The following is a 72089-nucleotide window of genomic DNA, read 5'->3' as shown; positions in this document are numbered from 1 at the left end:
TTCTCAATCACTTCTCAGTGGAAACCAAACAATCAGGAATCTCTAACTACAACAAGTACAAAGTTCTGTTCATCTTTGATGGTCTGGATGAGTGCCGACTGCCCCTAGACTTCCAGAAGAACAAGATCTGTTGTGACGTCACAGAGTCAACCTCAGTGGATGTTCTGCTGACAAATATCATCAAGGGAAATCTGCTTCCCTCTGCTCTCCTCTGGATAACTACCCGACCTGCAGCAGCCAATAAGATCCCTTCAGGGTGTGTTGACCAGGTGACAGAGGTACGAGGGTTCAGTGACCCACAGAAGGAGGAGTACTTCAGGAAGAGATTCAGTGATAAGGACCTGGCCAGCAGAATCATCTCACACATAAAGACATCAAGGAGCCTCCACATCATGTGCCACATTCCAGTCTTCTGTTGGATTTCTGCAACTGTCCTTGAACACATGCTAAAACATAAGAGAGAAGAGATGCCCAAGACTTTGACTGAGATGTACACACACCTTGTGGAGTTTCATACCAAACAGAAGAATGAAAAGTATCTTGGGAAAGAAGAGACAGGTCCACACTGGAATAAAGAGAGCATTCTGTCACTGGGAAAACTGGCTTTTCAACAGCTTGTGAATGGCAATCTGATTTTCTATGAAGAAGACCTGAAAGAGGCTGGCATTGATGTCAATGAAGCCTCAGTGTACTCAGGATTGTGCACACAGCTCTTTAAAGAGGAATGTGTGCTGTACCAGGATAAGGTGTACTGCTTCGTGCATCTGAGCATTCAGGAGTTTCTGGCTGCTGTATATGTGTTCCTCTCATTCATCAACAACAATGAGAATCTAATGGATGAACCGCAATCAACGTCCAGGAACTTTTCTATGAGTTTTAGACAAAGGCGTAAAGTTACTGTCTACAAGTGTGCTGTGGATAAAGCCTTACAAAGTGAGACGGGAAACCTGGACCTTTTCCTCCGCTTCCTTCTGGGCCTCTCACTGGAGTCCAATCAGAAGCACTTACGAGGTCTACTGACAAAGACAAGAAACAGCTCACAGGGCCATGAAGAAACAGTCAAGTACATCAAGGAGAAGATCAGGGAGAATCCTTCTCCAGAGAGGTGCATCAATCTGTTCCACTGTCTGAATGAACTGAATGACCATTCTCTAGTGGAGGAGATCCAAAGCTTCCTGAACTCAGGAAGTCTCTCAGAAGAAGAACTGTCACCTGCACAGTGGTCAGCTCTGGTCTTTGTGTTGCTGACTTCAGAAAAGGAGCTGGATGTGTTTGACCTGAAGAAATACTCCAGATCAGAGGAAGGTCTTCTGAGGCTGCTGCCAGTGGTCAAAGCCTCCCAAGCTGTTCTGTGAGTAAATAAAATGACATTTATGAACTAATCATCAGGAAGAAATATTCAGTTTAGATACAAATATGTATTATAATATATACACTGCTCAAAAAAATGAAAGGAACACTTAAACAACACAATGTAACTCCAAGTCAATCACACTTCTGTGAAATCAAACTGTCCACTTAGGAAGCAACACTGATTGACAATAAATTTCACATGCTGTTGTGCAAATGGAATAGACAACAGGTGGAAATTATAGGCAATTAGCAAGACACCCCCAATAAAGGAGTGGTTCTGCAGGTGGTGACCACAGACCACTTCTCAGTTCCTATGCTTCCTGGCTGATGTTTTGGTCACTTTTGAATGCTGGCGGTGCTTTCACTCTAGTGGTAGCATGAGACGGAGTCTACAACCCACACACGTGGCTCAGGTAGTGCAGCTCATCCAGGATGGCACATCAATGCGAGCTGTGGCAAGAAGGTTTGCTGTGTCTGTCAGCGTAGTGTCCAGAGCATGGAGGCGCTACCAGGAGACAGGCCAGTACATCAGGAGACGTGGAGGAGGCCGTAGGAGGGCAACAACCCAGCAGCAGGACCGCTACCTCCGCCTTTGTGCAAGGAGGAGCACTGCCATAGTTACAGAGTTACATTGTGTTGTTTAAGTGTTCCCTTAATTTTTTTGAGCAGTGTATATATATATATATATACAATATTATATTGAAAAACACGTTGAATATTTAAAAACATATTGAATCAGTGCATTGATTTTCACATTAGTATAACATTATTACCATACAATTCTAGGAGACGGAAGATGAATCTATATGTTGTTTAAGAGAATACACCAAATGCATCTGCCATTGTCCTTCTACACTCCTAGTGTTAAATTAACAGTGTGTTTGTGAAGTCATGATGATCTCTTTGTCAGGCTGTCAGGCTGTGGAGTCACAGAGGAAGGCTGTGCTTCTCTGGTCTCAGCTCTGAAGTCAAACCCCTCACACCTGAGAGAGCTGGATCTGAGTAACAATGACCTGAAGGATTCAGGAGTGAAGCTGCTCTCTGCTGGACTGGGGAATCCCCACTGTAAACTGGAGACTCTGAGGTCAGTATTATCAGATATGAAAGCACTTTCTTGTAATGTAGTTGTCATAAGTTTAGTATGTTGTCCCATATTCATGCCTGCAGTGATTACATCAAGCTTGTGATTCTACTAACTTGTTGAATTCATTTGCAGTTTGGTCTTGGTTGTGTTTTGGATGTTTTTCCTAATAAAAACTGAATGGTTGTCACGTTCCTGACCTGTTTTCTGTTGTTTTTGTATTTGTTTAGTATGGTCAGGGCGTGAGTTGGGGTGGGCAGTCTATGTTATTTGTTTCTTGTTTAGGTTCATGGTTAATTAGCCTTATATGGTTCTCAATCAGGGGCAGGTGTTTGACGTTTCCTCTGATTGAGAACCATATTAAGGTAGGCTGTTCTCACTGTTTGTTTGTGGGTGATTGTCTTCCGTGTCAGTGTTTGTACCACACGGGACTGTTTCGTTTGTCTAGTCTGTTCCTGTTTGTGCGTTCTTCGTTTTATGTAAGTTCTCATGTTCAGGTCGGTCTACGTCGTTTTTGTTATTTTGTAATTTACATGGGAGGAAATACTGGACGGTAAAGGACCATGGGCAAAACCTGGAGAATATCGCCGCCCTCGTGAAGAGCTGGAGGCAGCTAAAGCCGAGAGGCGGCGGTATGAGGAGGCAGCACGGAAGCAGGAGCAAAATCTGGATTACACTACGTGGGAGGAGATCGACAGGTGGGCGATCGACCCAGGGAGAATGCCGGAGCCCGCCTGGGATTCTCTGGCGCAGTGTGAGGAGGGATACCGGCGAATGGAGGCAGCACGACGACGCGGTAGGAAGCCTGTAAGTCAAGCCCAAAAATGTATTGGGGGGGGATAAAGGGTAGTGTGGCGAAGGCAGGTAGGAGACCTGCGCATACTCCCTGTACTTACCGTGGAGAGCGAGAGTACGGGCAGACACCGTGTTATGCGGTAGAGCGCACGGTGTCTCCTGTACGTGTGCATAGCCCGGTGCGGGTTATTCCACCTCCCCGCACTGGCAGGGCTAGATTGAGCATTGAGCCAAGTGCCATGAAGCCGGCTCAACATATCTGACCTCCAGTACGTCTCCTTGGGCCGGTGTACATGGCACCAGCCTTACACATGGTGTCCCCGGTTCGCCAACACAGCCCAGTGCGGGTTATTCCACCTCCCCACACTGGTCGGGCTACGGGGAGCATTCAACCAGGAAAGGTTGGGCAGGCTCAGTGCTCAAGGGAGCCAGTACGCCTGCACGGTCCGGTATATCCGGCACCACCTCCCCGCACCAGCCCAGTACCACCAGTGCCTACACCACGCACCAGGCTTCATGTGCGTCTCCAGAGCCCTGTTCCTCCTCCACGCACTAGCCCTATGGTGCGTGTCTCCAGCCCGGTACCACCAGTTCCGGCACCACGCACCAAGCCTCCTGTGCGTCTCCAGAGCCCTGTTCCTCCTCCACGCACTAGCCCTATGGTGCGTGTCTCCAGCCCGGTACCACCAGTTCCGGCACCAAGCACCAGGCCTACAGTGCGCCTCAGCCGGCCAGAGTCTGCCCGTCTGCCAAGCGCCGCCTGCGCTGTCCGTCTGTACTGAGCCTTCAAAGCCGCCCGTCTGTTCTGAGCCTTCAAAGCCGCCCGTCTGTCCTGAGCCTTCAAAGCCGCCCGTCTGTCCTGAGCCTTCAAAGCCGCCCGTCTGTCCTGAGCCTTCAAAGCCGCCCGTCTGTCCTGAGCCTTCAGAGCCGTCCGCCAGACAGGAGCCGCTAGAGCCGTCCGCCAGACAGGAGCCGCTAGAGCCTTCCGCCAGACAGGAGCAGCCAGAGCCTTCCGCCAGACAGGAACAGCCAGAGCCTTCCGCCAGACAGGAGCAGCCAGAGCCTTCCTCCAGTCATGAGCTGCCCTCCAGTCATGAGCTGCCCTCCAGTCATGAGCTGCTCTCCAGTCATGAGCTGCCCTCCAGTCATGAGCTGCCCTCCAGTCATGAGCTGCCCTCCAGTCCGGAGCTGCCACTAGTCCGGAGCGACCATTCAGTCCAGAGCTGCCTCTCTGTCCGGAGCTGCCTTTCAGTCCGGAGTTGCCCCTCTGTCCTGAGCTACCCCTCTGTCCTGAGCTACCTCTCTGTCCTGAGCTACCTCTCTGTCCTGGGCTACCTCTCTGTCCTGGGCTACCTCTCTGTCCTGAGCTACCTCTCTGTCCTGAGCTACCTCTCTGTCCTGAGCTACCTCTCTGTCCTGGGCTACCTCTCTGTCCTGGGCTACCTTTCTGTCCTGAGCTACCTCTCTGTCCTGAGCTACCTCTCTGTCCTGGGCTACCTCTCTGTCCTGGGCTACCTTTCTGTCCTGAGCTACCTCTCTGTCCTGAGATATCTCCTCTATCTAGGGGGGACCTTTGTGAAGGTTCCTAGACCAGGGTCGGGGGCGAGGGTCGCTACTCAAAGGACGCTAAGGAGGGGGACAAAGACAATGGTGGAGTGGTGTCCTCGTCCTGCGCCGGAGCCGCCACCGCAGACAGATGCCAACCCAGACCCTCCCCTAGATTTTTAGGTGGTGCGCCCGGAGTTCGCACCTTGAGGGGGGGGGGGGGGGTCTGTCACGTTCCTGACCTGTTTTCTGTTGTTTTTGTATTTGTTTAGTATGGTCAGGGCGTGAGTTGGGGTGGGCATTCTATGTTATTTGTTTCTTGTTTAGGTTCATGGTTAATTAGCCTTATATGGTTCTCAATCAGGGGCAGGTGTTTGACGTTTCCTCTGATTGAGAACCATATTAAGGTAGGCTGTTCTCACTGTTTCTTTGTAGGTGATTGTCTTCCGTGTCAGTGTTTGTACCACACGGGACTGTTTCGTTTGTCTAGTCTGTTCCTGTTTGTGCGTTCTTCGTTTTATGTAAGTTCTCATGTTCAGGTCGGTCTACGTCGTTTTTGTTATTTTGTAATTCATTCAAGTGTACTTCGTGTTTCGTCTTGTCTAAATAAATTCATCATGTATTCATCACCCGCTGCATTTTGGTCCGATTCTCGCCTCTCCTCGTCAGATGAGGAGGACGACTTAGACGAGCGTTACAATGGTGAATAATGTCCTGTCATTTTGGAGTCACTTCACTTGTATTGTCAGTAAGAATAGAAGATGTTTCTGAACACTTCAACATTCACGTGGATGCTACCATGATTATGAATAATCATGAATGAATCGTGAATAATGACTAATAACAAAGTTATAGAGGCACAAAGATCATACCCCCTCTGTTATTGGTAATGGTGAGAGGTTAGCATGTTTTGTTGTAGTCTCTGTTATTGGTAATGGTGAGAGGTTAGCATGTTTTGTTGTAGCCTCTGTTATTGGTAATGGTGAGAGGTTAGCATGTTTTGTTGTAGCCTCTGTTATTGGTAATGGTGAGAGGTTAGTATGGTTTGTTGTAGCCTCTGTTATTGGTAATGGTGAGAGGTTAGCATGTTTTGTTGTAGTCTCTGTTATTGGTAATGGTGAGAGGTTAGCATGTTTTGTTGTAGTCTCTGTTATTGGTAATGGTGAGAGCTTACCATGTTTTGTTGTAGCCTCTGTTATTGGTAATGGTGAGAGGTTAGCATGTTTTGTTGTAGCATCTGTTATTGGTAATGGTGAGAGGTTAGCATGTTTTGTTGTAGCCTCTGTTATTGGTAATGGTGAGAGGTTAACATGTTTTGTTGTAGTCTCTGTTATTGGTAATGGTGAGAGGTTAACATGTTTTGTTGTAGCCTCTGTTATTGGTAATGGTGAGAGGTTAGCATGTTTTGTTGTAGCCTCTGTTATTGGTAATGGTGAGAGGTTAGCATGTTTTGTTGTAGCCTCTGTTATTGGTAATGGTGAGAGGTTCTTTAACTTTGAATATCAGACCAAATATTAAACTTTTGACTACTTTAATACACTATGAGTGAATTGTTCAGAAAAATTATGACTTCTTCAAATAGGGGTACTAGATACATAAAGTGCTTTAATTTCTAAATGGTGAAACAGATATGTATTAAAATACCCTCAAATAAAGGTGACATTATATACTGTCACCTCATATGAAACATTTGATCTGAAAGCCAAAATGTTGGAGTATAGAGACACATTTAAAATGTTAGCTTCACTGTCAAAATAGATATGGTGTGGACTGTATACTCAATACAATCTAAATCTGATACCTCACTGTCTGTCTTTTGACTGATACTGCTTTTTAAACTGGTCTGGTCAGTCTACTCAAATATTTGTACTATACATTTTTCTCTCGACAAGTAATATTATGATCATTTATAATAATGATACATTCATTCATTTATGAATAGATATGGCAAGTTTCAGGACACTGATATATCTGAATATTAGAAAAAATATATACTGCCACTATTTTCACCACCAAAGAATATCAGTGTGATTTTAGTATGATTTGACTCTTTGCAGTCTGTCACGCTGTCTAGTCACAGAGGAAGGCTGTGCTTCTCTGGTCTCAGCTCTGAGGTCAAACCCCTCACACCTGAGAGAGCTGGACCTGAGCTACAATCACCCAGGAGACTCAGGAGTCAGACTGCTCTCTGCTGGACTGGAGGATCCACACTGCAGACTGGAGAAACTCAAGTATGTAGAGGGTTTATGTCAATGTTCAAATCAGACATGTTTGACTTATCAGGCTCATTAATACAAACATTCTTACCACCAGGACAAAGGTATATGCTGACTGTGTGTGTGTCCAGTGAGTGTGTGTCCAGTATGTGTGTGTGAGAGAGAGTTCAGGTGTATCCCTCAATGACTGTCTGTTCTTCTGCTTACCGCTACAGTGTGGAACATGGTGGAGAGTACACAATGAAACCTGGGCTTAGAAAATGTGAGTGTTGACTGCTGTGAAGAATATGACTAAGAATAAGTCTTAATTCAAGTTAAGTCAAAGTCAAAGACCACCATCATTACTGACTTGGTCATATTAAATATCAGCTGTAGTTCTACAGAAGCAGAAATCAGGGACACCAACGTTTACAAAGAGTTGCTTTGACAATGTGTGTGTGTGTGTGTGTGTGTGTGGTTGTGTGTGTGTGTGTAATTCTTGTGAATTAGTGTGTTTTATATTACCATACAGTATAACATATGATCATTCTACAAGTCTCAAGTTACCTTAACTTCTCCTTTTGATACCTAGAAACATCTACATTAAATGAATTAGTGAAAAGTGAGTTAACATTCGAATGTGAATGATGATGATTTCTAATATTGTGTCTGGTTTCATCCATCAGATGTCTGTGATCTCACACTGGACCCAAACACAGTAAACAGACTGCTCTCTTTGTCTGAGGAGAACAGAAAGGTGACAGGGAGGAGAGAGAAGCAGCCGTATCCTGATCACCCAGAGAGATTTAAGGACTGTAGACAGGTGCTGTGCAGAGAGGGTCTGACTGGGCGCTGTTACTGGGAGGTAGAGTGGAGTGGGAGAAGGGCTGATATAGGAGTGACATATAAAGGAATCAGCAGGAGAGGAAGGGGTAATGACTGTTGTCTTGGATACAATGACAAGTCCTGGAGTCTGACCTGCTCTGACAAACGTTACACTGCCAGGCACAATAAGAATCCCACTACCATAGACGTCCCCTCCTCCAGCTCCCACAGAGTAGGAGTGTATCTGGACTGGCCAGCCGGAACTCTGTCCTTCTATAGAGCCTCCTCTGACACACTGACCCACCTGATCACATTCACCTCCACATTCACTGAGCCCCTCTATCCAGGGTTTTGGGTTTATTATGACTCCTCAGTATCTCTGTAAATATTAACCTGGACACACACATACTGGACACACACACACACACACACACATTGACACACACAAACACACACACATACTGGACACACACACACACACACACACACACATTGACACACACACACAAACACACACAAACACACACACACACACACACACACACACACACACACACACACACACACACACACACACACACACACACATACACACACAAACACACACACAAAAACACACTGGACTCACACACAGGACACACACAAACAGAGCACACAGACAGGACAAATACACACTGGACACACACACATACACACCGACACACAAACTGACACACACTACACTCACACACACCCACTGGACACAAACACACTGGAAACACACACACACTGACACACACACACACTGGACACACACACACACTGGACACACTGGACACAAAGACACTGTACACTCACACACTGGACACACACACACTGGACACACACACTGAACTCACACACACTGAACTCACACACACTGAACTCACACACACACACACACACACACACACACACACACACACACACACACACACACACACACACACACACACACACACACACACACACACACACTGGACACACACATACGCATCTTCCTATAATTGTAAGGACACAGGACCTTCAAATGAGGACCATCATTTCTGATTGAGAACAAACAGCACCAAGTCCCACAAACACAGAGGTGAAAATATTATGAATGTCTGCAGCCGACTAGACTGTTGGCGTCTGACAAGAGGTGAAAATATTACAGGAATATGCTGCAAATGTTGATGAAGACGTCACTCAATCCACCCAAAACAACATGCAGTCTTTCCACAAGACTCCCATGAAGTTATAGTGTGACGTTATGAGTTGACGTTAAAGTAACATTCTCAGAACATACTGCACTTGTTTTATACTGTTTTAGATGGATCCTCTGTTTATCATCTTGTTTTATACTGTTTTAGATGGATCCTCTGTTTATCATCTTGTTTTATACTGTTTTAGATGGATCCTCTGTTTATCATCTTGTTTTATACTGTTTTAGATGGATCCTCTGTTTATCATCTTGTTTTATACTGTTTTAGATGGATCCTCTGTTTATCATCTTGTTTTAGATGGATCCTATGTTTATCATCTTGTTTTATACTGTTTTAGATGGATCCTCTGTTTATCATCTTGTTTTATACTGTTTTAGATGGATCCTCTGTTTATCATCTTGTTTTATACTGTTTTAGATGGATCCTCTGTTTATCATCTTGTTTTATACTGTTTTAGATGGATCCTCTGTTTATCATCTTGTTTTATACTGTTTTAGATGGATCCTCTGTTTATCATCTTGTTTTATACTGTTTTAGATGGATCCTCTGTTTATCATCTTGTTTTATACTGTTTTAGATGGATCCTCTGTTTATCATCTTGTTTTATACTGTTTTAGATGGATCCTCTGTTTATCATCTTGTTTTATACTGTTTTAGATGGATCCTCTGTTTATCATCTTGTTTTATACTGTTTTAGATGTATCCTCTGTTTATCATCTTGTTTTATACTGTTTTAGATGGATCCTCTGTTTATCATCTTGTTTTATACTGTTTTAGATGGATCCTCTGTTTATCATCTTGACCCAAAATAAAATGTAACATTTGACATTGTAGTTTCTGTATCTTACTATATTGAAACCCCAAAATATAAACAGTGTTATTGAAAATCTCCCCTACAGCTGTAAACAAAGACTCTAGTATTTCAAAGAGAGTCTTTATCCTCTCACACTCCATAAAACAGGGAAACATTGTTTCTCTTATATTACATAAAGGACATCCATCTTGAGTTAATGACAGAAACAAAAGCATTAACTGCAATGATGCCATGTATCACCCTCCATTACATATCACCAGTCCCCTTTAGTAACGGTGGCTTGTACAGTGCTCTCCATGCTGTCTTTACCTTGACATAAACACACTCCATTACATATCACCAGTCCCCTTTAGTAACGGTGGTTACCTTGTCATCAACACCCTCCATTACATATCACCAGTCCCCTTTAGTAACGGTGGCTTGTACAGTGTTCTCCATTATGGCTTTACCTTGTCATCATCACCCTCCATTACATATCACCAGTCCCCTTTAGTAAAGGTGGTTACCTTGTCATCAACACCCTCCATTACATATCACCAGTCCCCTTTAGTAACGGTGTTACCTTGTCATCAACACCCTCCATTACATATCACCAGTCCCCTTTAGTAACGGTGGTTACCTTGTCATCAACACCCTCCATTACATATCACCAGTCCCCTTTAGTAACGGTGTTACCTTGTCATCAACACCCTCCATTACATATCACCAGTCCCCTTTAGTAACGGTGGCTTGTACAGTGCTCTCCATGCTGGCTTTACCTTGTCATCAAGGCCCTCCATTACATATCACCAGTCCCCTTTAGTAACGGTGGCTTGTACAGTGCTCTACATGCTGGCTTTACCTTGTCATCATCACCCTCCATTACATATCACCAGTCCCCTTTAGTAACGGTAGTTACCTTGTCATCATCACCCTCCATTACATATCACCAGTCCCCTTTAGTAACGGTGGTTACCTTGTCATCAACACCCTCCATTACATATCACCAGTCCCCTTTAGTAACGGTGGCTTGTACAGTGCTCTCCATGCTGGCTTTACCTTGTCATCAAGGCCCAGTTTTACCCTCCAAGGAGTGTCTTTTCTATTTTTCAATGTATCTTTATATAAAACCTTGACACCCCCCCTATATAACTCCTTCCCATTCACCTCATCCAAACGCACCTCTTCCAACCCCCTATATAACTCCTTCCCATTCACTTCATCCAAACCCACCTCTTCCAACCCTCTATATAACTCCTTCCCATTCTCCTCATCCAAACCCACCTCTTCCAACCCTCTATATAACTCCTTCCCATTCACCTCATCCAAACCCACCTCTTCCAACCCTCTATATAACTCATTCCATTCACCTCATCCAAACCCACCTCTTCCAACCCTCTATATAACTCCTTCCATTCACCTCATCCAAACCCACCTCTTCCAACCCCCTATATAACTCCTTCCCATTCACCTCATCCAAACCCACCTCTTCCAACCCTCTATATAACTCCTTCCCATTCACCTCATCCAAACCCACCTCTTCCAACCCTCTATATAACTCTTTCCCATTCACCTCATCCAAACCCACCTCTTCCAACCCTCTATATAACTCCTCCCCATTCACCTCATCCAGACCCACCTCTTCTAACCCTCTATATAACTCCTTCCCATTCACCTCATCCAAACCCACCTCTCCAACCCTCTATATAACTCCTCCCCATTCACCTCATCCAAACCCACCTCTTCCAACCCTCTATATAACTCCTTCCATTCACCTCATCCAAACCCACCTCTTCCAACCCTCTATATAACTCATTCCATTCACCTCATCCAAACCCACCTCATCCAACCCTCTATATAACTCCTCCCCATTCACTTCATCCAAACCCACCTCTTCTAACCCTCTATATAACTCCTTCCCATTCACCTCATCCAAACCCACCTCTTCCAACCCTCTATATAACTCCTTCCCATTCACCTCATCCAAACCCACCTCTTCCAACCCTCTATATAACTCCTCCCCATTCACCTCATCCAAACCCACCTCTTCCAACCCTCTATATAACTCCTTCCCATTCACCTCATCCAAACCCACCTCTTCCAACCCTCTATATAACTCCTTCCATTCTCCTCATCAAGACCCACCTCTTCCAACCCTCTATATAACAACCCTCTATATAACTCCTTCCATTCACCTCATCCAATCCCACCTCTTCCAACCCTCAATATAACTCCTTCCATTCACCTCATCCAAACCCACCACTTCCAACCCTCTATATAACTCCTCCCATTCACCTCATCCGAACCCACCTCTTCCAACCATCTCCTTCCCATTCACCTCATCCAAACCCACCTCTTCCAACCCTCTATATAACTCCTTCCCATTCACCTCATCCAAACCCACCTCTTCCAACCCTCTATATAACTCCTCCCCATTCACCTCATCCAAACCCACCTCTTCTAACCCTCTATATAACTCCTTCCCATTCACCTCATCCAAACCCACCTCTTCCAACCCTCTATATAACTCCTTCCATTCACCTCATCCAGACCCACCTCTTCCAACAATCTATATAACTCCTTCCATTCACCTCATCCAAACCCACCTCTTCCAACCCTCTATATAACTCCTCCCATTCACCTCATCCAAACCCAACATTCCAACCCTCTATATAACTCCTTCCCATTCACCTCATCCAAACCCACCTCTTCCAACCCTCTATATAACTCCTCCCCATTCACCTCATCCAATCCCACCTCATCCAAACCCACCTCTTCCAACCCTCTATATAACTCCTTCCATTCACCTCATCCAGACCCACCTCTTCCAACCCTCTATATAACAACCCTCTATATAACTCCTTCCATTCACCTCATCCAATCCCACCTCTTCCAACCCTCAATATAACTCCTTCCATTCACCTCATCCAAACCCACCACTTCCAACCCTCTATATAACTCCTCCCATTCACCTCATCCAAACCCACCTCTTCCAACCCTCTATATAACTCCTTCCCATTCACCTCATCCAAACCCACCTCTTCCAACCCTCTATATAACTCCTTCCCATTCACCTCATCCAAACCCACCTCTTCCAACCCTCTATATAACTCCTCCCCATTCACCTCATCCAAACCCACCTCTTCTAACCCTCTATATAACTCCTTCCCATTCACCTCATCCAAACCCACCTCTTCCAACCCTCTATATAACTCCTTCCATTCACCTCATCCAGACCCACCTCTTCCAACAATCTATATAACTCCTTCCATTCACCTCATCCAAACCCACCTCATCCAACCCTCTATATAACTCCTTCCATTCACCTCATCCAAACCCACCTCTTCCAACCCTCTATATAACTCCTCCCATTCACCTCATCCAAACCCAACATTCCAACCCTCTATATAACTCCTTCCCATTCACCTCATCCAAACCCACCTCTTCCAACCCTCTATATAACTCCTCCCCATTCACCTCATCCAATCCCACCTCATCCAAACCCACCTCTTCCAACCCTCTATATAACTCCTTCCCATTCACCTCATCCAAACCCACCTCTTCCAACCCTCTATATAACTCCTTCCATTCACCTCATCCAAACCCACCTCTTCCAAACCTCTATATAACTCCGTCCATTCACCTCATCCAAACCCACCTCTTCCAACCCTCTATATAACTCCTTCCATTCACTTCATCCAAACCCACCTCTTCCAACCCTCTATATAACTCCTCCCCATTCACCTCATCCAAACCCACCTCTTCCAACCCTCTATATAACTCCTTCCATTCACCTCATCCAAACCCACCTCTTCCAACCCTCTATATAACTCCTCCCCATTCACCTCATCCAAACCCACCTCTTCCAACCCTCTATATAACTCCTCCCCATTCACCTCATCCAAACCCACCTCATCCAAACCCACCTCTTCCAACCCTCTATATAACTCCTTCCATTCACCTCATCCAAACCCACCTCTTCCAACCCTCTATATAACTCCTTCCATTCACCTCATCCAAACCCACCTCTTCCAACCCTCTATATAACTCCTTCCATTCACCTCATCCAAACCCACCTCTTCCAACCCCCTATATAACTCCTTCCCATTCACCTCATCCAAACCCACCTCTTCCAACCCTCTATATAACTCCTTCCCATTCACCTCATCCAAACCCACCTCTTCCAACCCTCTATATAACTCTTTCCCATTCACCTCATCCAAACCCACCTCTTCCAACCCTCTATATAACTCCTCCCCATTCACCTCATCCAGACCCACCTCTTCTAACCCTCTATATAACTCCTTCCCATTCACCTCATCCAAACCCACCTCTCCAACCCTCTATATAACTCCTCCCCATTCACCTCATCCAAACCCACCTCTTCCAACCCTCTATATAACTCCTTCCATTCACCTCATCCAAACCCACCTCTTCCAACCCTCTATATAACTCATTCCATTCACCTCATCCAAACCCACCTCATCCAACCCTCTATATAACTCCTCCCCATTCACTTCATCCAAACCCACCTCTTCTAACCCTCTATATAACTCCTTCCCATTCACCTCATCCAAACCCACCTCTTCCAACCCTCTATATAACTCCTTCCCATTCACCTCATCCAAACCCACCTCTTCCAACCCTCTATATAACTCCTCCCCATTCACCTCATCCAAACCCACCTCTTCCAACCCTCTATATAACTCCTTCCCATTCACCTCATCCAAACCCACCTCTTCCAACCCTCTATATAACTCCTTCCATTCTCCTCATCAAGACCCACCTCTTCCAACCCTCTATATAACAACCCTCTATATAACTCCTTCCATTCACCTCATCCAATCCCACCTCTTCCAACCCTCAATATAACTCCTTCCATTCACCTCATCCAAACCCACCACTTCCAACCCTCTATATAACTCCTCCCATTCACCTCATCCGAACCCACCTCTTCCAACCATCTCCTTCCCATTCACCTCATCCAAACCCACCTCTTCCAACCCTCTATATAACTCCTTCCCATTCACCTCATCCAAACCCACCTCTTCCAACCCTCTATATAACTCCTCCCCATTCACCTCATCCAAACCCACCTCTTCTAACCCTCTATATAACTCCTTCCCATTCACCTCATCCAAACCCACCTCTTCCAACCCTCTATATAACTCCTTCCATTCACCTCATCCAGACCCACCTCTTCCAACAATCTATATAACTCCTTCCATTCACCTCATCCAAACCCACCTCTTCCAACCCTCTATATAACTCCTCCCATTCACCTCATCCAAACCCAACATTCCAACCCTCTATATAACTCCTTCCCATTCACCTCATCCAAACCCACCTCTTCCAACCCTCTATATAACTCCTCCCCATTCACCTCATCCAATCCCACCTCATCCAAACCCACCTCTTCCAACCCTCTATATAACTCCTTCCATTCACCTCATCCAGACCCACCTCTTCCAACCCTCTATATAACAACCCTCTATATAACTCCTTCCATTCACCTCATCCAATCCCACCTCTTCCAACCCTCAATATAACTCCTTCCATTCACCTCATCCAAACCCACCACTTCCAACCCTCTATATAACTCCTCCCATTCACCTCATCCAAACCCACCTCTTCCAACCCTCTATATAACTCCTTCCCATTCACCTCATCCAAACCCACCTCTTCCAACCCTCTATATAACTCCTTCCCATTCACCTCATCCAAACCCACCTCTTCCAACCCTCTATATAACTCCTCCCCATTCACCTCATCCAAACCCACCTCTTCTAACCCTCTATATAACTCCTTCCCATTCACCTCATCCAAACCCACCTCTTCCAACCCTCTATATAACTCCTTCCATTCACCTCATCCAGACCCACCTCTTCCAACAATCTATATAACTCCTTCCATTCACCTCATCCAAACCCACCTCATCCAACCCTCTATATAACTCCTTCCATTCACCTCATCCAAACCCACCTCTTCCAACCCTCTATATAACTCCTCCCATTCACCTCATCCAAACCCAACATTCCAACCCTCTATATAACTCCTTCCCATTCACCTCATCCAAACCCACCTCTTCCAACCCTCTATATAACTCCTCCCCATTCACCTCATCCAATCCCACCTCATCCAAACCCACCTCTTCCAACCCTCTATATAACTCCTTCCCATTCACCTCATCCAAACCCACCTCTTCCAACCCTCTATATAACTCCTTCCATTCACCTCATCCAAACCCACCTCTTCCAAACCTCTATATAACTCCGTCCATTCACCTCATCCAAACCCACCTCTTCCAACCCTCTATATAACTCCTTCCATTCACTTCATCCAAACCCACCTCTTCCAACCCTCTATATAACTCCTCCCCATTCACCTCATCCAAACCCACCTCTTCCAACCCTCTATATAACTCCTTCCATTCACCTCATCCAAACCCACCTCTTCCAACCCTCTATATAACTCCTCCCCATTCACCTCATCCAAACCCACCTCTTCCAACCCTCTATATAACTCCTCCCCATTCACCTCATCCAAACCCACCTCATCCAAACCCACCTCTTCCAACCCTCTATATAACTCCTTCCATTCACCTCATCCAAACCCACCTCTTCCAACCCTCTACATAACTCCTTCCCATTCACCTCATCCAAACCCACCTCTTCCAACCCTCTATATAACTCGTTCCATTCACCTCATCCAAACCCACCTCTTCCAACCCTCTATATAACTCCTCCCCATTCACCTCATCCAAACCTACCTCTTCCAACCCTCTATATAACTCCTTCCATTCACCTCATCCAAACCCACCTCTTCCAACCCTCTATATAACTATATAAATAGAGGATACATAACCTTGTATTAGTGTGTTTAGTGAATGAATGTAAATCTCCATTAACATTGTATTAGTGTGTTTAGTGAATGTATGTAAATCACCCATTAACACAACCTTGTATTAGTGTGTTTAGTGAATGTATGTAAATCATAGAGCTCATCTGCAATTCCAGGGAAATTCTCTTCAACTAAAGAGTGATCAAATTAACATCTACATATAAACCTCTCTTCCTCAGGACTCAACCCAGTGTAGGACCCCTGCCTCTCGAACCCACCCCCAGCAATTCTGTCGTCCTGCAGACACTCTCTGGTCTTCCTCAGGACTCAACCCAGTGTAGGACCCCTGCCTCTCGAACCCACCCCCGGCAATTCTGTCATCCTGCAGACACTCTCTGGTCTTCCTCAGGACTCAACCCAGTGTAGGACCCCTGCCTCTCGAACCCACCCCCAGCAATTCTGTCGTCCTGCAGACACTCTCTGGTCTTCCTCAGGACTCAACCCAGTGTAGGACCCCTGCCTCTCGAACCCGCCCCCGGCAATTCTGTCATCCTGCAGACACTCTCTGGTCTTCCTCAGGACTCAACCCAGTGTAGGACCCCTGCCTCTCGAACCCACCCCCGGCAATTCTGTCATCCTGCAGACACTCTCTGGTCTTCCTCAGGACTCAACCCAGTGTAGGACCCCTGCCTCTCGAACCCACCCCCGGCAATTCTGTGGTCCTGCAGTCCCTCTCTGGTCTTCCTCAGGACTCAACCCAGTGTAGGACCCCTGCCTCTCGAACCCACCCCCGGCAATTCTGTCATCCTGCAGACACTCTCTGGTCTTCCTCAGGACTCAACCCAGTGTAGGACCCCTGCCTCTCGAACCCACCCCCGGCAATTCTGTCATCCTGCAGACACTCTCTGGTCTTCCTCAGGACTCAACCCAGTGTAGGACCCCTGCCTCTCGAACCCACCCCCGGCAATTCTGTCATCCTGCAGACACTCTCTGGTCTTCCTCAGGACTCAACCCAGTGTAGGACCCCTGCCTCTCGAACCCACCCCCGGCAATTCTGTCATCCTGCAGACACTCTCTGGTCTTCCTCAGGACTCAACCCAGTGTAGGACCCCTGCCTCTCGAACCCACCCCCGGCAATTCTGTCATCCTGCAGACACTCTCTGGTCTTCCTCAGGACTCAACCCAGTGTAGGACCCCTGCCTCTCGAACCCACCCCCGGCAATTCTGTCATCCTGCAGACACTCTCTGGTCTTCCTCAGGACTCAACCCAGTGTAGGACCCCTGCCTCTCGAACCCACCCCCGGCAATTCTGTCATCCTGCAGACACTCTCTGGTCTTCCTCAGGACTCAACCCAGTGTAGGACCCCTGCCTCTCGAACCCACCCCCGGCAATTCTGTCATCCTGCAGACACTCTCTGGTCTTCCTCAGGACTCAACCCAGTGTAGGACCCCTGCCTCTCGAACCCACCCCCGGCAATTCTGTCGTCCTGCAGTCCCTCTCTGGTCCTCATCTCCTGGTCATGTTTTCTCCCCGCAGTCCCTCTCTGGTCCTCTAACCCCAGCCATGTTTTCTCCCAGCAGTCCCTCTCTGGTCCTCTAACCCCAGTCATGTTTTCTCCCAGCAGTCCCTCTCTGGTCCTCATCTCCTGGTCATGTTTTCTCCCAGCAGTCCCTCTCTGGTCCTCATCTCCTGGTCTTGTTTTCTCCCAGCAGTCCCTCTCTGGTCCTCATCTCCTGGTCTTGTTTTCTCCCAGCAGTCCCTCTCTGGTCCTCATCTCCTGGTCATGTTTTCTCCCCTGGTCTCCCCCTGTAGGTCAGACCTCCCTGCTACCCACATTAACCATTAGTTAGGTCTCCAGCCTCTACAGAAAGTACAGACAGGGGTGTGGAAGTACACAAGCTGGGAGTGATGTCTAGGAGAGAGAGGGCACGGTATGCACAGTTCTAACCCTGCAGGAAGACTCTTTATAATCAAGCTGTAATCATGACTGTAATGTAATCTGATGTCACATGCCACACACTGCCACCATGCCCTGAAGCAAGGCCTTTGAGGTGCTGCGTACCAGTACATTCCCAGCTTCATGGTACAGCAGCTGTAAAACGGTGAGCACATAACTCATAGCTTCTATTGAATATCAATGACTATAGTTGTCTGGGATGGTTTCTACTGGATTTAGTTTAGTTTAGTTTAGAGTTTATTTCAGAAAGGAAACAGAACATAGAAATATGTTTAACCGTTCATTAAAGGATGAATAATGCAAGTGCTTGTGATATAGTCTCTGCTCCTTCAGGGTTTCTCACTGCCCAAGGAAAACGTCATTATATAAAACTACCTACAAGCAGTGAGTGCAGTAAACTCTACCAATCCCCCCGGCAGGAGCATAGAAACCAACAGTTAGAGGCTGGGGTGGTGGTGGGAGCAAGAAACCAGCACATAGTAGCAGGAGCATCAATGTAGAGAGAGAAACCAGCACATAGTAGCAGGAGCATCAATGTAGAGCAAGAAACCAGCACATAGTAGCAGGAGCATCAATGTAGAGAGAGAAACCAGCACATAGTAGCAGGAGCATCAATGTAGAGCAAAAAACCAGCACATAGTAGCAGGAGCATCAATGTAGAGCAAGAAACCAGCACATAGTAGCAGGAGCATCAATGTAGAGGAAGAAACCAGCACATAGTAGCAGGAGCATCAATGTAGAGCAAGAATCCAGCACATAGTAGCAGGAGCATCAATGTAGAGCAAGAAACCAGGACATAGTAGCAGGAGCATCAATGTAGAGCAAGAAACCAGCACATAGTAGCAGGAGCATCAATGTAGAACAAGAAACCAGCACATAGTAGCAGGAGCATCAATGTAGAGCACGAAACCAGCACATAGTAGCAGGAGCATCAATGCAGAGCAAGAAACCAGCACATAGTAGCAGGAGCATCAATGCAGAGCAAGAAACCAGCACATAGTAGCAGGAGCATCAATGTAGAGCAAGAAACCAGCACATAGTAGCAGGAGCATCAATGTAGAGCAAGAAACCAGCACATAGTAGCAGGAGCATCAATGCAGAGCAAGAAACCAGCACATAGTAGCAGGAGCATCAATGTAGAGCAAGAAACCAGCACATAGTAGCAGGAGCATCAATGCAGAGCAAGAAACCAGCACATAGTAGCAGGAGCATCAATGTAGAGCAAGAAACCAGCACATAGTAGCAGTGGCATCAGGATGAGTGAACAGACCCTCTGCCCAGTGAAGAAGATGTCAATAACCATTGAAACAGGATTACACCTCTCTGTCCAGTGAAGAAGATGTCAATAACCATTGAACCAGGGTTACACCTCTCTGTCCAGTGAAGAAGATGTCAATAACCATTGAAACAGGGTTACACCTCTCTGTCCAGTGAAGAAGATGTCAATAACCATTGAACGAGGGTTACACCTCTCTGTCCAGTGAAGAAGATGTCAATAACCATTGAAACAGGATTACACCTCTCTGTCCAGTGAAGAAGATGTCAATAACCATTGAAACAGGATTACACCTCTCTGCCCAGTGAAGAAGATGTCAATAACCATTGAAACAGGGTTACACCTCTCTGTCCAGTGAAGATGTCAATAACCATTGAAACAGGGTTACACCTCTCTGCCCAGTGAAGAAGATGTCAATAACCATTGAAACAGGATTACACCTCTCTGTCCAGTGAAGAAGATGTCAATAACCATTGAAACAGGATTACACCTCTCTGCCCAGTGAAGAAGATGTCAATAACCATTGAAACAGGGTTACACCTCTCTGTCCAGTGAAGATGTCAATAACCATTGAAACAGGGTTACACCTCTCTGCCCAGTGAAGAAGATGTCAATAACCATTGAAACAGGATTACACCTCTCTGTCCAGTGAAGATGTCAATAACCATTGAAACAGGGTTACACCTCTCTGTCCATTGAAGAAGATGTCAATAACCATTTCAACTTATCTGTTTTTCTATTCAGGAAAAAATGTTCATGTCTGTAAAACATCAATCTAAAATAGTCAATGGGTGGTTAACATGTTTTATTTGACATCATTAAACATTAACATACGACACAAAGGAGGGTTTTCATCAGAACTGGACCAGTTTGCCCCATTCTCTGTATTATTCACTATAGTATTATGAACATAAAAGGTGGGAAACCAAAGTCAGCCCAGTCTTCTGCTATGTAAATCATTACAGAGTTGAAGACTAAAGTATATGGAATGGAATGGTAAATTCATTAACACATATATTTATACACTGCATGTTATTAGATATAGTAGACATCAGCAAACAACAAGAAAGGAAAAACATGTTTACAATGTTTATAATGTAGCACAGTTTTGACAGGCAATTTAGTAATTGTCACGACTTCCACCGAAGTTGTTCCCTCTCCTTGTTCGGGCTGCGGTTGTTTCCTCTCCTTGTTCGGGCTGCGGTTGTTCCCTCTCCTTGTTCGGGCTGCGGTTGTTCCCTCTCCTTGTTCGGGCTGCGGTTGTTCCCTCTCCTTGTTCGGCTGCGGTTGTTCCCTCTCCTTGTTCGAGCTGCGGTTGTTTCCTCTCCTTGTTCGGGCTGCGGTTGTTTCCTCTCCTTGTTCGGGATGCGGTTGTTCCCTCTCCTTGTTCGGGCTGCGGTTGTTCCCTCTCCTTGTTCGGGCTGCGGTCGTTTCCTCTCCTTGTTCGGGCTGCGGTCGTTCCCTCTCCTTGTTCGGGCTGCGGTCGTTCCCTCTCCTTGTTCGGGCTGCGGTCGTTCCCTCCTTGTTCGGGCTGCGGTCGTTCCCTCTCCTTGTTCGGGCTGCGGTCGTTCCCTCTCCTTGTTCGGGCTGCGGTCGTTCCCTCTCCTTGTTCGGGCTGCGGTCGTTCCCTCTCCTTGTTCGGGCTGCGGTCGTTCCCTCTCCTTGTTCGGGCTGCGGTCGTTCCCTCTCCTTGTTCGGGCTGCGGTCGTTCCCTCTCCTTGTTCGGGCTGCGGTCGTTCCCTCTCCTTGTTCGGGCTGCGGTCGTTCCCTCTCCTTGTTCGGGCTGCGGTCGTTCCCTCTCCTTGTTCGGGCTGCGGTCGTTCCCTCTCCTTGTTCGGGCTGCGGTCGTTCCCTCTCCTTGTTCGGGCTGCGGTCGTTCCCTCTCCTTGTTCGGGCTGCGGTCGTTCCCTCTCCTTGTTCGGGCTGCGGTCGTTCCCTCTCCTTGTTCGGGCTGCGGTCGTTCCCTCTCCTTGTTCGGGCTGCGGTCGTTCCCTCTCCTTGTTCGGGCTGCGGTCGTTCCCTCTCCTTGTTCGGGCTGCGGTTGTTCCCTCTCCTTGTTCGGGCTGCGGTCGACGTCACCGGCTTTCTAACTACCACCGATCCATGTTTCATTTTCCTTTTGTTTTGTCTGGTTCCCATTGCATAATTATGTTCCTTATTTAACCCTCTGGTTTCCCTCTCTGTTTTGTGCGTGATTGTCTTTCGTGTGTTGGAGTTCTATGTCCTGTTTTGTCCTTGTTTTATACGGGATTTTTGTTACGTTCTTGTATTGAGTAAATACAGTGTTTTTTACTCTTGCCTGTGTCCTGCGCCTGACTCCTTCTCTATCTTCTAGATAGACTCTGACAGTTATCTAGCATTATCAGGGTTTGGTGATTGAGCCCCTTTATACACATCTCATTCTCAACTGACTAGAGAGAGTTTTATCTGAGAACTGTCAGCACTAGCACTGTCCCTAGAACTGTCCCTATATAGCACTGTCCCTAGAACTGTCCTTGGAACTGTCCCTAGAACTGTCCCTATAAAGCACTGTCCCTAGAACTGTCCCTAGCACTGTCCCTAGCACTGTCCCTAGAACTGTCCCTAGAACTGTCCCTATAAAGCACTGTCCCTAGAACTGTCCCTAGAATTGTCCCTAGAATTGTCCCTAGAACTGTCCCTAGAACTCTCCCTAGAACTGTCCCTAGAACTGTCCCTAGAACTGTCCCTATAAAGCACTGTCCCTAGAACTGTCCCTAGAACTGTCCCTATAAAGCACTGTCTCTGGAACTGTCCCTAGAACTGTCCCTAGCACTGTCTCTAGAACTGTCCCTAGAACTGTCCCTAGCATTGTCTCTAGACAAACTCTGACAGTTATCTAGCATTATCAGGGTTTGGTGATTGAGCCCCTTTATACACATCTCATTCTCAACTGACTAGAGAGAGTTTTATCTGAGAACTGTCAGCACTAGCACTGTCCCTAGAACTGTCCCTATATGGCACTGTCCCTAGAACTGTCCTTGGAACTGTCCCTAGAACTGTCCCTATAAAGCACTGTCCCTAGAACTGTCCCTAGCACTGTCCCTAGCACTGTCCCTAGAACTGTCCCTAGAACTGTCCATATAAAGCACTGTCCCTAGAACTGTCCCTAGAACTGTCCCTAGAACTGTTCCTAGAACTGTCCCTATAAAGCACTGTCCCTAGAACTGTCCCTAGAACTGTCCCTATAAAGCACTGTCCCTAGAACTGTCTCTGGAACTGTCCCTAGAACTGTCCCTAGAACTGTCCCTAGCACTGTCTCTAGAACTGTCCCTAGAACTGTCCCTAGCATTGTCTCTAGAACTGTCCCTAGAACTGTCCCTAGAACTGTCCCTAGAACTGTCCCTATATAGCACTGTCCCTAGAACTGTCCCTAGAACTGTCTCTAGAACTGTCCCTCGAACTGTCCCTAGCACTGTCCCTAGCACTGTCCCTAGCACTGTCCCTAAAACTGTCCCTATAACTGTCCCCATATAGCATTGTCACTAGCAATGTCCCTATATCGCCAGCAGCATACCACCCTGCATACCACTGTTGGCTTGCTTCTGAAGCTAAGCAGGGTCGGTCCTGGTCAGTCCCTGGATGGGAGACCAGATGCTGCTGGAAGTGGTGTTGGAGGGCCAGTAGGAGGCACTCTTTCCTCTGGTCTAAAAAATATCCCAATGCCCCAGGGCAGTGATAGGGGACACTGCCCTGTGTAGGGTGCCGTCTTTCGGATGGGACGTTAAACGGGTGTCCTGACTCTCTGAGGTCATTAAAGATCCCATGGCACTTATCGTAAGAGTAGGGGTGTTAACCCCGGTGTCCTGGCTAAATTCCCAATCTGGCCCTCAAACCATCATGGTCACCTAATAATCCCCAGTTTATAATTGGCTCATTCATCCCCCTCCTCTCCCCTGTAACTATTCCCCAGGTCGTTGCTGCAAATGAGAACGTGTTCTCAGTCAACTTACCTGGTAAAATAACGGTAAAATAAAAATAAAAAATATAGCACTGTCACTAGCACTGTCCCTATATAGCACTGTTACTAGCACTGTCCCCATATAGCACTGTTACTAGCACTGTCCCCATATAGCACTGTCCCTATATAGCACTGTTACTAGCACTGTCCCTATATAGCACTGTCCCTATATAGCACTGTTACTAGCACTGTCCCCATATAGCACTGTCCCTATATAGCACTGTTACTAGCACTGTCCCTATATAGCACTGTCCCTATATAGCACTGTTACTAGCACTGTCCCCATATAGCACTGTTACTAGCACTGTCCCTATGTAGTATTGTCACTAGCACTGTCCCTATATAGCACTGTTACTAGCACTGTCCCTATGTAGTATTGTCACTAGCACTGTCCCTATATAGCACTGTTACTAGCACTGTCCCCATATAGCACTGTTACTAGCACTGTCCCTATGTAGTATTGTCACTAGCACTGTCCCTATATAGCACTGTTACTAGCACTGTCCCCATATAGCACTGTTACTAGCACTGTCCCTATGTAGTATTGTCACTAGCACTGTCCCTATATAGCACTGTTACTAGCACTGTCCCTATGTAGTATTGTCACTAGCACTGTCCCTATATAGCACTGTTACTAGCACTGTCCCCATATAGCACTGTTACTAGCACTGTCCCCATATAGCACTGTTACTAGCACTGTCCCTATGTAGTATTGTCACTAGCACTGTCCCTATATAGCACTGTCCCCATATAGCACTGTTACTAGCACTGTCCCTATATAGCACTGTTACTAGCACTCTCCCTATATAGCACTGTTACTAGCACTGTCCCTATGTAGTATTGTCACTAGCACTGTCCCTATATAGCACTGTCCCCATATAGCACTGTTACTAGCACTGTCCCTATATAGCACTGTTACTAGCACTGTCCCCATATAGCACTGTTACTAGCACTGTCCCTATGTAGTATTGTCACTAGCACTGTCCCTATATAGCACTGTCCCCATATAGCACTGTTACTAGCACTGTCCCTATATAGCACTGTTACTAGCACTGTCCCCATATAGCACTGTTACTAGCACTGTCCCTATGTAGTATTGTCACTAGCACTGTCCCTATATAGCACTGTCCCTATATAGCACTGTTACTAGCACTCTCCCTATATAGCACTGTTACTAGCACTGTCCCCATATAGCACTGTTACTAGCACTGTCCCTATATAGCACTGTTACTAGCACTGTCCCCATATAGCACTGTTACTAGCACTGTCCCCATATAGCACTGTTACTAGCACTGTCCCTATATAGCACTGTTACTAGCACTGTCCCTATGTAGTATTGTCACTAGCACTGTCCCTATATAGCACTGTCCCCATATAGCACTGTTACTAGCACTGTCCCTATGTAGCACTGTTACTAGCACTGTCCCCATATAGCACTGTTACTAGCACTGTCCCTATGTAGTATTGTCACTAGCACTGTCCCTATGTAGTATTGTCACTAGCACTGTCCCTATATAGCACTGTTACTAGCACTGTCCCTATATAGCACTGTTACTAGCACTGTCCCCATATAGCACTGTTACTAGCACTGTCCCTATGTAGTATTGTCACTAGCACTGTCCCTATGTAGTATTGTCACTAGCACTGTCCCTATGTAGTATTGTCACTAGCACTGTCCCTATATAGCACTGTTACTAGCACTGTCCCTATGTAGTATTGTCACTAGCACTGTCCCTATATAGCACTGTCCCTATGTAGTATTGTCACGAGCACTGTCCCCATATAGCACTGTCACTAGCACTGTCCCTATGTAGTATTGTCACTAGCACTGTCCCTATATAGCACTGTCACGAGCACTGTCCCCATATAGCACTGTCCCCATATAGCACTGTCACTAGCACTGTCCCCATATAGCACTGTCACTAGCACTGTCCCTATGTAGTATTGTCACTAGCACTGTCCCTATATAGCACTGTCACCGTGGACAACCACAACGTACATGATCTCCTGCTTGTAAACCACGGTTTCATAGACTCTCAGGACAGGCTTCTCTCCCTCACAGAACTGCTCTGTGTACATCTGCATGAGATCCTCCAAGGGGAAGGTGAACTTAAAGTTCCCATACCGAGATCCCTTTTGGAAGACAGGGGAGGTGGTGAATTCCTTCAGGAATGGATTGTGTCTTTTTTCTTCACCCATTGTTGGGTCAAAGTAAAGCTGTTCCTTTTCAAGGAAGCGATTCTCTGCTGCCTCAATTTCACCTTCTGTAATGTGAAGAGCCCACCATGTGAAACCCCCTCTTTGCCCTGCTTTAAATCCACTCAAAGCCATGATTCCTGTCAGGCCTGTTGGAGTGGTTACATGACAGACTTTGTCCACGTGAAATTCCGCTTTGTCAGCTTTGGGGTACAGTGGAATGTCTTTTGAAATAAGACGTCTACAACTTAGTGGGGTCACCATTTTCAAGGTTTCTATACTCTTATGCTCCCCACGGAAATAGGTCTCCGTTATTCCTCTTCTGTTTTGTCGCTGCATTTTCTTTCCCTGAAAAGATGAAAGTTGACAATTAGATGAATCGTGTGTCTCTTTATTTAACTAGACTGTTTGCACAACGTCATTATGAGGTGATGACACATGTTGTAATATAAAGGTTTAGATGGAGCTGGATGCAACGATGTGAACGTCCTTCATGTTGTAATATAAAGGTTTAGATGGAGCTGGATGCAACGATGTGAACGTCCTTCATGTTCTAATATAAAGGTTTAGATGGAGCTGGATGCAACGATATGAACGTCCTGAGATCCACATCATAGTTGTAATATAAAGGTTTAGATGGAGCTGGATGTAACGATGTGAACGTCCTGAGATCCACATCATAGTTGTAATATAAAGGTTTAGATGGAGCTGGATGCAACGATATGAACGTCCTGAAGATCCACATGATAGTTGTACACATTTTGAAGCTGTGTCGCTTATTTACAAAGACAAAAGACAACAGAAACTTACAATGGAATAATAGCAGATGTAATTGTGTGTTACAACAGGGCTGAGACAGGATAAGTTCACAAGGTTTATTTCTACTTGATATTATTCTAGAATCAATACAGGATATCAAACAAAACATGAAAATAAAATGATAACAAAATAAGATTACTTTCAAAAACAGATACCATTGTAATGAGTTGTATCATTTGAGTTTTTGTAATGTGTTTTAGACAAAGATACAATATCTATTGAACACATCTCCTGGAAGTAATCATCTCTACAACTACATATATTTATAATCACAAGACATCTGTATAATGTGTTCCTTTTATACGGTACATAAATAATACTAAATTAGGAACGTTTTCAGTCAAACCATTAGCTAAACAAATGTAGTACAATGTATCATTCTAAAACACAAACTAAACAAGCATTTCTATAACAGCCTTTGGATACCTTCATTGTGTGCAGTAGGGTACTTAACGTGAGAGTATGTTTCAGGAAGTAAGACCTAGAAAATACTAACTGTATCTCTTGTCTTCACTTAACCAATAAGGCACGAGGGGGTGTGGTATATGGCCAATATACCACGGCTAAGGGCTGTTCTAAGACAATGCGGAGTGCCTGGATACAGCCCTTAGCCGTGGTATATTGGTCATATACCACAGAGGTGGTAAACAGAGGTGGTAAACTGGTTACCAACGTAATTAGAACAGCCCTTAGCCGTGGTATATTGGTCATATACCACAGAGGTGGTAAACAGAGGTGGTAAACTGGTTACCAACGTAATTAGAACAGCCCTTAGCCGTGGTATATTGGTCATATACCACAGAGGTGGTAAACTGGTTACCAACGTAATTAGAACAGCCCTTAGCCGTGGTATATTGGTCATATACCACAGAGGGGGTAAACAGAGGTGGTAAACTGGTTACCAATGTAATTAGAACAGCCCTTAGCTGTGGTATATTGGTCATATACCACAGAGGGGGTAAACAGAGGTGGTAAACTGGTTACCAATGTAATTAGAACAGCCCTTAGCCGTGGTATATTGGTCATATACCACAGAGGTGGTAAACAGAGGTGGTAAACTGGTTACCAATGTAATTAGAACAGTAAAAATAAATGTTTTGTCATACCCGTGGTATACGGTCTGATATACCACAGCTGTCAACCAATCAGCATTCAGGGCTGGAACCACCCAGTTTACAATTAAATGTGTAATACGTTTGCTTGGTTAAGTATTTCTGCCCTGTCACTAAAACAGTCACACCCTGTCATCGTTGCACTCTGCATACTGTACTGTAGGTTATATAGACTATATGACCAAAAGTATGTGGACGCATGCCTGTCGAATATCTCATTCCAAAATCATGGGCATTAATATGGAGCTGGTCCCCCCTTTGCTGTTATAACAGCCTCCACTCTGCTGGGAAGGCTTTCCACTAGATGTTGGAACATTGCTGCGGGGACTTGCTTCCATTCAGCCACAAGAGCATTAGTGAGGTCGGGCACTGATGTTGGGCGATTAGGCCTGGCTCGCAGTCGGCGTTCCAATTCATACCAAAGTTGTTTGATACATTTGAGGTCAGGGCTCTGTGCAGGCCAGTCAAGTTATTCCATTCAGGCAAGTAGCGTTCTCCTGGCATCCACCAAACCCAGATTCGTCTGTCGGACTGCCAGATGGTTAAGTGTGATTCATCACTCCAGAGAACGTGTTTCCACTACTCCAGAGTCCAATGGCAGCGAGCTTTACACCACTCCAGCCGATACTTGGCATTGCACGGTGAACTTAGGCTTGTGTGCGGCTGCTTGGCCATGGAAACCCACTTCATGAAGCTCCAGACGAACAGTTATTGTGCTGACGTTGCATACAGAGACAGTTTGGAACTCGGTAATGAGTGTTGCAAACGAGGAAAGACGATTTTTAAAGCGCATCAGCACTCGGCGGTCCCGTTCTGTGACCTTGTATGGCCTACCACTTCGCGGGTGAGCCGTTGTTGCTTCTAGACGTTTCCACTTCACAATAACAGCACTTAGGGTTGACCGGGGCAGCTCTAGCAGGGCAGACATTTGTTGAACTGACTTGACTTTTCAAAGCTGTTTAAAGGCACAGTCAACTTAGTATATTTAAACTTCTGACCCACTGGAATTGTGATACAGTGAATTATAATTGAAATAATCTGTCTGTAAACAATTGTTGGAAAAATGACTTGTGTCATGCACAAAGTAGATGTCCTAACCGACTTACCAAAACTATAGTTTGTTAAGAAGAAATGTGTGGAGTGGTTGAAAAACGAGTTTAATGACTCCAACCTAAGTGTATGTAAACTTCTGACTTCAACTGTATGTTGTTTTATATTATACTGTCAAACCTCCATAGGGAACCTATTGAAATGATAGAAACATAGACAATAGAATAGACACGACCATTCAACGGTGGATGGACCGGCTGTCATCTTTGTGGTAGTAATTACAAGTTAACATTTCAATTTAAACGTCAATGTTGTACCATTGGGGACCGAGTGGCGCAGCAGTCTAAGGCACTGCATCTCAGTGCTAGAGGCATCTCTATAGTCCCTGGTTCAGAGGTCTAAGGCACTGCATCTCAGTGCAAGAGGCATCTCTATAGTCCCTGGTTCAGAGGTCTAAGGGACTGCATCTCAGTGCAAGAGGCATCTCTATAGTCCCTGGTTCAGAGGTCTAAGGGACTGCATCTCAGTGCAAGAGGCATCTCTATAGTCCCTGGTTCAGAGGTCTAAGGGACTGCATCTCAGTGCAAGAGGCATCTCTATAGTCTCTGGTTCAGAGGTCTAAGGGACTGCATCTCAGTGCAAGAGACATCTCTATAGTCTCTGGTTCAGAGGTCTAAGGGACTGCATCTCAGTGCAAGAGGCATCTCTATAGTCCCTGGTTCAGAGGTCTAAGGGACTGCATCTCAGTGCAAGAGGCATCTCTATAGTCCCTGGTTCAGAGGTCTAAGGGACTGCATCTCAGTGCAAGAGGCATCTCTATAGTCCCTGGTTCAGAGGTCTAAGGGACTGCATCTCAGTGCAAGAGGCATCTCTATAGTCTCTGGTTCAGAGGTCTAAGGGACTGCATCTCAGTGCAAGAGACATCTCTATAGTCTCTGGTTCAGAGGTCTAAGGGACTGCATCTCAGTGCAAGAGGCATCTCTATAGTCCCTGGTTCAGAGGTCTAAGGGACTGCATCTCAGTGCAAGAGGCATCTCTATAGTCCCTGGTTCAGAGGTCTAAGGGACTGCATCTCAGTGCAAGAGGCATCTCTATAGTCCCTGGTTCAGAGGTCTAAGGGACTGCATCTCAGTGCAAGAGGCATCTCTATAGTCCCTGGTTCAGAGGTCTAAGGGACTGCATCTCAGTGCAAGAGGCATCTCTATAGTCCCTGGTTCAGCAGTCTAAGGGACTGCATCTCAGTGCAAGAGGCATCTCTATAGTCCCTGGTTCAGAGGTCTAAGGGACTGCATCTCAGTGCAAGAGGCATCTCTATAGTCTCTGGTTCAGCAGTCTAAGGGACTGCATCTCAGTGCAAGAGGCATCTCTATAGTCCCTGGTTCAGCAGTCTAAGGGACTGCATCTCAGTGCAAGAGGCATCTCTATAGTCTCTGGTTCAGCAGTCTAAGGGACTGCATCTCAGTGCAAGAGGCATCTCTATAGTACCTGGTTTGAATCCAGGCTGTAGCACATCTGGCTGTGATTGGGAGTCCCATAGCGCGGCGCACAATTGTCCCAGTGTAGTCCGTTTTAGGGGAGGGTTTGGCCGGGGTAGGCTGTCATTGTAAATGAGCATTTGTTCTTAACTGTCTTGCCTGGTTAAATGAACATGAAGCCAGATAATTGTCCCAGTGTGGTCCGGGTTAGGGGAGGGTTTGGCCGGGGTAGGCTGTCATTGTAAATGAGCATTTGTTCTTAACTGTCTTGCCTGGTTAAATGAACATGAAGCCAGATAAAACTGCAGAGGTCTAAAGGGTCCATTCTATTTCTATGGTTGACATGACAACCACCTGTAGTCAAGAACATGTTGTGTCTCAACCGATAGCTGGCACAACATTAAAACCTCAGATGGTATGAAATAGGGTCTAAGCTATGTTATGAGAATATATAAAAAATCATATTTTACACGTTTTATATAAATGACAGTAAAGGTTTTAAAATGTCCCATTTTTTTTTTTTTACATTTAAATAAATTATAAAATAATTGGACAACACTGTTTGTGAGCTTGTAGCCCTTTCCTGCAGTTAAACGACCTAGTGGCCTCAAGAGTGAAATGTTAGTAATATTTTTCATAATTTCATAAATAATCAACAGTCATTGATCTTAATGCTGAAAACCTGGTGTTTCTATCACAAACAGATGTGTTATATTTCAGTCTTCTGTGATGTACAGTACCGTTCAAAGGTTTGGACACACCTACTCATTCCAGGGTTTTCATTATTTTTACTATTTTCTAGACTGTAGAATAATAGTGAAGACATCAAAACTATGAAATAACACATATGGAATCACGTAGTAAGCAAAAAAGTGTTAAACTAATCAAAGTATATTTTAATCTGTCCTTTGGTCTGATGAGTCCAAAATGTGAGATATTTGGTTCCAACTGCCATGTCTTTGTGAGAAGCAGAGTAGGTGAACGGATGATCTCTGCATGTGTGGTTTCAACCGTGAAGCATGGAGGAGGAGGTGTGATGGTGCTTTGCTGGTGACACTGTCTGCGATTTATTTAGAATTCAAGGCACACTTAACCAGCATGGCTACCACAGCATTCTGCAGCGATATGCCATCCCATCTGGTTTGCGATTAGTGGGAATATCATTTGTTTTTCAACAGGACAATGAACCAACACAACTCCAGGCTGTGTAAGGGCTATTTGACCAAGAATGAGAGTGATGGAGTGCTGCATCAGATGATCTGGCCTCCACAATTACCCGGCCTCAACCCAATTGAGATGGTTTGGGAGGAGTTGCAACGCAGAGTGAAGGAAAAGCTACCAACAAGTGCTCAGCATATGTGAGAATTCCTTCAAGACTGTTGGAAAACATTCCAGGTGAAGCTGGTTGAGAGAATGCCAAGAGTGTGCAAAGCTGTCATCAAGGCAAAGGGTGGCAAGCAAAAATCTCAAGTATAAAATATATTTTGATTTGTTTAACACTTTGTTGGTTACTACATGGCTCCATATGTGTTATTTCATAGTTTCATGTAGAAAATAGTAAAAATTAAGAAAAACCCTTGAATGAGTAGGTGTGTCCAAATGTTGTACTGTTAATCTATTTAAAGTGTGATATTGGGATGCAAACTCATAATTGAATACATTTAAACACTACACGTATATCTGACATAGTTCAGGTGTCTTATTTTTTAAAGCCCATAACCATGTGTGTGAGATGTATACTTTTGTTCTCTTTTAAAGTGATGAAGACATGGATGTCTCATGGTTTGGTGGGGTATGCAGTGGGTCAACTTTGAGATCAAATTCAACCGTTTCTCTTTTAAAGTGATGAAGACATGGATGTCTCATGGTTTGGTGGGGGATGCAGTGGGTCAACTTTGAGATCAAATTCAACCGTTTCTCTTTTAAAGTGATGAAGACATGGATGTCTCATGGTTTGGTGGGGGATGCAGTGGGTCAACTTTGAGATCAAATTCAACCGTTTCTCTTTTAAAGTGATGAAGACATGGATGTCTCATGGTTTGGTGGGGGATGCAGTGGGTCAACTTTGAGATCAAATTCAACCGTTTCTCTTTTAAAGTGATGAAGACATGGATGTCTCATGGTTTGGTGGGGGATGCAGTGGGTCAACTTTGAGCACCTTTATCTCCTGAATGTTTTGGCATTAAGGTCCAAAATGTCACTTTCTGACCACTTCTTCCATCGGCAAACATTTATGGAAAGGTGTGTTTAAATCAAAAGGGATGCTGTCACAAAGTGATTGAATTCAAATCGATTTACCTCCTTTTGAGACCGCACCTAAGCAGACTTGACTGTCGTCTATTCAGTTGTCTGTCTCCCTCACGTTGTCTGTGCCGTGACAAGCCTTAATGCATATGCATGGTTTTTAAATGCTCAATATGCCAGGTTAATAGAATATGTTTATATTTAAACCCACTTGACTGACTGGACCTGAATTGTTCTGCCACTAACTTCACACCTGTTTTGAAAATACGATTTTTCCTCCTTCCTCTAAGATCGATTTTTCTCCTTCCTCCTTCTCCTTCATCTAAGATCGATTTTTCTCCTTCCTCCTTCTCCTTCATCTAAGATCGATTTTTCTCCTTCCTCCTTCTCCTTCATCTAAGATCGTTGCATTGTACATCGTTTTGTTGTTGTGAATACTGTCATTATTATTGGTAGTAAATTGTGTACTCTATGTTGATTGTCGTGTTATTCATGTACCAGTTACATTGCAACTTATTAATGGACAATCTTAAGTTGTTTTTAATGATCTGTTACATTAAAGGGGTAATCTGGGATTCAAAAAATAACAAAGGCGCCACCCTGCCATTCTTTGGGGGTAAACAGCCGAGGGATGGGGTAAGTTATATTCTTCAAGAATCAATGGCTACAATATATATCATTCATTTAAAAGTCCACAAATGCATCATGTACCAATCACCGATTTCTGCTATAAATGCCTGGACACATTATGACATAAAAATCCCTCAAAGAAGAAACAATGTCATTAATCACTAAGTCAAAATACATTGTAGATAACGGTGTCAGAAGTAACGTATTTATTTGATTTTAGTTACATATAAACTTCATCAACGATGATGCCTATATCTCTATTTAATACATTCAACTCATTGGTTATTTGTCATCCAATCAAACCATTGCCATTTGAATGCACATTAAAAGACACTTGATTCAATCATATTACTGTATTTATGTCACGACTTCCGCCGAAGTTGGCTCCCCTGCTTGTTGGGGCGGCGCTCGGCGGTGGTCGTCACCGTCCTACTAGCCGCCACCGATCCCTTTTTCGTTTGTCTGTTTGTTTTGTCTTATTAGTTGCACCTGTGGTTTTTGGTTTCGTAATGAGCTTCCCTATATTTAGGAGTTTGACCCGCCCTTGTTTTGTGCGGAATTGTCTTTTGGTTACGTGTGTATTTTGGGTATTCAAGTGTTTCTCTGCGCCCTGAATGTTTGGGCTTATCTATTTTTGTGAATATAATATTTTTTTTCCCCAAGCGGCTCTCTCTCTGCGTTTGATTCTTTCACCCACCTAGTCCCGCGTGACAATTTACCTGTTTTCAGGTTGCTTGACTGGTGAATACAGTATGTAACACCTATTACGTGTTGATCCTTTCATGCAGCTGTCTTCAAATGTATTTGGGTGAGTATTTATGTCCTGTTAATACAACCACACCCTATCAATGATCTACTCTGAAACCAATATAACAGGTTATACTATAACGTCACCGTGGATGACTATCACCTGCTCTGCCCTACTAATGGTACATTATAATGAGATTAGTGGCACCCCACGCTACGGGCTGGAAATCAATAGATCTAATCATATGATTCAATGGAATTTCATCTTTGAGGACTGCCCATCTAATTAAAAATATGTTATGGTTATTTTGCTCACTGCCAATTGCTCAGGCAAAATGTCACCCTATGTAAATAAAACATTTTTGCTTACAAATGTGTGTGAAGAGTCTGGCTGTTTCTGGGTGGATGGCTGTGACTGAAAAGTATGAAGTATAGTTGTGTTGGAGAAATGGAGGATCTACAGGGGGATTGCATGTCAACTTGTGATGGAGGACAGTTACGTGTCTGTTAGTGATGAGAGTCCCTCTCTGGTCCTCTTCCCCCAGACATGTTGTCTCCCATCAGTCCCTCTCTGGTCCTCCTCCCCCAGCCATGTTTTCTCCCATCAGTCCCTCTCTGGTCCTCCTCCCCCAGCCATGTTTTTTCCCATCAGTCCCTCTCTGGTCCTCCTCCCCCAGCCATGTTGTCTCCCAGCAGTCCCTCTCTGGTCCTCATCTCCTGGCCATGTTTTCTCCCAGCAGTCCCTCTCTGGTCCTCATCTCCTGGTCATGTTTTCTCCCAGCAGTCCCTCTCTGGCCCTCATCTCCTGGTCATGTTTTCTCCCAGCAGTCCCTCTCTGGTCCTCATCTCCTGGCCATGTTTTCTCCCAGCAGTCCCTCTCTGGTCCTCATCTCCTGGTCATGTTTTCTCCCATCAGTCCCTCTCTGGTCCTCATCTCCCAGACATGTTGTCTCCCATCAGTCCCTCTCTGGTCCTCCTCCCCCAGCCATGTTTTCTCCCATCAGTCCCTCTCTGGTCCTCCTCCCCCAGCCATGTTGTCTCCCAGCAGTCCCTCTCTGGTCCTCCTCCCCCAGCCATGTTTTCTCCCAGCAGTCCCTCTCTGGTCCTCCTCCCCCAGCCATGTTGTCTCCCATCAGTCCCTCTCTGGTCCTCTTCCCCCAGCCATGTTGTCTCCCAGCAGTCCCTCTCTGGTCCTCATCTCCTGGTCTTGTTTTCTCCCAGCAGTCCCTCTCTGGTCCTCATCTCCTGGTCATATTTTCTCCCAGCAGTCCCTCTCTGGCCCTCATCTCCTGTTCATGTTTTCTCCCAGCAGTCCCTCTCTGGTCCTCATCTCCTGGTCATGTTTTCTCCCAGCAGTCCCTCTCTGGTCCTCATCTCCTGGTCATGTTTTCTCCCAGCAGTCCCTCTCTGGTCCTCATCTCCTGGTCATGTTTTCTCCCAGCAGTCCCTCTCTGGTCCTCTAACCCAGCCATGTTTTCTCCCAGCAGTCCCTCTCTGGTCCTCATCTCCTGGTCTAGTTTTCTCCCAGCAGTCCCTCTCTGGTCCTCCACCCCCAGCCATGTTTTCTCCCATCAGTCCCTCTCTGGTCCTCTAACCCAGCCATGTTTTCTCCCAGCAGTCCCTCTCTGGTCCTCATCTCCTGGTCTTGTTTTCTCCAATCAGTCCCTCTCTGGTCCTCATCTCCTGGTCCTGTTTTCTCCAATCAGTCCCTCTCTGGTCCTCCTCCCCCAGCCATGTTGTCTCCCAGCAGTCCGTCTCTGGCCCTCCTCCCCCAGCCACGTTGTGACTTCTGAAGGTAATTGGTTGCACCAGATCTTATTTAGGGGCTTCAAAGCAAAGGGGGTGAAAACATATGCACCCACCACTTTTCAGTTTTAAATTTGTTTTAATTTTGTGAAACAAGATATATATTTTTTCACTTCACCAATTTGGACTATTTTGTGTATGTCCATTACATGAAATCCAAATAAAAATATATTTAACCCTCCCGTTGTCCTGGGGTCCCGTTGACCTGGCCCTGATCACAGGGTCCCTGCTGTCCTGGGGTCAAAGTGACCCGGGCCCCACTACCAAAAGATGAATGATAGTTCTTTATTTTGCTGTGTAGCATCTGTGAGAGGGAGACAGCGAGAGCTTGTGCAAACATCTCCCCGCTGTCCTGGTGGCCAGGTTGAACCGGTTCCGCCACATCCACTGTGCTACTATTGTCATGGGTATAAGTGCTTGCGTACATGTCGGGACTTGTGGGGCCAATGACCAGGGTGATATTATTGAATGTGTGAAAGGCTGAGCCGTCCTACACTGAGCCCCGTGGTACAAGGGCGGAGTAGACGTACAGTCATTCCCATAAGACATGTGGCTCAGTGAACACAATAGCCTCTGTCGCTCAGTGAAGCCAAAGTCATCCTCCAAGGTGTTATCGAACCTGTGATTGGGCGACCTGTCCTACACTGAGCCCAGTCCAGTCCAGTCCCTACATGTCCAGAACCGTGGTCTTCCCCAAGGGGGCTGAAGCCATTACTGAGAGGTTCACTGCAGAGCAGGTCCTAGAACAGGTTTCTTCAGATGTCCAGCAAGACTACTCGGATCCCAAAGAAGAAGAAGATGTGTCAGAAGACGAAGACGGGGAGGAATACGACCCCGAGCGGGACTCGTCCTCTTCAGAGGAAGACGAACACGGGGAGGAATACGACCCCGAGCGGGACTCGTCCTCTTCAGAGGAAGACGAAGACGGGGAGGAATACGACCCCGAGTGGGACTCGTCCTCTTCAGAGGAAGACGAAGACGGGGAGGAATACGACCCCGAGCGGGACTCGTCCTCTTCAGAGGAAGACGCAGACGGGGAGGAATACGACCCCGAGCGGGACTCGTCCTCTTCAGAGGAAGACGAAGACGGGGAGGAATACGACCCCGAGCGGGACTCGTCCTCTTCAGAGGAAGACGAAGACGGGGAGGAATACGACCCCGAGCGGGACTCGTCCTCTTCAGAGGAAGACGAAGACGGGGAGGAATACGACCCCGAGCGGGACTCGTCCTCTTCAGAGGAAGACGAAGACGGAGAGGAATACGACCCCGAGCGGGACTCGTCCTCTTCAGAGGAAGACGAAGACGGGGAGGAATACGACCCCGAGCGGGACTCGACCTCTTCAGAGGAAGACGAAGACGGGGAGGAATACGACCCCGAGCGGGACTCGTCCTCTTCAGAGGAAGACGAAGACGGGGAGGAATACGACCCCGAGCGGGACTCGTCCTCTTCAGAGGAAGACGAAGACGGGGAGGAATACGACCCCGAGCGGGACTCGTCCTCTTCAGAGGAAGACGAAGACGGGGAGGAATACGACCCCGAGCGGGACTCGTCCTCTTCAGAGGAAGACGAAGACGGGGAGGAATACGACCCCGAGCGGGACTCGTCCTCTTCAGAGGAAGACGAAGACGGGGAGGAATACGACCCGAGCGGGACTCGACCTCTTCAGAGGAAGACGAAGACGACGACGTCGCTCAGACCGAAAGAGAGACGTTGCTGTAAAAAAACGGCAGCATCAAATGGTCCTCTGTGACCTCATCACAACCAGGCCAGGATGGCAGAGCTTAGGGGCCCGGGCATGACCCGGGGACCCACAACCTACGCCGTGTCCCATGCCCGTGACATGGCGTCGACGTTCTCCCTGTTCATCACACCGGCAATACCAAGAATCATCTTGGACATGACAAATCTGGAGGGGGTTCGAAAAAACGGAGACGGCTGGCAAGCCATGGACGGCACCGACCTGCACGCCTACATAGGACTGCTAATCTTAGCCGGTGTATACAGGTCCCGAGGTGAGGCCGCAGCCAGTAGATGGGATGCCGAGAGCAGAAGGGCCATATTCCGTGCCACCATGCCGCTCAAGCTCTTTCACAACTACTCGAGACTGCTACGATTCGATGACCGTGAGTCGAGACCCGCAAGACGCGCCACGGACAAACTGGCAGCCAGAAGAGAGGTCTGGTACAGGTGGGTGGAGCGGCTGACAGTCCTCTACAACCCAGGGCCTCACGTGACAGTGGACGAGCAACGGGTTCCATTCAGAGGTCGTGTGTGTGTGTATATAATAAAGGTCATTTTCCACTACTGACTTGTGTGGCTGTTTCTGTGACACCGATACTAATCGCTACCCATCATCATCATCATCATCATCGTGCTAATCTCTTGTTTCGAAAGGTCGCTGTCCTTTCCGGCAGCCCAGCAAGCCAGCGAAATACGGGATCAAATCATGGGTGGCCTGCGACGCCAAATCCAGCTACGCTTGGAATATGCAAGTCTACACAGGGAAAGCGACCAACAGAGGCCCAGAGAAGAACCAGCGGTTGTTGGTTGTCCTGGATCTGACACAGGGAATGAGGCGTCACAATGTCACATGTGACAATTTCTTTACGTCTTATGAACTCGGATGGCAGCTCCTCCAGAGGAACATCACCATGGTTGGTACGGTTCCAAAGAATAAGCCTGAGCTCCCCCCTGCACTGCTTGGGTCAAGGGACAGAGGGGTCCTCTCGTCAAAGTTTACCTTCACGCCCACCACCACTCTAGTTTCCTATCTGGGGACACCACCACTCTAGTTTCCTATCTGGGGACACCACCACTCTAGTTTCCTATCTGGGGACACCACCACTCTAGTTTCCTACCTGGGGACACCACCACTCTAGTTTCCTATCTGGGGACACCACCACTCTAGTTTCCTATCTGGGTACACCACCACTCTAGTTTCCTACCTGGGGACACCACCACTCTAGTTTCCTATCTGGGGACACCACCACTCTAGTTTCCTACCTGGGGACACCACCACTCTAGTTTCCTATCTGGGGACACCACCACTCTAGTTTCCTATCTGGGGACACCACCACTCTAGTTTCCTATCTGGGGACACCACCACTCTAGTTTCCTACCTGGGGACACCACCACTCTAGTTTCCTATCTGGGGACACCACCACTCTAGTTTCCTACCTGGGGACACCACCACTCTAGTTTCCTATCTGGGGACACCACCACTCTAGTTTCCTACCTGGGGACACCACCACTCTAGTTTCCTATCTGGGGACACCACCACTCTAGTTTCCTATCTGGGGACACCACCACTCTAGTTTCCTACCTGGGGACACCACCACTCTAGTTTCCTATCTGGGGACACCACCACTCTAGTTTCCTATCTGGGGACACCACCACTCTAGTTTCCTATCTGGGGACACCACCACTCTAGTTTCCTATCTGGGGACACCACCACTCTAGTTTCCTATCTGGGTACACCACCACTCTAGTTTCCTATCTGGGGACACCACCACTCTAGTTTCCTATCTGAGGACACCACCACTCTAGTTTCCTATCTGGGGACACCACCACTCTAGTTTCCTATCTGGGTACACCACCACTCTAGTTTCCTATCTGGGGACACCACCACTCTAGTTTCCTATCTGAGGACACCACCACTCTAGTTTCCTATCTGGGGACACCACCACTCTAGTTTCCTATCTGGGGACACCACCACTCTAGTTTCCTATCTGGGGACACCACCACTCTAGTTTCCTATCTGGGGACACCACCACTCTAGTTTCCTATCTGGGGACACCACCACTCTAGTTTCCTATCTGGGGACACCACCACTCTAGTTTCCTATCTGGGGACACCACCACTCTAGTTTCCTATCTGAGGACACCACCACTCTAGTTTCCTATCTGGGGACACCACCACTCTAGTTTCCTATCTGGGGACACCACCACTCTAGTTTCCTATCTGGGGACACCACCACTCTAGTTTCCTATCTGGGGACACCACCACTCTAGTTTCCTATCTGGGGACACCACCACTCTAGTTTCCTATCTGGGGACACCACCACTCTAGTTTCCTATCTGAGGACACCACCACTCTAGTTTCCTATCTGGGGACACCACCACTCTAGTTTCCTATCTGGGGACACCACCACTCTAGTTTCCTATCTGGGGACACCACCACTCTAGTTTCCTATCTGGGGACACCACCACTCTAGTTTCCTATCTGGGGACACCACCACTCTAGTTTCCTACCTGGGGACACCACCACTCTAGTTTCCTATCTGGGGACACCACCACTCTAGTTTCCTACCTGGGGACACCACCACTCTAGTTTCCTATCTGGGGACACCACCACTCTAGTTTCCTATCTGGGGACACCACCACTCTAGTTTCCTACCTGGGGACACCACCACTCTAGTTTCCTACCTGGGGACACCACCACTCTAGTTTCCTACCTGGGGACACCACCACTCTAGTTTCCTATCTGGGGACACCACCACTCTAGTTTCCTATCTGGGGACACCACCACTCTAGTTTCCTATCTGGGGACACCACCACTCTAGTTTCCTACCTGGGGACACCACCACTCTAGTTTCCTACCTGGGGACACCACCACTCTAGTTTCCTACCTGGGGACACCACCACTCTAGTTTCCTATCTGGGGACACCACCACTCTAGTTTCCTACCTGGGGACACCACCACTCTAGTTTCCTACCTGGGGACACCACCACTCTAGTTTCCTATCTGGGGACACCACCACTCTAGTTTCCTATCTGGGGACACCACCACTCTAGTTTCCTATCTGGGGACACCACCACTCTAGTTTCCTATCTGGGGACACCACCACTCTAGTTTCCTATCTGGGGACACCACCACTCTAGTTTCCTATCTGGGGACACCACCACTCTAGTTTCCTACCTGGGGACACCACCACTCTAGTTTCCTATCTGGGGACACCACCACTCTAGTTTCCTATCTGGGGACACCACCACTCTAGTTTCCTATCTGGGGACACCACCACTCTAGTTTCCTATCTGGGGACACCACCACTCTAGTTTCCTATCTGGGGACACCACCACTCTAGTTTCCTATCTGGGGACACCACCACTCTAGTTTCCTACCTGGGGACACCACCACTCTAGTTTCCTATCTGGGGACACCACCACTCTAGTTTCCTATCTGGGGACACCACCACTCTAGTTTCCTATATGGGGACACCACCACTCTAGTTTCCTATCTGAGGACACCACCACTCTAGTTTCCTATCTGGGGACACCACCACTCTAGTTTCCTATCTGGGGACACCACCACTCTAGTTTCCTATCTGGGGACACCACCACTCTAGTTTCCTATCTGGGGACACCACCACTCTAGTTTCCTATCTGGGGACACCACCACTCTAGTTTCCTATCTGGGGACACCACCACTCTAGTTTCCTATATGGGGACACCACCACTCTAGTTTCCTATCTGGGGACACCACCACTCTAGTTTCCTATCTGGGGACACCACCACTCTAGTTTCCTATATGGGGACACCACCACTCTAGTTTCCTATCTGGGGACACCACCACTCTAGTTTCCTATCTGGGGACACCACCACTCTAGTTTCCTATCTGGGGACACCACCACTCTAGTTTCCTATCTGGGGACACCACCACTCTAGTTTCCTATCTGGGGACACCACCACTCTAGTTTCCTATCTGGGGACACCACCACTCTAGTTTCCTATCTGGGGACACCACCACTCTAGTTTCCTACCTGGGGACACCACCACTCTAGTTTCCTATCTGGGGACACCACCACTCTAGTTTCCTACCTGGGGACACCACCACTCTAGTTTCCTATCTGGGGACACCACCACTCTAGTTTCCTATCTGGGACACCACCACTCTAGTTTCCTATCTGGGGACACCACCACTCTAGTTTCCTATCTGGGGACACCACCACTCTAGTTTCCTATATGGGGACACCACCACTCTAGTTTCCTATCTGGGGACACCACCACTCTAGTTTCCTACCTGGGGACACCACCACTCTAGTTTCCTACCTGGGGACACCACCACTCTAGTTTCCTATCTGGGGACACCACCACTCTAGTTTCCTATCTGGGGACACCACCACTCTAGTTTCCTACCTGGGGACACCACCACTCTAGTTTCCTATCTGGGGACACCACCACTCTAGTTTCCTATCTGGGGACACCACCACTCTAGTTTCCTATCTGGGGACACCACCACTCTAGTTTCCTATCTGGGGACACCACCACTCTAGTTTCCTATCTGGGGACACCACCACTCTAGTTTCCTACCTGGGGACACCACCACTCTAGTTTCCTATCTGGGGACACCACCACTCTAGTTTCCTATCTGGGGACACCACCACTCTAGTTTCCTATCTGGGGACACCACCACTCTAGTTTCCTATCTGGGGACACCACCACTCTAGTTTCCTATCTGGGGACACCACCACTCTAGTTTCCTACCTGGGGACACCACCACTCTAGTTTCCTATCTGGGGACACCACCACTCTAGTTTCCTATCTGGGGACACCACCACTCTAGTTTCCTATCTGGGGACACCACCACTCTAGTTTCCTATCTGGGGACACCACCACTCTAGTTTCCTACCTGGGGACACCACCACTCTAGTTTCCTACCTGGGGACACCACCACTCTAGTTTCCTATCTGGGCACACCACCACTCTAGTTTCCTATCTGGGGACACCACCACTCTAGTTTCCTATCTGGGGACACCACCACTCTAGTTTCCTATCTGGGGACACCACCACTCTAGTTTCCTACCTGGGGACACCACCACTCTAGTTTCCTACCTGGGGACACCACCACTCTAGTTTCCTATCTGGGGACACCACCACTCTAGTTTCCTATCTGGGGACACCACCACTCTAGTTTCCTACCTGGGGACACCACCACTCTAGTTTCCTACCTGGGGACACCACCACTCTAGTTTCCTATCTGGGGACACCACCACTCTAGTTTCCTATCTGGGGACACCACCACTCTAGTTTCCTATCTGGGGACACCACCACTCTAGTTTCCTATCTGGGGACACCACCACTCTAGTTTCCTATCTGGGGACACCACCACTCTAGTTTCCTACCTGGGGACACCACCACTCTAGTTTCCTACCTGGGGACACCACCACTCTAGTTTCCTATCTGGGGACACCACCACTCTAGTTTCCTACCTGGGGACACCACCACTCTAGTTTCCTATCTGGGGACACCACCACTCTAGTTTCCTATCTGGGGACACCACCACTCTAGTTTCCTATCTGGGGACACCACCACTCTAGTTTCCTATCTGGGGACACCACCACTCTAGTTTCCTATCTGGGGACACCACCACTCTAGTTTCCTACCTGGGGACACCACCACTCTAGTTTCCTATCTGGGGACACCACCACTCTAGTTTCCTATCTGGGGACACCACCACTCTAGTTTCCTATCTGGGGACACCACCACTCTAGTTTCCTATCTGGGGACACCACCACTCTAGTTTCCTATCTGGGGACACCACCACTCTAGTTTCCTATCTGGGGACACCACCACTCTAGTTTCCTATCTGGGGACACCACCACTCTAGTTTCCTATCTGGGGACACCACCACTCTAGTTTCCTATCTGGGGACACCACCACTCTAGTTTCCTATCTGGGGACACCACCACTCTAGTTTCCTACCTGGGGACACCACCACTCTAGTTTCCTATCTGGGGACACCACCACTCTAGTTTCCTATCTGGGGACACCACCACTCTAGTTTCCTATCTGGGGACACCACCACTCTAGTTTCCTATCTGGGCACACCACCACTCTAGTTTCCTATCTGGGGACACCACCACTCTAGTTTCCTATCTGGGGACACCACCACTCTAGTTTCCTATCTGGGGACACCACCACTCTAGTTTCCTACCTGGGGACACCACCACTCTAGTTTCCTATCTGCCAAAGAAAAACAAGAACATGCTGCTTCTGAGCTGCACACAGAGGCCCAAGTCAGCCATCGCCAGGACAGGAAGCCGGCCATCATCCTAGACTACAACTGCAACAAGGGCGGCGTGGACAACCTAGACAAGGTGGTCGGCACCTACAGCTGCAGACGGATGACTGCCCGCTGGCCCCTGGTCGTCTTCCACAACATCCTCGACGTGTCCTCCTACAACGCCTTTGTCATATGGCGAGAGATCAAGCCTGACTGGATGCCTCGCAAGCGGAACAAGAGGAGGGTGTTCCTGGAGCAGCTGGGAAAGGCACTTGTCAAGCCGCTGATCCAAAGAAGGCAGCATCTCCCCCGCACCGAAGCGGCGTCAGCGCTTGTCAGAGTCCTACAGAGTGCCTACAGAGTCCTACAGAGTCCTACGGAGTCCTACGGAGTCCTACAGAGTCCTACAGAAGGCTACGGCGGCTCGTGATCAACAACCCGAGGAGCTCGCCGCTGACCCGGCCACCGGGGCAAGGAAGAGGGAGAGGTGTCAGCTCTGCCCACCGGGGCAAGGAAGAGGGAGAGGTGTCAGCTCTGCCCACCGGGGCAAGGAAGAGGGAGAGGTGTCAGCTCTGCCCACCGGGGCAAGGAAGAGGGAGAGGTGTCAGCTCTGCCCACCGGGGCAAGGAAGAGGGAGAGGTGTCAGCTCTGCCCACCGGGGCAAAGAAGAGGGAGAGGTGTCAGCTCTGCCCACCGGGGCAAGGAAGAGGGAGAGGTGTCAGCTCTGCCCACCGGGGCAAGTAAGAGGGAGAGGTGTGAGCTCTGCCCACCGGGGCAAGTAAGAGGGAGAGGTGTCAGCTCTGCCCACCGGGGCAAGTAAGAGGGAGAGGTGTCAGCTCTGCCCACCGGGGCAAGTAAGAGGGAGAGGTGTCAGCTCTGCCCACCGGGGCAAGTAAGAGGGAGAGGTGTCAGCTCTGCCCACCGGGGCAAGTAAGAGGGAGAGTTGTCAGCTCTGCCCACCGGGGCAAGTAAGAGGGAGAGGTGTCAGCTCTGCCCACTGGGGCAAGGAAGAGGGAGAGGTGTCAGCTCTGCCCACCGGGGCAAGGAAGAGGGAGAGATGTCAGCTCTGCCCACCGGGGCAAGGAAGAGGGAGAGGTGTCAGCTCTGCCCACCGGGGCAAGGAAGAGGGAGAGGTGTCAGCTCTGCCCACCGGGGCAAGTAAGAGGGAGAGGTGTCAGCTCTGCCCACCGGGGCAAGGAAGAGGGAGAGGTGTCAGCTCTGCCCACCGGGGCAAGTAAGAGGGAGAGGTGTCAGCTCTGCCCACCGGGGCAAGTAAGAGGGAGAGGTGTCAGCTCTGCCCACCGGGGCAAGGAAGAGGGAGAGGTGTCAGCTCTGCCCACCGGGGCAAGGAAGAGGGAGAGGTGTCAGCTCTGCCCACCGGGGCAAGGAAGAGGGAGAGGTGTCAGCTCTGCCCACCGGGGCAGTACGAGGGAGAGGTGTCAGCTCTGCCCACCGTGGCAAGGAAGAGGGAGAGGTGTCAGCTCTGCCCACCGGGGCAATTAAGAGGGAGAGGTGTCAGCTCTGCCCACCGGGGCAAGTAAGAGGGAGAGGTGTGAGCTCTGCCCACCGGGGCAAGGAAGAGGGAGAGGTGTCAGCTCTGCCCACCGGGGCAAGGAAGAGGGAGAGGTGTCAGCTCTGCTCACCGGGGCAAGGAAGAGGGAGAGGTGTCAGCTCTGCCCACCGGGGCAGTAAGAGGGAGAGGTGTCAGCTCTGCCCACCGGGGCAAGGAAGAGGGAGAGGTGTCAGCTCTGCCCACCGGGGCAAGGAAGAGTGAGAGGTGTCAGCTCTGCCCACCGAAGAAGGACTCCAAGACACACACGGTGTGCTGCAGGTGTAATAAAAGCATCTGAAAAGGCTGTTCACACGCATACTGTCACACTTGCGCCCATTGGGCCTTTAGCCAATACGGGACAGGGTGATCCGGAGGACGCAGGGTCTAGACACAATACGAGGATGACGGGAGGGATAACAATCATACCCAACGGCACAATGTCCACAACACAGGGAAGGTAGTGTAGGATGGGGACATTTTTTTTATCGATACCCAAACTCACACGGGGCCCAAGGGCACAGGGAGGGCAGACTGCGCGAACGCACACAGTGGCCCGTGGGTGGAATGCGAAAGCTGTGACAATACATCCATTTATCAGTCGTGTAGCCAACCACGTCTCCGTTATCAAACAGTTGCTATTGTATCCAACGTACTACTACAGGGAAGTACCTAAACTACAGGTTGGGTTGTTACAACAGTTTACATGTCTCAAGACTGGGGAAGAGGTATCAGCTATATTCAGCATGGCTGTTACGGCTCATCTGTTCATCTTTGTTGCAGCAATGCGTTTGTATCTACGTGTGCATCTGTACGGACAGCACAGTGGCATCAGTGACGGACCTGTGTTTGATGGAGAATACCCGGGTATGGATGGGGGACCTGACCTTGACGGAGAATACCAGGTTATGGATGGGAACCTGTGTTTGATGGAGAATACCCGGGTATGGATGGGGACCTGACCTTGACGGAGAATACCAGGTTATGGATGGGGACCTGAGTTTAATGGAGAATACCCGGGTATGGATGGGGGACCTGACCTTGACGGAGAATACCAGGTTATGGATGGGAACCTGTGTTTGATGGAGAATACCCAGGTATGGATGGGGACCTGACCTTGACGGAGAATACCAGGTTATGGATGGGGAACCTGAGTTTGATGGAGTACACGGGTTTGTGAATGGAGGACCTGAGTTTGACAGACCCGGGTTACAAGGGAGATCTAGAGTGTCCCGCTCTATCCAAGGTGGTTCGAGTGACCACTCTATGCCTGACCTCATTGGGGTAGACAAAGGTTATTGCTACGGGGACATTTGTAGGGAATATGACACCTGGAACGTTACTTACCGGGTGACATTGATGAAACCGTACCATGTGTATAAACTTGATGGGAGACTATCAAGTTTATATCACTCTAGTTTGCTACTACGGTAAAGGCCTGACGTCTCTGTGTTTTCTGTGGTGTTTAACTGGAAGATAACATCTACTCAGTCTCTAATAGCCAGTGGATCACAATACAAGGCAGGTCTACGGATCTTGTTGACCTGTGCATCTGGCCGATACATGGATGGGCCCGGACCAGCCGTGGTAGATCGGTCTTACTACGCAGCAAGGTGGCGTTTGATAACTTGGGGTTTACGATTGGGACAGGTGCTTCTCAGAGATCATAAGTGTACTGTCCCACATCAGCAGCCTTGAAAAGGTAATATTTGCAACCCGACCCATGAACCAGATGGTTGGGGGTGAAGACCTGGAACATCAACCAGGTGTCAGATATGCCACACACTGTGTAGATTAGTAAAGATATAGGTGGATAGCATATGGAATCACTGTCATATCACTTGGTACATGTGCCATTACAAAGTGCTTGTGATGTATTCAATGTCCATATCCATATGTGAATAAAGACAATATTGTTCAGAGATGGAATAACCAGTCACATTTATTGAAATAGTACATTACAAAACATTACATGTCAATACATCCATTCCCACAGCAGGACATTGTGACAGCATCCATTTTCAAAGAACACAACCTCTATTGCAGAAAGGAATAAAAGGGGTTGGTATAGTTAGGCCTCCATAGATTGCCACCTAGTCATCTCTCTCCTCGTCATCGGCCATATACTTGAGAGAAAGAGAAATAATCATATTACCAACAGGAAATAGACACAAGAAAAGTGTAATCACAGTATACATTACCATGGCATCGTCTGCATTGTTCAGAGGAGGTAATGCCGGGTGAGGTTGAGGCTGCTCAGGCTGTGCATGGTTGAGGACCTCTGGGTGCACCAGTGGACGCTCTTGTTCCAAGACAGGGTTCCTAGGTCCCTCGTCGTCAGAAGATAGTGTGTAATCGCTCTCCTGAATGTTTATTATGAATGGGATATTTATCACATGCACATGTTATACTTTACAACAGTGAATGAAAGGATATCAAACATAGTCAGTCTGAATCAAGCCGAGTACCTGCAGAACGGTTCAGGGTGATGGTAGATGCCTGTGGAGTGGAGATGAGGGTCAGAATCAGCACAAGTTAAATGACTATGGTTAGCAAGGTCTATGAACAAGTTGTGTATAGCGTATGATATAATCATGTGTGTATGTTGCCGGGCTCAGCTCGCTGTTGTCACTTTACACCACTGTCTTCTGACATCATTACAATTCTGAAATGCACAATGGCTCGAGTTAAGGACATAGAGGTCCATAATTGGCTGGTAAACGTGACAGTTGCAGTAGGTGTCACGGTCAAACGACATTCCATGGTGGGTTACGGTTAGGCACAGGGACTGTGAAAGGTGTTCATCATCAGCATCATCCTGAGGAGATACTAGCAACAACAGTTAGAAACATGAGGCACTTTCCCTGTGGTTATTGACCGTGTGCTGTTTGGGGTATGCTTCCAATTCCCTAGTACTTACAATTGCTGTATCAAAAGAACTATGATACCAATTACACACATATATCGAAATAGCTACGGGGTTGGACGATGGCCTATGTAAACGGAAGACAATTCGATTCACTCCGTGTCTCTTACCGAAATGAATATGGCAACTGGCCCCTATTGGACAGATAGTGGCTTCCACTGTTAGAATGGCTGGGTGAGAAGTGGTGGGGTTCTGTCTCTGAAGAGCAGCTAATATCATCCCTAAATAGACCCGAAGTTACTGTAGGAGCTATTGCTATCGCGGCCTACTTTGCTACGGGGCGGCAGGGTAGCCTAGTGGTTAGAGCGTTGGACTAGTAACCGAAAGGAAAGGTTGCAAGTTCATATCCCCGAGCTGACAAGGTACAAATCTGTCGTTCTGCCCCTGAACAGGCAGTTAACCCACTGTTCCTAGGCTGTCATTGAAAATAAGAATTTGTTCTTAACTGACTTGCCTAGTTAAATAAAGGTAAAATAAAATAAAAAATACTTTGGTGACATGCCCGGAGGTGTGTGTTCAGGTATGGTGAAGAGCCCTGATAATAGCCTCATCCCATTTGCTATATACAGTACTTCACCTGAGGCTATTACAAATGCACGGACTTCGTAGACTGGGACAGAGGTGAACCTGTTGCGATGATAGAGGATGTGATTGAAGCAGTCCCAGAAGGTTACTTGATGGCTAGACCGAGAGAAATACCCGATAAGGTAACCTTTGATAAATGCGGGTTTGTGCTTGTAAAAGATGTAGTAGTCAACAGCGTGATTGACACAGCTATACACTTCAATACCATGGCACGGACTATATGAGCAAGGTTAAAAAGGTGACCTTTGTACCAAGACCCCTTCCTACGCTGCAAGAGATCTGCAGGAGCAGGATGGTGAAAGACGTAGCAGGACCAATCAGGAGAAAATGGGAGATGGAAACTCCACCCCATCTCAACCACTTCATACAGGCCGGTCAATATGCAAAGAGATAGAGGACATGAACATTGAACTCCTGCACATCTAAATGAATATATCAGGCAGTATCTGTCTCATTATACTATACCATTATGTATCCTTGGTTTGACATGACAGCAATAAAGTGAATCACCAGTCATTTCAGAGCCTTGTTCTTTTTTATTCACATAGATTACAAAGAGCAGTAACATTGCCACCACACATGTTCCACCCAGAGATTATGGCTGGGCTTTCCACCCAGTACCGCTTCATCCAAGCGTGTCTGGGTTATCCAACAAGAGTCCATTCAGTGGTTTCTAGCCTTTACAGTTGCATCCAAGCGTGTCTCTATATCCAGCTATTAACAATACATCCCACACAGGTTGTTTAGCAACCCGTTTACCACTTATCACACTGTGGCTGTTGTATCCACACAGGCTTACTGTCTCCACCCGTCAGGTTTATCTACCCTTCGCCCAGTCTTCCAACTCTGGTTGTTTTCCAGCCCTGGGGCAGTCATCCAAGCGTTGCTGTTTCTACAACTCAGGGTGTTTACCCAACCGAGTATTACAGGGAAGCAGGTAAATAGCAAGGTCTGTTCTTCGGATCTTACAACAGTTGGCCTGTCTCAGCACTGGGGAAGAAGTATCAAGTCTATTCGAATATAGGCAACTGGCCTATATTGCAGAGAACATGGCGTTCATTTGTAAAGTCGCTGGGTGAGCACTGGTGCTGGTGGGGCTCCGTTTCGGAGGAAGGAATGATATATTCCCTGAATAGACCGGAGGTAAAGGTTGCAGCTTTTGCCATAGCGGCATAATACCTTGGAGAGGCACCTGGGGGAGTGTGTTCATGTATTTGGAAGACAGAGGAATGTGGCATTATCTCATTTGCTATATACGTCTCCGGAGGCAGGTACAGATGCACCAAGTTCCTAGACTGTGAATACAGTCACCCTACGCAAGTGATAGAAGACATGATTGGAAGATTCCCAGGAGGGTACCCGATGGCCAGCCCGAGAGCCATACTTGGTGGTCAGAGGGAGTTCCCTTTCGTAAATGTAGTGGAAGAGATGCATACCATGATACAGTTACTAAAGAGTGAATGGTGGGGACTGTCTCTTGGTCTGTCCCGAAATATTGGGACCTGAAAGTCATCTGAGCACACTGCTGTGTTAAACACCCTAAACATGCGAAGTGAACACAACAATCCTGCTGCAGCAATATGTTACATGGATGAACGCGGAGCTGGACACCTCTTTGAAATTGTAACAGGGAAAGGAAAGTTATACAGGGTCATGTTCGATAGGTCTGGGTTTTGATGTGGGCCAAAGCTAAACTTCTCCAACCTTACGAGAGCTGATTGACTTCATGATTGAGGCTTATGATTTAACCTTTGTGCCAAGACCTTCCCCCTAACGTGAGTGGAGACAATGCCAAGGATGGAGTACGATTGAAGGACACAAGGGGGTCAGATGGTCCACACCCTGTCAAAGGTTTCATACCAGGCAGCCCGTGCACCCAGGCCGAGGCTACGGATATGAATAGTGAACTCTTTTCATAACATGTGTAAACTATTTTATACAATGCCATTACAGCTAGAGTGTAGTTGGCCATGTTATGCCTTGACATTAATAAAACCAAGTGAATGATCAGTCAGAGATGTGTGTTGGTTTTTATTCATAGGAAACATTACTGCATAACATAGTGCTTCTGCACATATCACGCCAGTGTAGTTAACCCATACATGTCACCCCATAGTAAAAGTTATACCGATCCTTTAAGGACATATGATTAGTCAACATAAACTTCAACTGGGTTCTCCTGATCAACACCTCGGTGCTTAAACAGATTCATATGGCTGCAATCCCGTTAACGGGATCGATATGACAACAGCCAGTGAACGTGCAGGGCGCCATTTTCAAAACATCAAAAATCTCATAATTAAAATTCCTCAAACATACATGTATCTCATACCATTGTAAAGCTATTGTTGTTGTTAATCCCACCACAGTGTCCGATTTCAAATATGCTTTACAGCAAAAGCACCACAAACGATGATGTTAGGTCACCATATATAGCCACAGAAAAACACAGCCATCTGAGACAACTCCTCTTTGCTTGGTAACACAGTACCCGAGTCTTGTGATTCAATCAGGGCCAGAGACAGTTCGTCCCACAGCTCCAGACAGAATTTGAAAGCGTCGCCGCGATCCGAACTCCTTGTCTTAGACGTCTACATCTTGACTAGTTTCATCTGTAGTCGTGGTGTAGCCCCACCAGCTCTCTGTTTAGAATGGCAAATTGTGTTAACCTGTCTAGCTCCGGGGTTCCGCTAGCGGAACTCCCCCCACATTCCACTGAAAAGGCAGAGCGCAAAATTCAAAAAATATTTTTTTGAAATATTTAACTTTCACACATTAACAAGTCCAATACAGAAAATGAAAGATTAACATCTTGTGAATCCAGTCAACATGTCCGATTTTTAAAATGTTTTACAGCGAAAACACCACGTATATTTATGTTAGCTCACCACCAAATACAAAAAAGCACAGACATTTCTTTCACAGCACAGGTAGCTTGCACAAAATCAACCAAACTAACAAAGAACCAACCAAACTAACCAAGAAACAACTTCATCAGATGACAGTCTTATAACATGTTATACAATAAATCTATGTTTTGTTCGAAAAATGTGCATATTTGAGGTATAAATCATAGTTTTACATTGCAGCTACCATCACAGCTACCATCACAAATAGCACCGAAGCAGCCAGAGTAATTATAGAGACCAACGTGAAATACCTAAATACTCATCATAAAACATTTATGAAAAATACATGGTGTACAGCAAATGAAAGACAAACATCTTGTGAATCCAGCCAATATTTCAGATTTTTTAAGTGTTTTACAGCGAAAACACAATATAGCATTATATTAGCTTACCACAATAGCCAAAAACACAACCCATTTATCAGCAGCAAAAGTTAGCGATCGCAAAAAACCAGCAAAAGATATATAATTTTTCACTAACCTTGAAAAGCTTCATCAGATGACAGTCCTATAACATCAGGTTATACAATACACTTATGTTTTGTTCGTGAATGTGCATATTTAGAGCTGAAATCCGTGTTTATACATTGTGAAAACGTAGCAACTATTTTCCAGAATCTCCGGATATATTTCTGACACTCACCTATTCTGACCAAATAACTAATCATAAACTTTACAAAAAAATACTTGTTGTACAGCAAATGATAGATACACTAGTTCTTAATGCAATCGCCGTGTTAGAATTCTAAAAATAACTTTAGTACGACATACAGCTTACGTTATAGCGAGACAGCGCCCAAAATAAGAGCGGAATATACGTCTAAACATTTTCGACAGAAATACGAAATAACATCATAAATGGGTCCTACTTTTGCTGAGCTTCCATCAGAATCTTGTACAAGGGGTCCTTTGTCCAGAATAATCGTTGTTTGGATTTAGAATGTCCTCTTCGTCTGTTGAATTAGCAATCAAAACTAGCCAAGTGGCGCGAAGCTGTCCATCGTCACCAAACGCAGAGAACGGAACACGCCAAAACTCCCGAAAAAATTTCAATAATCTGATAAAACTATATTGAAAAAACATACTTTACGATGATATTATCATATTTATCAAATAAAATCAAAGCCGGATATATTAGACGTCTATAACGAAAGCTTTTCAGAAGCCAATACTGATGTCCTTCCCGCGTCTTCCTGAACAAAGGAAATTGGGGTCATGTCATTCCAAGACCTCTCTTTTGACCATCGATATAGCTAGACTCCCCATTTCACCCCATCTAGTGGAAGGCGTATGAAGTGCATGTATACTAATAGATTTCAAGCAAATTAATAGGGAGGCCCTGGAACAGAGCCTCGATTTCAGATTTTTCACTTTCTGACAGGAAGTTTGCTGCAAAATGAGTTCTGTTTTACTCACAGATATAATTCAAACGGTTTTAGAAACTTGAGAGTGTTTTCCATCCAATAGTAATAATAATATGCATATTGTACGAGCAAGAATTGAGTACGAGGCCGTTTAAATTGGGCACGATTTTTTCCCAAAATGAAAATAGCGCCCTCTATCCTCAACAGGTTTTAAGACACTCGAGGTAAGCCTGCAACAGGATGGATTTTGCATAGCGACGGGACCACACGGCTCCGGCATCGTCTACCCCTTCCCCGCAAACCCATTTGAGCCGGTTCTTCTCAGGTCTCCTGTGGTCTTGCATTTCCATTGTCCAAACGTCTTCCCCGACGAGGTGTTGAAGGTGCACGCAGAACACCTAGGGCACTTCTTGGCGTTACAGAACATTCCTAAGATAAACGGGGAGTAAGAATCAACCCTGTTTCTGAGCCTGTGCAAATTGTTCACTCGGGACAAGGTCCTCTCCCTGTACGAGAACACCCTGACTGACGAGGGTGTGCGTGACAACGTTCTTAGTATAGCCTCCGAAGACAAGGGTGGGGCTGACGCCTACCCAAGTGTTTTCGTCAACTTCCACAAGACCATGGTAGTCCTGTGCCTGATTCAGTTACTTGTTATATTCGTGAGCAGCTGCATGGAGGACAAGGACCTTGCTACCATAATGAGTGTTGCTTCGGCCACCTTCCTGGAGGTGAACTATTGCGACCCCTTGTGCGCTGCAACTCTGGTGAAGCCCATGTTCATTCCCTACTATGATCAGCAAGGGGGTAAAAAACACAGAAAAGGTGAGACGGAGGGAGTGCAAGAGGACAACCACGAGGCGAGATTGAAATATTACAGGCTGTTCACCTACGAACTGGACACTACAGGTTCTGACGTGTCCTGCGACATGGATATTATTATTCGCTGGACCGATCACAGTCTACTGCAACGTATGCAGGGGTGCAAGATCGTAGAAAGGCAGAGCAAGAAGTTCTGGTTCGTGGCTCCTCAGATGGGCGACAGGATGGTGATGGTTAAGAATAGCAGCCTGAAACTGATGGGAGGACAGACAGGCAACAAGGCCCTGCTCCTACCTGATGTCAGATAACATAATGTCTTACATGCAGTGCGCCGTATTTGGCACGATTACCAACATGCTTCCCTGTCACACTAACAGCGACTTCACTGAGACTGTAATGACCACCATCAAGAGTTCCATGACCAACTTCACAGAAGTGGTGCGTCACCAGAGCGCAAACCTGATGGCAGAGCTGAGTAAAATGCCAGACAGCTGCCTGTCCACCACTGGGGTAGGGTTTTCTGTGTAGGATAAAGGCAACGTGCTCTACTTTGGTAAAGTCTTCACTGGCCCAGAAGACAAGAGACCCGCTCCCAGCAGTCAAGCGAGGCTGGGGGTCTTCACTTCAGTGACTCTGGGGATGACGAACAACAACATGATGAAGAGTATGCTGACTATTGCCCTGAAACTGAAAGCAGAGTCTAAGATCAATCCCAATAGTAGTCTACACAGTATGCTGTCTATGCCATACAAGCCCGTGGCTGTTACCAAGGTGGTGACCGATGCCTCTTTTTACGGCCGCTACCACCACAGGTTTAACACGGGCGAATTCACAGAGGCGGCCTGTGTTAAACCCATGAACGACCCCAGGTACAACAACCTCGTACACGAGGAGAATCTTACCAACAGCAGCAAGTATCAGCTAACAGTGTCCCATGGAGACTTGCCAATGTGCACACTCACCCTGGCCATGACCATAAGACAGACTGCGATGATGGTAATGGGGTTCCTCTGCACAGAGCTGGCCCGTGTGGTCTATGCCCCGAAGATTACCGAGGTTACCTTGTGCAAACATCTCATCTTGTTATCAATGGCTGGGAAGATCAGACATGGAAAGGACGAGGAGACGTGTTCGACGCGTCCTATGGCACCTTGATAAAGCTGACTGGACCAGCCTTCAGGCAACCCGGGTATGAACGGAGTCAACTACCACGAGTAGTGGAGTGGTTGCAAGCCGAAGAAAACCGTCTCCCCGACTGCATCCACAGTACTCTGAATATGACACAAGTAATAGGTCCGAAGGATCATGCAGGAGAAGAACATGTCGTACAACAGGTTTTGATTATGAGCGAGATGGGCGCGATGAAATTCGCCACTGTCTTTGCTAACGACGAACATGATCCACGCGTCCATGATGGTCATGTCCAGCATGATGGTATTCTCGAACAGCAACAACAACAGCTACAGCTCTGTCAAGCTCTGTAGGTGTCTACTACCATGTGAAGGTGTTCAGCAATAGGTGCATCGATACAACACTGTACAGTTCCCAGAGAGGTAGAAACGTCAGCTGTGCCAGTGAGAACACAAGTACGATCGATGAAATGGTGGAGAGGATCAAGAGAGGGGTGTCCTGTGTGTTGCCCAGGATAGACGTAAACCGTATCAAGATGATGACGCCTGAGCTGAATGAAAATGAGTTTGGCTTGCTAGTGTCAGCTGTTAAGAATAACAACATCGAGGTGACTGGGCAGGAGCCTTGTTCTTACTCCTCATCAGCGTCTTGTTCTACATCATCAGAAGGGAACAGCCATGTTCCGGTATGAAACGGGCTACAGAGGAACTTGAAGATAGCCCCGAGAAGAAGAAGGCCAAGGTGGGAAGCGAACTCACAATATATGACCAAGATGTGGACTTTGGCTTTGACGACTCTGACTGATGATTGTGCTTTTGTTGTACCTCACATATACAGAGTGACTGTTTGTATCTATTTGTCTACCCTATATGTTTTACTGCTTGGCTGTGTGTACCCTATATTTCTAAAGCTTTGCTATTTTGTAGTTGTGACATAAAAACTCTAAACAGACACATGGCGTGATGGTAACGTTCTTTATTACACATATACAACAACCAAGGGTGTCAGTGGACCCGACCCCGAACTTGTTCAGGTGTAACAGTTCACCTAAAACCATCATCTGCCTGTATGCGCATCCGAGCGTGTGCAAATCTTCTCTCACGGTGAAAATGAATTGATTCTCCATGCTGCCGATTGTACTGCCCAAGTCGCCCTTGTACACTCTCGGCACCCTCATTTTACTCCTGCAGTCGAGTCTAGCGAACTCCTCCGTGGCTCTGTGGTAATCTGCCTCGCCACAGTGAGTGAGATCTAGCTCCACGTGGTCGACCCGAGCGCTGGCAATCCTTGGACAGATCAGATACGCCTAGGTGGATAGTGGACCGAGATGCTGGTTGGAGCAACCCTATTTACAGACCCAGAGGTTTACATGGTACTTGCGAGATCGGCCAGAGTTTCGCTGAGCTAAACCTCAACCACTTCCTTTCCGATTCAGATTTCTCTCGAGCGCTCGACAGCACATTTGACTTTCTGGCTTTACAGTTGAGAACCTGAAACATGTTATCCTACTCGCATCATCCTAGCGCTATGCTCTTTCCCACACCTGCTCCTCCTCAACCTCCTATGCCTCAGCAGCAGCAGCAGCAGCAGCAGCCGACCGTTCACGATTCCGATGGTAGATTTCTGGAAACCATACGAGAAGACTTGGTGACCCTAGACTACCTGATTGGAGTTGCGTTGCTAGACAAAGAGTATGCTTTTGTGCAATACAGGCCCACAGAGAAACACAAACAGTGCGCAGGGCTAAGGATCGACCCTGTTCAGCAAATCAACATGTTCATTCAGGTGCTGCGATACCGATAGAGACATTGCTATACACGCTCATTCCGTCAGCTAAAAAGTCCTTCCGTGTGTCACTAGCAGACCTGACAGAGCTCAGCTTGGAACCTCTCTGGATGATAAAGGGGAAAGTTCACCTGTGTCCGAAAGAGCAGTGGGTCACGATTACAATTGAGGACCAGTCGCTCCAGCCCTGTGTCCTTAACCCACAGTCCCAGCTGCTCTTGTTACACCACAACAGAAATGGAACGGAGCAATTACTAAGATTGGCCAAGGAAGGTCTAACATGTCAGCATCAGGATGAGAGCCCTGACGAAGATTATGATGACCACACGTCAAATAGTGAGCAACACGAAACATGTGGCAAGTGCAAGGAGGACAGAGCTCCGGTTACACTAAAGCGCAAAGCGTGTAAAGTCGAAGAGGACACGCTGGTCGGCACCGTGGTGTCAAATAAAAAACTCAAACGCCTGATCGGTAGTTGTAAAGTGAGCCCAGGCTCTGAACCCGATGTGCGAGGCGAGATAGAAGACGAACAAAGATACAGTACAACACATGTAGGACACACAACCTTTAATCGTGGCATGCAAACCAGAATGAAATCAAGACAACATCAACAGGTGAAAAGAGGAATGAACACTATGTACAATAGAACAATGAGATCCCGTTTCCTCTGCAAGAATTCAAACCCAGTCACCCTGAACCAGGGCTCCCGAGATCAGTCGCATCAATGTCCTTCGTCTGTCCCTCAAGCGCACACGGAGCAACAAGCCTCGGTGGCTAGCGGTATCACCCCGCACCGCGGCACGTTCTATGTTGCAGCTTCCTCCCCTGATCACCTAGGGCAGAAGAGTCCTGATGGGTCTATGAGTCGTTGTGTCTCTGCTGCAGTGGAGCAGCGTCTCGGTGACCCCGACTCAGCTTCTGTAGTGATCCCTTGTGTGAACATCTTGCCGATTGTAAACCAAAGATCTCCTTTGCGATCTCAGCCGCTGGAGCCTCAAAGGAACCCGGTTGCTCAGCTACGTGGGACTGAGGAGCTAAGGAGTCGGCGCTGCTCGCTGATGTAGCCGAGAGCAACCCACTCATGCACTCGGCCGCAATATCCCCTTGGTCCTTTTCATCTTCACATTTAACATCGGAAGGCCTGAGACCCAGCTTGTTTGCCAAAAGTAACCCATACGCGGTCGGGTGCAGCGAGTCCCGGGTGAGCATAATGTCGTTGACTGTGAGGGAAGAGTCTGGCTTTCTCCCAGATAGGCTGTCTGCGAATGTTACACCGGACGTGTTCAGGAGTGTCACCAGCATACAGTGGAGAACATGCACCGGTGACCCGGATTGTAGCTCTCTCACTGTATCCCTGTTGTTGTACTGGATTGTATTGTGTCTCCTGTTGAACTGACTGAATCCGGACAGAGCGCTCCTCCAGAAAGTGGTCCACATGCTCAAGGTCTCTTCCAGATGGGACACGCTGACAGAAGAGGAGTAGTTGCAAACTAGTTTAACGTCCGACCCAAGCTCTGTGACGGGCTCATTGGATTCAGTCTCACCGCCCTGGCTGATGGCGTGTTCCAGCTGCCTTGTGACGCTCTCAGCCATCTGCAGCAGCCGCGGATCCTTGCAATTACTCTTGAGCCGTTCCAAGGCCAGGCGAGGGTGCCTGGTCACTTCACCCAGAAACTGCCTGATCAGCAGAACCTCTTTACCTTCGGAGATCATCGAGGCCATCATTTTACTCAGGCTTTGCGAGACGCTTGCGGACTTGTGCTCGGAAACAATAGTCCCTACCCCGGTTCTCAGAAACACATCTGGTAACTCGGCCGTGTTGAGGCCAAACATATCGGGCTGCTGATCGATGGCCAGGAAGCGGGACAGGTCGTCAAGTAAAGGTTTGCCAAATGAGTTGCCCGCGGCCGAGAGCCCAGCACGCTGCTGCTCCCCACGCGATAAAAGCATCACGTCAGCCAGGTGCGTCAAGGAGGACCGGTCTACGCTTGTGCTGGTGTATAAGTGTCTGGTGGAGGCCGTTGACAGCCCCTGTATGATCTTGTGAAAGAGAGTAGCCCAGCTCTTCACCGTTGCATGAGCGCTCTTGGCCAAAGAGGACAGATTGGAACCCCCTGACCAGCAACTATCCCACATTGAGATGTGCCTGTACAGGACCCCGTCCACTGTGGTCGTAACAAGGTCCGTCTCCGTGTCGTAGAAGGCCAGGCAAGTGGAGGCCCTGCAATCGGGTATGACTGGGCACCGGCCGTGCTTGAAGATCTTCATCACACCCCATAGGGCCACTGTTGCCATCTTTAGCTCTATTTCCTTGATTGGATCTCGCTTGAGCGTGATGTCCCTTTGGACCCAATCTCTGATGATCTTACACACCACCGAGACCTCAGTATCAGGGACCGAATAGCTCATCAGCAGTTTCAGAGTCTCAGCAAGGTGGTCGAGCGGCACGTCCAACACCGAAGGCAAAGCTCTCTCGTGAGCCTCTCGTTCCTGTACGGCTTCGGCAGCGTCATCGGGAGGGCTGAGACCGTCACTTACAATCCTGAAGCAAGGTTCGTGCCGCTTGCGTCTAGCCTTGCCGATGTGCTCGCCTATGGCTAAGCCACCAGGTCTCCACTGGTTCTCAGTTCTCCTCAGGGTGCTCTTGATGTGTCCGCACAAGTGGTTTGAGGAGTAGTAGTTGATGAGGTACCGCACCAAGCAAGTGGAACTCTCGCTGTTGCTCCCCAATATGTTGTAAAGCAGCAGCTCCACGGAGAGAGCCGGGCTGAACGTGTTGACAATCTGTGGATCCTCACTTACGTAAGCCTAGGAGTTGACGTCCCGATGGATAGGGATCAACCCGTAACGCTCGTAGTCGACATTGTCACACTGAACCCTTTCACGATGACTAAGCTCACGTTTTCTGAAGATGTCTAATCCGTAGGAGCTCCCTCTGTCTTTCAAAGCAGCTTCCGCAAGCTCCTTCTCGCAACGGAACATACGTTCCCTGGACACGCTCGCGGTGGCTCTCGTCATCTCCCTTCTCGGTCCTATCAGGCAGGGAGGGCATAGGTTCTGTACTGTCAAGCGTTTGATGTCTGGTTAACGATACCAACGTGCTTTCTCGTATACTTACAAAGTCCGTAGCTTATGAACCGAGCCTCCAGCATGTTCTGGATGCTGTTTAGAGCCTTATGTTGTCTGTGTAGCAACAGGCAGAACCTGCTGGGTAACCTAAACCGAAGTGAGGGTTATTACCACTACTACCGGGACGATGACAGCGAAGACAGTGACGATGTCGACAGTGACGAGGACAGTGATACCAAGGTCCAGGCACGTGTGGTTAAGCTCTCCAATCTGAAACGCAAAGCCATCGACGTCACCACAGACGTGATTGTTGCTGAAAACCTTCTGAGACGACACGGTAACGATTCGAGTTTACTAATGTACCACGACAAGTGCACCGAAGAGATGTATAGAGCTCTCGGTAAGCTCCCAGGCACGTCACACGGAGCTCAGGTTAAGAGGCCTTATAAGTCGCAGCGCAAAGGTGCGCGTTACACTCGAGACGTTGTCTAACCACCACAAAAAACACCTTAACAATTGACTCTGTCTGTCTCAGAGGATGGTATTGAGATCAACTCTACTATAGCGCAGACAGATCGGCTGTTAGTCAATCGACTAGAACCCCAAGAGGTTGCCTGCATCATGAGTGTGGTAACCATGGACCCGAGCAGCTATACGCTGAAACCACTGGCGACCGTTGTGCGTTTGGTGAAAGCACCAACCTTCCTGGTCTCGCCAAACAACACATTCGCTGAGTACATGGTGGATAACATAATCAGAGCCTCGGCCACCAACAGTTCCATCTCTGCTGATGCCACCGTTGTGATATCTCAGGCTCACATGGGAGTTACCCTGTTCAGACAACAGAGAGAAACGAGTCGCCTACTCGCTGGCTTTGTATACAAGATGCTGGTACCGGACGAAGTAGTTCCCACAGGTACGAGGTTCTGCAGGCGCTACAGGATCACGGACCAACGCGAGGCTCAGCAGGGCACCTACGACACAATTAGCAACGGAGTGCAGACTAGAGAGTACAGCCAAGTGTTCCAACATCGGTCCAAGGTGGTCACGATGCAGTTCGGAAGCCTCCTGAGCGTTACAGTGCCTTCGATGGCAATGGATCTGATCAGAAGAGAGTTAGACAGGGTCAGCACATCCTGGGAGCTAACTAGAACCATTGAGGTGCTCAGATATTGCTTCTGCTCAACCAACCTTGACAGACAGAATCGCGCAAAGGACAAAGAGCCTCTAGTCGTGCTGAGAAATTGGACTCTATCTTGGTGATGGCGGAGCTCATGTGCGGCATGGTCAACATACAGCCCGACTCTTTCGTTTGCGCCCTAGGAAAACGCTCGGAGGATACTAGGGGAGCGATAAGCCCGAAGTCATGATCGTGGGTGACACGCTGTTCCGCGTCGTCTCCCAGAGAAGCTCCAATGGCATAATATGGTCTCAGATCGCCAGCGAGGACACCAAGATCACCCCGGAGTTCTCTGTGTACACCATGGACAACGAGACCAGTAGAGCTGGGGTAGGCTACGAGTTCACCATGAAACAGGTCACCCAGCACGCTCTCGGTGACAAGGACCTACCCTTCACCTATGAATCGTGCTTCCAGGACAGGTCAATCGACATGAAGGTAAACTACATTAGAGTTGGAGGAGGCCCCACTGATAAGATCCCCATCGTGCAGGTGGACGGAGTGCAGATGGAACACGGTAACAACAGAGACACGTCCACTGAACACAAGGCCTTCTGTAGCTCCGAAGGATTCAAATGGGAATACTTCACGGTCGGCTGCATGGCGCCAGCTCTGAATCAGATCAACCCATCACATGTCCTCTCCACCACAGAATCAGACGACATCAACTAGATAGGCAGCGAGTTACTCACTCACTTCGGAGATACAGAGCACGCCAGACATGTGCGAGATAACTTGCTATTCCTTGAACGGGCGCTCCACCACGGACAAGGTTTAGAGTAAATGATTGCCTTGAGAAGGGCTATCCTGGAGGAAGGAGTCGATACCCATTTCCAAAATGCAGACTGGACCAAGGGAAGACTTTTCTGGTCTTGGTTAACCGACCCGATCTGCGCAGTTTACATACGGGGTGTCCTCGCTGCAAAGGAGACCGCATCGACCATTACCAACGAGGAGCGTACCGTGTTGTTACAAATAGAGGGGCTGATGAACAGCCTAAGCGCACTGTTTAAGGGCATAGTTGGGAGCAGACACAACTCTGGCCTCCATTCCTGTGTTTTCAATGACAATGTCACCCCGGAATATGGCTACCCAAGCTCCTTCACCTTGGATGATGTGGACTATTGTAATCTCATGTACTGGATCATCCTCCCAGTCCTAGGCGCTAGAGTGTACCGCTTTGGGGATGATGGCAAAGTTACTGACACTGTCCGCATCCCTATCCGATACAGAGAGCACGACCTCAATCTAAGCAACGAGTTGAACCTGCCAAACGAGAGAGCTCTCACAGTGATGCGTTTGAAAGGACAGTGCGCTTTCTCCAAGGTAGCACTGCAGGGCTGGTGTGATGTCAGTGAACAGTTTGAGCCTACCGCGTTGACACAGAAGCGGTGTACCGATACCGGATTTAGCGATACTTCCCTTGTCAAGTACATGTGGGCCATCAGACTGCAAAAGCTGGCGGGTATCAGCAACATCTTGGCCAAGGTGTTGATGGGCATGCATTACAGTACCCCGTTGACTCACAATGTCATACGCGATCACTACGACACCAAGTACTACTCGGGCATACCTTCTGTTCAGAGGTGTTCGTTTCACGGGATGTGGTATCTCCCTCATGCAACAAAAGTCTGCTCTATACACACTGGGCACTGAGATCGTCTGCAAACCCACATCTCACAATACGCACCAGGTGCACACCGTCAACCAATACTGCGAGTCTGTCGTTATACCAGAGACCCTAGACTCTCCCGGGGTGTACATCCCCAACTTGTACATGAAGGACGTACGAGGAGGAGACGTGCACGTAAGCACGGGCGGTCCCTTCGACATGGTGTTCGCAGACGCATTCAACGGCTTTTGCCCAGAGTCGGACTGCGCGAGTGGCTACCGCAGACCTTACATCTTCACCACGGGCCGATCGGAAAGACTCAACGGGTCCGTTACGAGGGACACTATGATGCGAGCCGAAGCGTACACTTGTATGCCAACCCTACTCCAGCCGTTCAGCTCAGCTCTCAGGATTAGAAACAAGTACGCCAGCAGACACCGCAACCAAGAGGAGAGTAATCATAAGCTCTTCTGCAACACCCTTCACATGGTGGAGTTTGAGAAGGGTCGATCCCATAGGGGATCCTTTCAAGGATACAGTCGAGAGAGTGAACGGTGATAAGCGTACCACAGACATAATGCAGCCAATGCTTGGGGTGGCCTTCTGCGGTACTTACAGTATAGGCCTGACGTCTAACAAGAAGCTCATGTGTGTTGGCGATGCAACCCGGGAAACACTGGTCGATAGGCTAGCGCCTAGCATCAGCGGAACGGGTATATTTGCCTGCAACCCCATCCATGCCACCACTCGCTTAATCGACCCCATCTTTAACAGGATATTCAAGAGCACCCGGTACTCTCGTCACCTCCAGTGTTGAATGGACCATCGCAGTACCATGGGAAATGGTTGCTAGTAATAAACATAGCTTATTCATTACAACCACGGTTCATTGAGGCAAGGATGTAGCGGTCTTTCACACAACATAGCCCGGGGAGTGTGCGCCTTGGCCGATTTCGTACTCTCCTGCGGAGTAAATTTCTTCACCTCTCTGTACATGGACCCCATGGAACAAGAGAATAAACCCTGATTAGGAAGAAAGAAGAGGCCGCTGTTGACAGATCAATAAACACAGTTTGGAGATCCATATCAAGCTTAGACGTCAACATAGCCCTGCTCAAAGAATCTATGACTGCAGCGATAGGGGAACAGAAGGAGTACAACAAGTTCAAGAACGAACTGCTTTCCATCCAGATGGAGAGAGCAGACCTCTGTTATCTACTAGGAGCGCTCCGGGGAAGACTGGATGTACGGAGGTTAATTGGTGCAGTAAAGACTCTCTCTGACAATGTGGGACTGCAACTCAACGCCTCGGCCTACATCAACATCCAGATGGAGAGAGCAGACCTCCGTTATCTACTAGGAGCGCTCCGGGGAAGACTGGATGTACGGAGGTTAATTGGTGCAGTAAAGACTCTCTCTGACAATGTGGGACTGCAACTCAACGCCTCGGCCTACATCAACAGGCAGGTGTTAACCCTGGCTGTTCAAAGGGATCTGGACGATATGAGAGAACCAGTTACTAGAGTGAGCGTTCAGGATGCATACCGCGAATACAGTAGAACGAAAGCTATAACTGAAGGGGATGTAATATAACAACATGTTGTCACCTTTTCACAGTTAAGAGTTCCCTATGTCTACTACGTGTTTGGATACTTTGGATGTTTTGTATGTAATCTGTTAGATATATCAATGCCATTAAAGTAGAAAACATATCTGTGGCTATAGCACAATGTCTACATGGAATTGATGTGGAACTGTCACTAGCACATGGTTGGTAGTAAGACATCACACGGGCCATTGGCTAGACACCATATACCCCACTACCCTATCACATGGAAACACCAGCAGGATCACTGACATAGGGAGGCCAGTAGCACCTTCCTTTGTAAGTTCTAAATAGACAGTACACAGATAGATCCCTGTGCTGAATGAAATAGCTTCTGATTTCCTCTGGCGGTGATTACGGACCCTGGCCGCGTAGAACTAAGGCAGGGAATGCAACACAGAACCAGTGTCTACTGAGTAATCCACATAGATGTGCACCCGATCATAGGCAGTTCATTCTCAATTACTGTCACATCAATTGTCTTTCAAAATGTGGTGTCGCTGTCATCTTTCAAATAAACACAACCAAGATATATGTATATGCAAGACATATTTTATTTCAAGGCAATAGATATATAAGGTTGGCTGATACAAAAGGCTATACACATTACCCAGGTGTAATATGGTCAATTAAAGTAAGGTATAAAATCGTAAACATGTGACATTGAGAACATCACCATATTAATTTTTATCAGTCAGGGCCCATTGTCAAACAAGACCTAAAATAACCTTTAGGCATCATGTCACCACACGGTCCCACATGTAGACTCTTGTAGGCTGAGGTAACACTATACAAACATCATTGCTCTACTTTAAAGGAAGCTGTAACACTCTGTGGTTGTGGACATGTGAGTGAGACCAATACCATCATCGCCACTGTTGTGGTAGGAGCTAAACTCCTCAACAATATCGATGTAATTACCTCCTGAATTACCGTCTGAGGGGCATGTGAACATGCTGTTGGCATTCCTGCCATTGAAACAGTAATTGCTATCATCTTTGGTCCGTTGCTGGGCCAGGTGAGGTGTTACTGTTTCCATCCCAATCCTGGAGGCCAACAAAGCTATGACATGGACCAAAGTAGCAAAGTAGCACCTTCACTGGGTTTACAATCTAACACAAGGTTAAGCCGCCTGTCTTGTGGTGACACGTACTGAGCTGTAAACCACCTACAAAGATAGAATACCATTCTTCTAAACTCTATGCTCGAGGTGAGGTTTCTCAGTGTGTTGTCAACAACTGTGACGACCTTAGACTGCCCTCTCCTGGGCAACGAAGTGCACCACATAGTCAAAATGATCTGTTTCTTCAAGACAAAACAGCACCAATGAAACCTGTAGGACCCAAGTGACACATTGAACAATCTCGGTAAGGAGTCATCAGGTCCGATCAGCTTCTCCGTTCTGGGAAGGGGACGGGTTCCCACCACAACGTGATCCCAGAACCCAGGTACATGAGGGATACAGACATATCTGTAGGCCACCTCTTCTGGCATTGCTTTGCTTACCCAGTACCTGAAGGACATGGTGTCATTCACTGTGATGAGATGGTTGAACGCTGCGCGGGAAGAGAACACTGTCAGTCCAGCTACATGATCAGGGCTCGTCATTGTAGTATAACATAGACATAGACAGATATATCTATACATGGAAATATACATACCTCTTCACAGGGTGTCAACTCCAGAGGATTGCTCCTCATTCATAATCAGCTGCACATGGACGTTGACCTCCTTGTCAGTCTTGAACTTATCATCTATGTTGAGTTCCAGATCCCAGTCTCCTACATTCTCCAGAGCAGGGAAAATGGCAAGGGTGTGGTGCTTAGAGTGGTATCTCTCTCTCTATTTATCTCTCTCCTCTATCCCCCCCCCCCTCTCTCTCTCTCTCTATCTCTCTCTCTCTCTCCTCTATCTCCCCCCCTCTCTCTCTCTCTCTCTCTCTCACTCTCTCTCTATTTATTTCTCTCTGTCTCTCTCTCTCTCTCTCTCTCCTCTATCTCCCCCCCCTCTCTCTCTCTCTCACTCTCTCTCTCCTCTATCCCCCCCCCTCTCTCTCTGTCTCTCTCTCTCTCCTCTATCCCCCCCCCTCTCTCTCTCTCTCTCTCTCTCTCTCTCTCTGTCTCTCTCTCTCCTTGTGGACGATATATTGTGTAGGCGACAACCACTTTGTTCACTGTAACACAGTCTGCACAATACACAGCCCCAAGCACATTGCACGGGCCTGTTCAGCTGAATCAAGTAGTTGTTACAGATGAACGCTCTGTTGAACTTCTTTTTACACGTGGCGCATATAATCAACTGTTTCATCACAGGGATTATCATCGCAATGGACGACACGGTAGCCCCGTCGCTGTACAGGTTATATCGGCTGGGACCAGGCACGGATTCTTCATAGGTGACAGCTGCTTCGGATTGTGGTGGTGTGGGGAACAATGTCCTTTGCGACTGTAAAGATGTCACTGGCTTGGGTTTGCACACGTTGAACCCTCGTATATCAACAGTCTGCTGTGGAGTTTCAGGCACTTGAGATGCTGGTTGTTGGGGATGTAGGACCCGGGCCTCCTGCTGCGGCACTTGATGAAACGTTTCCAGATGCACCTCAACCTGCTGGGCCTCTAGAGGCTGTGCCGGCTGTTGTTGTTGAAAGACATATTCACCACAGACCCTCTCAAGAGCAGCCATGGAGTTCTCTGGGTACCCGAGAGGGGCCATGTCACCAATACAGGCGTTGAAGGTGTTGAGTTCCACATCTGTAAGCTGGGTTACCTCATTACAGATGGCGCTTGAAGGTGGTATCATAGTGGGAAGGGGATCGGTTGTAGCAGAAAATATTGAACCTGGACAAGAGTCAAAGTTCCACTGTGGCTGAAATGCGGCTCGGATGCTTGGGACACTTCACTCTCTTGAAAGGCGTTTGCATATTCCACATCGGTTAGCATATCATCCGGAGCTCTCTCCCCGTAACACAAGGCAGAAACAAGTCACCCCTCTACCCAAAGGCAATAGATTACTATTCAGTAATAACACAAGGCAGAAACAAGTCACCCCTCTACCCAAAGGCAATAGATTACTATTCAGTAATAACACAAGGCAGAAACAAGTCACCCCTCTACCCAAAGGCAATAGATTACTATTCAGTAATAACACAAGGCAGAAACAAGTCACCCCTCTACCCAAAGGCAATACATTACTATTCAGTAATAACACAAGGCGGAAACAAGTCACCCCTCTACCCAAAGGCAATAGATTACTATTCAGTAATAACACAAGGCGGAAACAAGTCACCCCTCTACCCAAAGGCAATACATTACTATTCAGTAATAACACAAGGCGGAAACAAGTCACCCCTCTACCCAAAGGCAATACATTACTATTCAGTAATAACACAAGGCAGAAACAAGTCACCCCTCTACCCAAAGGCAATAGATTACTATTCACTAATAACACAAGGCAGAAACAAGTCACCCCTCTACCCAAAGGCAATAGATTACTATTCAGTAATAACACAAGGCAGAAACAAGTCACCCCTCTACCCAAAGGCAATACATTACTATTCAGTAATAACACAAGGCAGAAACAAGTCACCCCTCTACCCAAAGGCAATAGATTACTATTCAGTAATAACACAAGGCAGAAACAAGTCACCCCTCTACCCAAAGGCAATAGATTACTATTCAGTAATAACACAAGGCAGAAACAAGTCACCCCTCTACCCAAAGGCAATAGATTACTATTCAGTAATAACACAAGGCGGAAACAAGTCACCCCTCTACCCAAAGACAATAGATTACTATTCAGTAATAACACAAGGCAGAAACAAGTCACCCCTCTACCCAAAGGCAATAGATTACTATTCAGTAATAACACAAGGCAGAAACAAGTCACCCCTCTACCCAAAGGCAATACATTACTATTCAGTAATAACACAAGGCAGAAACAAGTCACCCCTCTACCCAAAGGCAATACATTACTATTCAGTAATAACACAAGGCGGAAACAAGTCACCCCTCTACCCAAAGGCAATAGATTACTATTCAGTAATAACACAAGGCAGAAACAAGTCACCCCTCTACCCAAAGGCAATACATTATTATTCAGTAATAACACAAGGCAGAAACAAGTCACCCCTCTCCCCAAAGGCAATAGATTACTATTCAGTAATAACACAAGGCAGAAACAAGTCACCCCTCTACCCAAAGGCAATACATTACTATTCAGTAATAACACAAGGCAGAAACAAGTCACCCCTCTACCCAAAGGCAATAGATTACTATTCAGTAATAACACAAGGCAGAAACAAGTCACCCCTCTACCCAAAGGCAATAGATTACTATTCAGTAATAACACAAGGCAGAAACAAGTCACCCCTCTACCCAAAGGCAATACATTACTATTCAGTAATAACACAATGCAGAAACAAGTCACCCCTCTACCCAAAGGCAATAGATTACTATTCAGTAATAACACAAGGCAGAAACAAGTCACCCCTCTACCCAAAGGCAATACATTACTATTCAGTAATAACACAAGGCAGAAACAAGTCACCCCTCTACCCAAAGGCAATAGATTACTATTCAGTAATAACACAAGGCAGAAACAAGTCACCCCTCTACCCAAAGGCAATACATTACTATTCAGTAATAACACAAGGCGGAAACAAGTCACCCCTCTACCCAAAGGCAATAGATTACTATTCAGTAATAACACAAGGCAGAAACAAGTCACCCCTCTACCCAAAGGCAATACATTACTATTCAGTAATAACACAAGGCAGAAACAAGTCACCCCTCTACCCAAAGGCAATAGATTACTATTCAGTAATAACACAAGGCGGAAACAAGTCACCCCTCTACCCAAAGGCAATACATTACTATTCAGTAATAACACAAGGCAGAAACAAGTCACCCCTCTACCCAAAGGCAATACATTACTATTCAGTAATAACACAAGGCAGAAACAAGTCACCCCTCTACCCAAAGGCAATAGATTACTATTCAGTAATAACACAATGTGTGTAATAGTTACACTTACGTGACACATGTCATGCTATCCAGGGCAGCAGCAACCTCCTCTGATGTATCACACCCAGACATGGCTGTGATGCTATCCACGGCAGCAGTAACCTCCTCTGATGTATCACACCCAGACATGGCTGTGATGCTATCCACGGCAGTCTGAAGCTCCTTTGAGGTAGCACATCCGGCCCTGTTTACGTGCTCTGTCGCAGAGACAACTTCATCAGCCCTATCTTGATACCCAGGCGCAGCTAATACAATTGCATGGTCAACTCTACATTCAGGCACATTGTGAGACATTTCACATGTTTCACCAATAGGTTGTTGGAACGATGGTTCAGTTGTAGACTGGGGCTTGGGTACAGCAGACACTACCTCCTTGGTCTGAGTCTCATCAGAGTCTGGCTCCTTGGTCTGAGTCTCATCAGAGTCTGGCTCCTTGGTCTGAGTCTCATCAGTCTGGCTCCTTGGTCTGAGTCTCATCAGAGTCTGCCTCCTTGGTCTGAGTCTCATCAGAGTCTGGCTCCTTGGTCTGAGTCTCATCAGAGTCTGGCTCCTTGGTCTGAGTCTCATCAGAGTCTGGCTCCATGGTCTGAGTCTCATCAGAGTCTGGCTCCTTGGTCTGAGTCTCATCAGAGTCTGGCTCCTTGGTCTGAGTCTCATCAGAGTCTGGCTCCTTGGTCTGAGTCTCATCAGAGTCTGGCTCCTTGGTCTGAGTCTCATCAGAGTCTGGCTCCATGGTCTGAGTCTCATCAGAGTCTGGCTCCTTGGTCTGAGTCTCATCAGAGTCTGGCTCCTTGGTCTGAGTCTCATCAGAGTCTGGCTCCTTGGTCTGAGTCTCATCAGAGTCTGGCTCCTCGGTCTGTCTCTCAGCAGATTCTGGGGTCTGAGTCTCTGCAGACACAGTCTCAGCAGACACTACATCATTGGCCTGAGTCCCACCAGAGTCTGGGGTCTGAGTCTCTGCAGACACAGTCTCAGCAGACACTACATCATTGGCCTGAGTCTCATCAGAGTCTGGGGTCTGAGTCTCTGCAGACACAGTCTCAGCAGACACTACATCATGGGCCTGAGTCTCATCAGAGTCTGGGGTCTGAGTCTCTGCAGACACAGTCTCAGCAGACACTACATCATTGGCCTGAGTCTCATCAGAGTCTGGGGTCTGAGTCTCTGCAGACACAGTCTCAGCAGACACTACATCATGGGCCTGAGTCTCATCAGAGTCTGGGGTCTGAGTCTCTGCAGACACAGTCTCAGCAGACAGCAGACACTACATCATTGGTCTGAGTCTCATCAGAGTCTGGCTCCTGGGTCTGAGTCTCTGCAGACACAGTCTCATCAGACACTACATCATTGGCCTGAGTCTCATCAGAGTCTGGGGTCTGAGTCTCTGCAGACACAGTCTCATCAGACACTACATCATTGGCCTGAGTCTCATCAGAGTCTGGCTCCTGGGTCTGCGTCTCAGCAGAGGTAGCCCCGGCTGGGGCCGACACAGGCCCTGTGTCATCTGTGGTGGGGGAATTAGGCACAGTGCATACCGTCCCAGAACAGGCAGCATCCTCTGTATACTGGTACTCTGGCTCAGCAGATACACATGGTTCAGTATCAGGGTCTTGTTGGACTCCAGCCACTCTGGTACTTTTTTGTTTGATAGGTACACTATGTTTGACTGTAGAGGATACCCTTTCCGCGACATGTTTGGGTACAGAATTGTGACAGTCCTCCTTGTCATCATCTCTAGTGTGAACAGAGTCACTGGAGGAACTTGTGTTGCTTTCATCTCCGCTATCATCTGTACCAGGTTCTGTAGGTACTTTAGCCCCGATTCCACTGCTGGAGTCATCGCTTTCATCTCCGCTATCATCTCCGCTATCATCTCCGCTATCATCTGCACCGGGTTCTGTAGGTACTTTAGCCCCGATTCCACTGCTGGAGTCATCGCTTTCATCTCCGCTATCATCTCCGCTATCATCTCCGCTATCATCTGTACCAGGTTCTGTAGGTACTTTAGCCCCGATTCCACTGCTGGAGTCATCGCTTTCATCTCTGTTATCATCTCCGCTATCAACTGCACCGGGTTCTGTAGGTACTTTAGCCCCGATTCCACTGCTGGAGTCATCGCTTTCATCTCCGTTATCATCTCCGCTATCATCTGCACCGGGTTCTGTAGGTACTTTAGCCCCGATTCCACTGCTGGAGTCATCGCTTTCATCTCCGCTATCATCTCCGCTATCATCTGTACCGGGTTCTGTAGGTACTTTAGCCCCGATTCCACTGCTGGAGTCATCGCTTTCATCTCCGCTATCATCTCCGCTATCATCTGCACCGGGTTCTCTAGGTAGGTTAGCCTCCTCATTGGTAGCTGTGACATGGTGTAGAACCGCTGATGTGCTATTGTCTACTTCTTCACTGTTGTTTGGTCTCCTGTTGAACATCCAGGCCCTCTTTCTGCAACCACTTTTAACGCTCGACTGAGAACCAGGCTGATTGTAGGACATGTCGACCGATCTCTTCTTAATATTGTCCACAGTCACAGGTTTCTGATGTGGGCCAGTGGACGGTCTATGTGATCTAGGCATGCTGCGGCTTT

General features: G+C 47.5%; 1 pseudogene; it reads left to right on the top strand.

Annotated features, from left to right (window-relative positions):
* Positions 1 to 37714: 37714 nt before the first annotated feature.
* Positions 37715 to 44374, top strand: LOC120041819 (annotated as a pseudogene).
* The last annotated feature ends 27715 nt before the right edge of the window (positions 44375 to 72089 follow it).

Source organism: Salvelinus namaycush, unplaced genomic scaffold, assembly GCF_016432855.1.
Source record: "Salvelinus namaycush isolate Seneca unplaced genomic scaffold, SaNama_1.0 Scaffold548, whole genome shotgun sequence".
Taxonomy (NCBI): domain Eukaryota; kingdom Metazoa; phylum Chordata; class Actinopteri; order Salmoniformes; family Salmonidae; genus Salvelinus; species Salvelinus namaycush.
This window is presented reverse-complemented; position numbering and strand designations above follow the sequence as displayed.